Genomic DNA, 72,089 nt, shown 5'->3' with positions numbered 1-72,089 from the left:
CACTCTTGCCTAGCCGCAAAAGCGAATACACACAACCAACGACAACAACAGCCTCCTCGCGACTCCGAACTGTACTTTTTTGGCGCTCTCGCACGCCCAGCGATGATGCATTTTCAGTTTATTATACTCTTTGACTATAGCTTTTCACTGTCTTGGGCAGCGTGTCTACTTACGAAACGTTAACATTCCATGCGCATTCTCTTTCTTGAATAACAAATAGTATTTGTAACTTGATCACATATTTGCAAGAATAATTTTCAGCACAACTAAGAAAACAAATTCCGTAAAACACGTAGAAAAGGTATGATCATCCACAGAGTTGTGGTGTTGTAAACTGTGTTCGACAGTTGTTCTAAACAATTGAATTACTTCAATCCATAGACGTTGACGTCGAAAGCGCAGGAGAGACGAAGAAATTTCCTGTTTTATTTGCTTTGCTCCGAGACAAAAGTCAAAATACAAATTAAATACATTCTTTGGATTGAAAAGTAAGATTCCTAGATGGTCACAGAAAATTGCAGTGTTACACTTCGTAACAAGTGTTACTCCAAACATCGCTTTCGGGCTGCAGTTTACGGTTCAACCAATTTCTGTGGAAGGAAATACAAGAACTGGAATTGACGGAAGAATACAGGGGTAGAGAAGAAGTCCGATTGTTCTCCAACGTATGTGCTGCAATGACATATCTTGAAAGTTGGACGTTAATACTCCTTTGCAGAGTTGACCAATGATCCTGCTGTGGTGTGCACATACGAACTCTGAGCCTGAGACATTGTTATCGTTAGTAATAGCGAGCGAACAGTTGTTGAGAGGATTGGGAAGTGGTCGGACTCAGTCCGCGGTGGGGAGAAGCCGCGCGACAGGAGAGGTCGCAGCCAGCCGCCGCCGCGCTAGTAGTGACGGAGGAGACTTCGGTATCATTTGAGGATTTTTGGTAATATGCCTTTTTGTTGCGACTAGTTGTTGCTTGCTTTCGCACTGGAGGGATTTTGTCAGATTTGTGTATGCATACATTGAGAGTAATATTCGTATCTTTGTTATGGCCAAAGACGTGTTTATCGAGTGTAGACGTGAAATAAAGTCTGTGTAAAGTTTGTCAGTGTTTAAATAATTTGTTTTGCGAATATAGTAAATTAAAGTCTTTGTTGGTTTCTTTCATTATTTTACACCGTTTAAGACTAGCTGACCAAACCCCTCCTAATCATTCAATTTCTTTTCCTAATTCTACATATAAAGGAAATAAGAGATTGTATGACTATCCTAATTCAGTTTCTTGCTCAAAAATTTTGAGGTATGTATAAATTAGGGGCTTTTCATATTTAATAAAATAATTATTTTTACAAATAGAAAGAAGGTAAGTATTATTCGCATATATCTAATTTTTATAATCTACGCTGGTTGTATTTCCTCTGTCCATTTCTTTGTGCGACGATCCCCATGGAAGTGCTGGAGTTTCAAAAATGGCTCTGAGCACTATGCGACTTAAATTCTGAGGTCATCAGTCGCCTAGAACTTAGAACTAATTAAACGTAACTAACCTAAGGACATCACACACATCCATGGCCGAGGCAGGATTCGAACCTGCGACCGTAGCGGTCGCCCGGTTCCAGACTGTAGCGCCCAGAACCGCACGGTCACTCCGGCCGGCAAGTGCTGGAGGCTTCGACTCATTTATATGGGTGTCACAAATCATGTGAGAAGCATTCTAGCATGCGATGCCGGGTCTTATTTGTTGATGTTGTCATCATGAAGTGGTATTTTTAACCGATGATGATGACTGGGGTTTATTCAGTATACGATGATGTCTTGGAACTCCTTTGCTGTCACACCTGGGGCGGTATGGCATTGTAGGAAGTTGGTGATGACCGACGATCGCCACCTAATGTATGTGCCGTGACGTCTTGTTACTCCACACCTGGTTCGGTATGGCAATTTGGTGCTGTGGTAGGGGGAACGATGTTCATTTTGCTGAATCCATTTCTGGATAATGTCTGTTGGTACCGCTTAGTATTCCATTAGCCGTTTGTTTATATTTGTTTGACTATTCAAGGTTTAGTTAAGGAGAGATGGTTGTAGTAGTTACCACGCCTCAAAGTTCATGGAAAGACGTTTGTAACAATTTTCTTTGTAGGGTAGGAGAGAAAGGTATCTTGCTGTCTTCTGTCCTTCTTCGTCTTGCATCTTCTGTTCTTCTATTCTTTCTTAATTCTTCTGGTCTTCTTGGGTTAGGAATATGTGAATTTCAATGTAAGAGAGATATAGGATTTGTAGGATCTGACTGCCTTTCCAAATATAAGTTGATGAGTTTATTTGTTGTACCTTCTTTGTAGTCTCGTCGTATCATGATTCTCCCCACAGTTGTCCATGAAGTAGCAGTATCATGGCATATGACATGTCCATATTGCGCGTTGATCTTCTGAAGTCCAATCTGGTTGCAACCTGCATATCCAGTGTGGCGTTGGTCTTCATGCTGTCGTTGCCCTAAGTGCTTTCTTAACATGTCTGTACCCTCTCCGTCGCTATCTCGAAGCATGTAGTGTTGAGGGAGCTGGCGATTGATGTTGGTAGTGATGTCCCTCTGACGCGTAGAAATATTTACAGTTTTTGTTTTACATGTATTTGTTATCGTTATTTACAAAAAACTCTGATTTTATATAATGCAAAATTTTCTGATAGTGGCAAAAATTATATATATATATATATATATATATATATATATATATATTGTTTAATCTAATTATGTCCTACCACTTCTTCATTCTTTTATGGGTTGTGTGTCATTTCTTGTTTGTGTGCATGTTGCAGAGTACTCAATACTACAAGAAATTGTTAGTCTGTTTTCTATCCCTCATTTTTTTAATTACATTGTTCTGTTGATCTATTAATTTAACTTTTATTTAGTGGTTAGTGTAAGATAAGGTGGACGTTAGTTTGCCTACCCTCTTTCGCATTTTTCACGTTAATCGTTGCGTTTTGTAGTATTCGGTGGCGTAACTTCCACTTCTGGTTTTTCTTTTATGTGTTGTTCTTGTGTTTGTGGACCATAATTTCCTCTGTCATTATTCGCGCCTTGGTCTCGCCAGTTGATGTTTCTGACATCGAGACCTCTTTCAAAGTACCCTTGACCGTTGGCATTTTGATTCCTAAACCCTTATCTACCACTGTATGAGTGTCCACTACCGTTCCTATTTCGGTACCAATTATTCTGGTTCTCATTTCTATGCCAATTACCTTCATTATGCCACCGTTCTGGTCTGTTAAATTGCCTGAAATTATTGGTATTAGGATTACGATTATTATTATTGGAATATTCGTTCCTAGTCCTCTCCTTTTGCTGTTCCCTCTCCTTTCTTTTTTCTTTCACCTCGTCTTGTTTAATCATGAATTCAAGTTCCCTTAAGATCTCTTTGAATTCTTCGGTATTTTTATTTTTTCCTACCGTCGCCTGTTGATATTTTACCGGTAACTTCATTCTACATAGACTTATCAGCTCTCCGTTGCTGTATGGTTTGTCTAGGCATTGATTCTTTTTGTCCATTGTGTCAAAGAATTTTACCACGCTTTTCTCCCCTGAGTTTTCATATAGTGTCATCTGAAGTAACTCGTATTTAATTTTGTTTTGCGCCTCCTTGGACCAATACCTTTCGAGAAATGCTGTTCTGAACTGTAGGTAAGACGTACAGGTAGCAGCGATCTTTTGCATCACCTCCGCTACTGTTCCTGACATGTGTGCACAAATGAAGTCACATTTGTGAGCCACGCTCCAATGGTTTGGCAAGTATACTTGGAACTGATCGATGAATGTGCGTGCATGCAAGCTACCGCCTCTTCCTTGAAATGTTGAATTTTTTTTAACTGTTAGGAAGTGGTCTGTATCATATCTACTCATAAATCCGGTTTGTGGGTTATTCATGGACTCAAATAATCTGCCACTGCTTGTGTCATCTTGCCTATTCTCTGGTAATCTACTGTCTGTCTGCATATGCTCAGTTTCCTGCCCCATAATTGCATCATATCGTAACATTGCTGAACAAAAGTTGTCTCTACTCTCGTCATTCGCGGTACTGTACCTGTGCTAGTGTTATATTGTGTCACTGGATTTATTTGTTCAGTAGCCTGTCTTTCTATTGGTATCGGCTCACTGTATGTGTCCTGTTTTTCTAGATACTGTGCCTTTTTCTGTGGTATTTCATGTTTTACTTTAACCGGGGTTTTCTGTTTCGATTTCTGTGCGAGAATTACGTCTGGCCTTGGTTCTGCTTTGAACTATCTTAGACGGCGCATGTTCGTGTACTGAATTAATGCTTGACGTATCAGTTGTTTCCCTACAGGTGTAATCGGTCTCGATCTTTTCTTCGATAGTTTGTATCAATTCTGTTCGAAGCTTTACAAACTGATCTTTGGTTTTATGTTCTATCTTATTGATCTGCTGATCATATTTTTTCAGTGCAACTTTTGCGACCTTGCTTTGAATTGCTTGTTCTTCCGAAATTTGTATTACTGTTCGAGCGGCTTTTTTCGTAAAACGTTCCACCTTTTTGTCAACGTTTAGGATGTCCAATTTGACCTTGCCACGTCAGTGCGTAATTGCTGCTGACTTTGTGTTAGTACCTGAATTCTTTCTCTAGATTCTTTCGCGTCTTTGTTTATCTGTGCGATCTGACTATCAATTCTAGCGATCCCTTCTTCCATCTGGATTTTAGCCTGTTGAATCTGTGTCTTTATCTCTTGTTCAAAATGGTTCAAATGGCTCTGAGCACTATGGGACTCAACTGCTGAGGTCATTAGTCCCCTAGAACTGAGAACTAGTTAAACCTAACTAACCTAAGGACATCACAAACATCCATGCCCGAGGCAGGATTCGAACCTGCGACCGTAGCGGTCTTGCGGTTCCAGACTGCAGCGCCTTTAACCGCACGGCCACTTCGGCCGGCTTTATCTCTTGTCTCAAGTTCTGATTATCCTGTTTCAATTGCTGATGCTGTCTCGTCATCTGTGTATTAATATCCTGAGTCTGTTTCGTCATCAGTATATTCTGTTCCGTTATACTATCGTTCATTTTTTGTAACATCTCCATGATCGCGTCCTGTCCTGTAACTGCCGTCTGCGGAACTGTGTGTTCTCGTCCTATTGTTTTCTACTCGGTCCATTACGTCGTTTACTGGGCTATGCTGTGGCGTTTCTATGTTTGATAACTGCAAAAATCCGTGCTGTCTTCCCTTCTCCCTATGTTGTTCTTTGAGTTGAGGACTAGTTGCGTATGTCATTGAACCATTACGTGGCGCAAACAACTCCGCCCACTGCCCTCTGTGTTGTGTATGTCTTGTGTTTGTAGGTACAGTTGTGTCTGTTACGGTGCCCTTGCGCGGCGCTCGCAACTCCACAAAATTCTGTGCCTGTTGCTGAGGCATATTTAGAATGTGTACAAGAGGTTCGATGTATTCTAAATGTTCCCCCTCTTCCTCACTGTCTACTTCTTTTTGGACGTCAGCTAACTGCCGATTCATTGACTGTATTGACGCGTATTGTCTCTTAAAATGCGCCAGACAAACGCATTTCTTTAGCTCGTTACGCTGCTAGTCTTTGCCATTTCCTGCGTGGGCTGTCTATTTCTGGTTCATAATGTGCCCTACATGTAATTTCGTATTCTGAAAATTCGATGTTCTCGTCCCTTCGATTCCCATCTGTCTGATCTGTCTCATTTGAACTGAGCCTTCTGATTCTGCAGCTCACCGCCTGTCCTATTATCTGATTCACCATCTGTCCTATTCTCAGGTTCATCGTCTGTCCCATTCTCAACAAGCTCATTTATTTGCTGTTTATCTGATTTTTTCTCCCACATCTTGTCTACTTGCTGTCTATCCCGTAACCTTTCAGCTTGTGCTCTTCAACACACGACAACCCTATCTACAAAACTGTACGACCACTTAACAGTTGGTTGAACCACCAAGAACAACGTCGTGACTTCTCGGCTGTTCTGTCTGCTCTGCTACAGTCTCCAATCCCCACCTGGGCGCTTGCAAAGGGAGACAAATGTTATTTCTTAATTCTAACTTATTTGATACTGCATCACTCTGCATCTCTGCATCACTCAGCATCTGTGTCTATCACCTGAAACTCCTATGCGCTAACAGCTACTCAAAAATCGTAAAAATCCTAAATTTCCCAATACAATAACACAAGACCTTGTCCCTATAAATCTACTTTCCTCTCTACTTGTATCTATTGTAATCCATAGTCTTTGAAAATAACTCTTTAACACATGAAAGAAAAATTTTTCGAAGTGATAATGCTGTGACCTGCCATACCTATCATATATTACCTATTCTTTCACTTTTCTATCTTGGTAATGTACATATTTTACCTACCCTGGCAGTTTTACCTATCCTGGAGGGTCGCCATTTTCTGTGAGTGTGTGCGTTTTATTTTGTCAAGTTGCTCAATGGATCGATCCAACAAGTACCCTTTGGCTCCAGCAAGAAACAATTTCCACCTCACACTACTACAGAAGTCAGACAGACGCTCCTAATGTACCAACAAGAGCTGCTTGAAAACCATTCAGCAACAAATATCTTCTGGAGTCGTCCGCTGTTAGGAAAAGACACAAAAATATTCTATATTCTTACGTAACTAGTGGAACACTTGGGTACTTGAGTATTGCTGGTTAGTGTAAGAAAAACATTAAAAGAACTAAAACTATTATTTATTGCAAAAAAATATTCTGAGAAATCAAGTGAAACTTTTTCTTATAAATTAATAAATTTCTGGCTTCTTTTTGGAACAGCAGATTGCGTGTTATGTATATGAATGCTATTATTTTGCAAACTATGAAAAGGTTCTTTTCTCCCTTTTCTTTAAGAATGTTACTTACTCAGCAGAATGGCTGACAGCCACACCTACACAACTTGAATAACGTTTCTAGGTACAGTCAAGGCTGTCACATGAGAAATGTAATGGAGTGTAATGTTAGGGAGGAAAGATGGGGCTCACATATGCTGTAGCGCACAATACTGTGAGCTGCAACAACTGCTGCCTGTGTCACTCGCTGCTGACAAATAACACAACTATCTCTTTCTATCTGGGTTGACCTTCTCCAATCAAACTCTCCCTACACCTTGATGAAGTCAAGGACTCGTATGCGCCCCTAGGCTAACTATTGGCGTGGTACACTGGTCAGGTAACTAGTCCACCACGATGTCACTCAGTATTCGCTCGCAAGCGTTTAACTAGTACTCTGTCCATGTTCACACCACACAATAAGTGTGGTCGCCAACACAGTGAACAACCATTAATCGCGAGTGGCTCAGTATAGAGTATCACTCCGATTTGATAATGACAGAGGTGCTCTCCCAGTGAAGTACTGAGGAGAGACTTTGTTCCTCGCTCTTTGCGTACACGTACGAGCGCACTCGCTCTCGTTACGTGTTCCCGCTCCAAGAGCGACAACGGAACGACCCCTTTTTCTGGAGAAATTAAAAGGGTATATCATTCGCTGTCTTCCCACACTCCTCTGGCTCTTTACGTCAGAAATATGCTGCCAATCAGCGTTGCTCTTTTAAACGGGAGAATGACGTTTCGTTTAAGTCGACAAATGCGGAAACATGTAGCATCTCCATTAGATGTATACTGTCCTCCTGTGAGAACTCTGTAACTACACAGTCGGTCTGTCAAAAAATGCGTCTTCTGGGCGCTCCCACACAATATAGCGGAATTTGCCTGTAAGTTGAACACGGGGGTCATTATCCCTTCGCTCTGGCAAAAGCTGTCCTCTCTTTGGGCGATCGATCCAGCCAAAGTAGGTATGTTGACTCGCCCCTCTGAAGGGACGGCCCTCCCAGTGGGCTGGTTGCCTCTTTAGAACGAAAATTCCTGTCGCCGTCATGTTGTGTACGCCAGCCTCGACTTTTCCAGCCTTGGTGCGCACTTGCAATGTACTTATTAGATTTGCATATTGTTTACATGAATTCATACAAAATTGACTCTGCCTTATCGAGTTTGGGTTCGAATGAAGGATCTTGATGTGGAGAATAAGATTGTTAGGACGGAATATGTAAGAAATGAAGGTCAGGAGACCATGCCACCTTACACTCCTAGTGTACCAATTCAAATATGGAATGTTTTTAACCCACAGGAGTAGGAGTAGGAAACTAACATACCCAATAAATCAAATGGTTCAAATGGCTCTGAGCACTATGGGACTCAACTGCTGAGGTCATCAGTCCCCTAGAACTTAGAACTAGTTAAACCTAACTAACCTAAGGACATCACAAACATCCATGCCCGAGGCAGGATTCGAACCTGCGACCGTAGCGGTCTTGCGGTTCCAGACTGCAGCGCCTTTAACCGCACGGCCACTTCGGCCGGCTCCCAATAAATCACACATACCCATTCATGTACTTTCTGATAAACCAGCTGAAGGAGGAAACAGTAAATGCTATATGCAAAATTAAAAAAGAAGAAAACGATGCAACTGTCTTGAGAAAAAGTTAAAGAACACTATAAGAATATAAAACTACCCAGGATATTTAAGTAGATTTTTAAAATCTCCAACTTTATTAAGAAAAAATGTGTGAGAAATAAAAATTCATAACATAAGGCAAGAAGCTTAATTATTGGCTGCAGTAATGTTGCAGAAAGAAAGAAGATAAAAATTTAAGAAGTAAAAATTAGAAATTAAAAATGAAAACTTCCTAACATGCCGATGTACTAAAGAAATATTCAGACATACCTATGTATTATCTGCATAGCCAATCCTAAGCCTGCATAAAATGTGTAGGGTGCTATTACAAAACGGTTGGCTGAGCCGCCCCCCCCCCCCCTGCACTGTCCTGGTTTCCTTTGACGCTCGGGAAAGTCACGGTGAAAATATTTGTAGTCGTAAACACCACACCGACATCACGGATCCCAAAGCCCAATGCCAGAAAGCTCACGACAGCAGACCAACTGTTCTGTTTTCAAAGGCAAGTCATTCCCTCCAGATGGGCAGTGTTTGACAGCGCCAGTGGGAAATAAACTCGAAAAACCCTGGCAGGAAGCAGCTCTCTGCTCAGTTGGAAATTGGTAATGGCCAACAGGATTGTTTGGATCTGGTTCCTGAGGCTGATTGCATGGAAGGCTTGAATGTTTAAATACGCTGAAGGAAAACATTTCGCAGCACCAAAAAATATCTAACGTACAGTAATGAAATTTCGGAAATACATTTGTCTAGGTGACATATTTAAGTGATCAACATGTAACGTCCCCTTAGAAAAATTAATGAATTACTGTGCTGATAAACCTCTTACATTATTTGATTTTCAAACAGCTGAGCAGAACTGAACGTACTCAGACAATTCGCTCTTTACATATTCTGCTCAACAGTAAACTGACACACAATATTTTTAGCGCAACGCAATCTGACTTTCAATAATCCTTACAAAATAATGGCCCTGACTAACATTAACCTATACGTTTCACAAATCACTTACCTGACAAAAATCTTCGTTACTCGAACTACTGCAATACAGCGAGCGCCACTACTGCCAGCTAAATGAAAGATTCTAGCTACTGAAGTTGGACGAGGTTGATTATCTAGTTCTATGCTGTCTCATTGCTGTCAACAGATCATCGCTGATGACAGTCTGATCACAAATGTGAATTTAGATCATTTCATGTCTTGGAGAATATCGTAAGACTGAGAAAACCCCTCTTGGTCCAACAACTGAAGCAGAATCTAAAGAAGGATTACAAGAACTTGACAAAACTCTGAATGACGATACATCCCTTTCGTCACCATTTAGCGAAGAGGAAATCAAGGGTGCGATAAAGACCACAAAAACATCCAAAGCGGCGGGATTGGACGGCATATTCCCAGAATTTATAAAACACCTCGGACCTAATGGAAAAGCGTCGCTAAGAAACTTTTACACCAACATTTCAAACACTGGAATAGTCCCACCACAATTTAAAATATCCCACACGCTAGCAATCCTTAAATCTAGCTACCGCCCCATCGCCCTGTTGAGTGTATGCTTTAAGTTGTTGGAACGCCTAATACTTAATAGAATTCAGGACATCGTGGATGGGATAATCCCTCCATATCAGGCAGGTTTCAGAATCAAGCGCAGCTGTTGCGAACAAGTTTTAGCACTAACATCACATATAGAAAGCGGATTCCAGAACAAGATGAAGTCAAGTGCAGCTTTTGTTGATCTGTCGTCGGCGTACGACACTGTGTGGCTCCAGGGTCTTATGCTTAAGTTCAAGAGACACATACCTAGTTTAAAACTGGCAACCTTAATGAACAACATGCTGACGAACAGGTCTTTCAAAGTGAGCATCGGCCACAACACCAGCAGATCGTATAAAATATAAAATGGCCCCCCTGAAGGATCTGTGTTGGCTCCAACCCTTTTTAATTTGTATATTAGCGACTTGCCAAATACAGTCAGCAGGAAATTTTGCTACGCCGATGATTTGGCACTAGTTGCACAAACTAAAACACTTGGGCCGGCCGCGGTGGTTCAAATGGTTCAAATGGCTCTGAGCACTATGGGACTCAACTGCTGAGGTCATTAGTCCCCTAGAACTTAGAACTAGTTAAACCTAACTAACCTAAGGACATCACAAACATCCATGCCCGAGGCAGGATTCGAACCTGCGACCGTAGCGGTCTTGCGGTTCCAGACTGCAGCGCCTTTAACCGCACGGCCACTTCGGCCGGCTCGGCCGCGGTGGCCGAGCGGTTCTAGGCGCTACAGTCTGGAACCGCGCGACCACGACGGACGCAGGTTCGAATCCTGCCTCGGGCATGGATGTGTGTGATGTCCTTAGGTTAGTTAGGTTTAAGTAGTTCTAAGTTCTAGGGGACTGATGACCTCAGAAGTTAAGTCCCATAGTGCTCAGAGCCATTTGAACCATTTTTAAAACACTTGGGGAAGGAGCAAACGCACTCACAGAAGATCTGGAGTTCTTGAATTCCTATTATAAAAAAATGGCGACTCTGCCATAATCCAACCAAGACTGAAGTGTGTGCTTACCACTTGAACAAAAAAAATGGCCTACCAGGAACTGAATGTGAACTTCTGTGAACAAAGAGTCAAACACAACTTCAACCCCAAATACCTTGGCATAACACTAGACCGCTCCCTGACTTACAAAAAAATCTAGAAAACGTAAGCCAAAAGCTAAAGAGTCGCAACAACATCCTGAGAAAATTGGCTAGCTCGACTTGGGGAGTTCAAGCATCCACCTTACGTACTGTCGCAATAGCCCTGGTATATCCTGTTGCCCAATATTGCTCTGCTGTCTGGCATTCGAGCACTCATACTAAGAAAATCGGCGTCCAGTTTTATTAAATCCACCCCAGTCCGTTGGCTGCATACTCTAAGCAATATTCCAGCTCCACAATTGAGAAGGCAAGAAGCAGCAGCAAGAGAATGGTCAAAAATTCATGACTCAGATTACCCACAGAATCTATCAATCCATGATGTTTTGAACTAAATACCACCGACCCGCTTGAAGTCACGGAAGCCTATATGGGTTAATACACCAGAACATCAACCTGACATCAAGGAGCAATGGAGGCACTTTTAGAATGACTCTGGAATTAATAAACAAGGTATCCAAGATCCTACTCCGGAATTACCGGGCTTTGACCTGAAGAGATGTACCTGGACTAAATTAAACCGTATTAGAACGGGCCATGCAAGATGCAATGCATACAAGTACAAGTGGGGTCCATGCGACTCACCAGCCTGTGACTGTGGAGCACCACAACAGAATGTCCGCCATCTTATTGAGGAATGCCCCTTAAGAAGATACGCCGGACCTGTCTCTGAGGTTATATATGCGAAACCCCCTGCTTTGGATTGGCTGTGCAATTTAGATATTGAGCTTTAAATATATGAATGAGTTTCTAGTCAGGCTTGCCAAGCTTTTAATGTGTAGTTATTTTGTCTTGAGTGTTTGTACTTTATCCTTTCGTGCTATTGCTTGTTTTCTTACACAGGTACTATTTACACATTGTTTTGTTTCATACATTTCGTTTACATATTGTTGTACTTACATAAAATATTGTCGCTATATTGCCATACGCAAATAAATAAATAAATCGTAAGACTCATTGCCAGCAGATCCAAAATTATCCTGATGTTTCATTTCCGGGTGCTGTATGAGAGAGTCTAAAAACTGAGTGGCAGATAGTTCTGCAGTGATATTTTATATGCAAATAATTATTCCACGCGTGCCGCAAATACCTTCGTAATTGGGAATAGTTCTGGGTCGCATAAGTTCCATGAATTCTGATGAGTGAACTTGTAACTATGTATTATTGTTGTAACGCATGCACAACAATCAAATTAGAGAAGACAGGTCCTCAGCAACGTATTACGATTTTACCACAACGTTAGTTCGTTCTTTATCTAATAGTGTAACAACATCTCCCGGAGTGCTGCTGGCTTAAAGTAAATGTGGAATCAACTTTCGTAGATGGGAGCGCCGCGTATGAACAACTGCATCAAATGTAAGGGTAGGAAAAGTTAACACGTAGAGTATGTGCTGATGGATTTCGAATTCGCAGCACCAGAAGGTAGGTATGTATCGCCATTCACTCATGCGCCGCTTTGAATATACTATGTTGCATGTTACGATTTCGGCTTTATTTTCTCCCCGTGTAAACTGATGTATAAGTAAATCAGTACTCATTCCGATTTGTTATAAAAATGCTAAGTTCGATTAACTTGAATCACCGGAGGGGAATTTAAAATATTTCAGATGCCATATGTAGATCCAGGCGACTTTTCTTTTTTTTAAGGAAAACAAGATCAGAATTTAACATCCCATCGACTATGACGTCGTTAGAGGCGGAGAATAAGCTTGGGTAGAACAAGGACGGCCAAGTCTTTCAGAAATAACCGAGCCGATCGCAACAGAATTCAGCATCTAAGCCTGTAAAAATCAGAATAACCACCAAAGTCCAAACTACAAGCAAACCTTTTTAAAAGTAAAGACACCATAAAAATAATTTGAATCAAATACGTATCGTTTCATTAGAATGGAGGGAGTACATCAAACGGAACAATTCATGAAATTTCTACAGGACTTTTAGGGAAGATTCAACATCACGCAAATCTACATCTACGTACATACTCCGCAAGCGTGCGTGCGTGGAGTGTACACTAGTCATTTTCTTTCCTGTTCCACTCACAGACAGAGCAAGGGGAAAACGGCTGTCTACATGCCTCCATTAGAGGCATCCATCTCCACGGTCGTTACGCGGAAAATACGTTGGCGTCAGTAGAATATCCCTGCACTCAAATGCTGGTTCTCTAAATTTTCTCGAGAACTAACGTCGATTTGCTGTATTTTTTTGGAAAATATACTGTATTCGAACATTATGAAGTACCTCAAAGAAAACGATTTATTGACACATAGTCAGCACGCATTCAGAAAATATCGTTCTTATGAAACACAACTAGCTCTTTATACTCATGAAATAATAACTGCTATCTTCAGGGGATGTCAAATTGATTGCATATTTTTTAGATTTTCAGAAGGCTTTCGACACCGTTCCTCACAAGCGTCTTCTAACCAAACTGCGTGCCTACGGAGTATCGCCTCAGTTGTGCGACTGGATTCGTGATTTCCTGTCAGAAAGGTCACAGTTCGTAGTAATAGACAGAAGTAATATCCGGTGTTCCCCAAGGAAGTGTTATAGGACCTCTATTGTTCCTGATCTATATTAACGACATAGGAAACAATCTGAGTAGCCGTCTGAGATAGATTGCAGATGATTCTGTCATTTACCGTCTTGTAAAGTCATCAGATGATCAAAACAACTTGCAAAATGATTTAGATAAGATATCTGTATGGTGCGAAAAGTGGCAATTGACCTTGAATAAAGAAAAGTGTGAAGTTATTCACATGAGTACTAAAAGAAATCAGCTAAATTTCGATTACGCGATAAGTAACACAAATCTGAAGGCTGTAAATTCATCTGCATACTTATGGATTACAGTTACAAATAACCTAAATTGGAACGATCACATAGATAATATTGTGGGTAGAGCAAACCAAAGACTGCGATTCATTGGCAGATCACTTGGAAGGTGCAACAGGTCTATTTAAGAAACTGCTTACACCACGCTTGTCCGCCCTATCCTGGAGTACTGCTGTGCGTTGTGGGATCCGCATCAGGTGGGACTGACGGATGACACCGAAAAAGTACAAAGAAGGGCGGCTCGTGTTGTATCATCGCGAAATAGGGGAGATAGTGCCACAGACATGATACGTGAAATGGAGTGGCAATCATTAAAACAAAGGCCTTTTTGCGTTGCGACGGGATCTTCTCATGAAATTTCAATCACCAGTTTTCTCCTCCGATTGCGAAAACATTCTGTTGCCACCCACCAACATAGGGACAAATGATCATCACTATAAAATAAGAGGAATCAGGGCTCGCACAGACAGATTTAAGTGCAAGTTTTTCCCGCATGCCGTTCGAGAGTGGAACGGTAGAGAGCCAGCCTGAAGGTGGTTCATTGAACCCTCTGCCAGGCACTTTATTGTGAACAGCAGAGTAATCACGTAGATGTAGATGTAGAACTGCTCGAAAAGAACGTCGCATTCCCTCCAGTCATTCTCATTTGAGTTCATGAAGCATCTCGATGAAACTTGCGTGTTCTTCGAAGCTACTGGTAAGAAACCTAGCGACCCACCTTTGAACTGCTTCGCTGTCTTACTTTAATTCCACCTGCTGCGGATTCCAAACACTTTAGCAGTACTCAACAATATATCGCAATGTTATTCTAATTGCGGTCTCCTTTACAGATGAACCACTCAATACTAAAGTTCTCCCAATAAACTGAAGACGACCATTCGTCTTCTCTACTACAATCCTTACATGCTCATTCCATTGCTTATTGTTTTGAAGCGTGTCGGCTAGATATTTAATAGATGCGACTCTGTCAAGCAGCACAATACTAACGCTGTACTCGAACATCATGGGACCGACTAGAAATATTGCCTACATCATCTTGTATCTTCCTGCAGGCAATCAGCGACCACAACATCAGCAGCAAACAGTCGCAGACTGCTGCTTAGCCTGCCTACCAGATAATTTACGTATACAGAAAATAACAGCTGTCCTATCAAACTTCTCAGCACTCCTGCCGATACCCTTGTCTCTGATGAACACTCCCCGTCGAGAACAACATACTGGATTTCGTGTCTATAGGTTTCAGTTGCCCTGACGGAATACTTTTGACGAGCACGAAGGCTAACTGGGACCTTCTGAAGCATCACTTCTAGAAGCTACACAGCTACAAACCATCTACAGAATAACTGCAATTCGACGCTTCCATCCTGATCCAAGACAGATTTCCACCGAAACATAAAGAGATTAGTAATATCATAAGACGCCACAAAAACAACAAAACACACGGGGAAGACGGTCTGGTACGGAGCGCCGTGGGTTTCGAATCCGGTAGGTGAACAGCAGGCGACCTTGCGACCAGGCCGATAGTTTATGTAATTGATGTAGTCCGTAACGTGGGAAGCTTCATTAGGCTGCATGCGGATTATGCAGGGAAATGCTGGCAGACTTGCAGAACGTCGCCATTAGATTCAGGGGCTTGACCCTCTGCAGGAACGAACAGCAAGCATCGCACGCAGACGGGCGGCCGTTTCTACTTGTTTACACAGTCTTCAAATGATCACTGGTTCTAGTCAGCCCACTGAATATATGCTAACATCCGTTCGGAGCGATTTGAAGAGGAACGAGCACATACAATTAATCGTTGGAGACGCAGAAATTAATTAGAAAAATTCTCAGGAAATTTAATTCATCCACTAAGCACCTGCCTTACGAAAGCCTCATTTGACCGATTTTTAAATATTGTTCCTCAGTCTATGAAACTTACGAGATAGGGTTCATAGACGAATAGAGAAGATCCCAAGAAGAGCAACAAATTTCATCAACAGTTCGTTTCATAAGCACAAAAGTAAAACAACGAACTTAGCTACGTTAAATAAACACGGTTGAAATTCAGATTCTTTTGAAAATAGGGATTACACAAGAAAGCGGCCTTTGTCCTCTCAATTAAAATATGGGATTACAAAAGATCAACAAAACATGGGAGAGGGAAATACCTCGAATTAAAATGACAACTAAAAGAAAACGAATCAAAATCAAATTTGTTGCCTTTACTGATGATCCAGCACTAGCTACCAGGATTACCCATGAAGTCAGAGTCTAGAGAATCTTTATAAAATCTATGTCAAACTGACCTCTAAATATCTTACAAGCGAAGGCATTACACGGACTTCTTTCGCGAAGACAAAATACGGGAGTATCACTCTGCTTAGACATTTCAAGTACTTGTGTGAAAGGTTCAGGACAATTAGTAATAACACAGAGCTTATTAAACCTCGTGCAGAAAAAATGAGCAGATCTGACACCATAACCTTGAATATCGAAGAGTCAGTCTCTTGCCACCAAAGCCAATTTTTGCCACTAACGGATAGTCTTTTTTCCATAACTTCTCAACTTAGTTGTTGATACATCAACATTAACCAGCAAACTCAAAGACAACGAGAGACTGGAAAGACAGGTTTAAAGTAAATGTTCGGACCTAACGTCGAAGAGGCCGTCTGGGTGAGCACATACCATGTTCCCTGATGGAACGAATTAGTTTCATTGCATGGAAGACGATATACAATTTACAAATAAACTCTCCCATATCGTGTGCGAGATCCGAAAAATCCAAGTACGATAGCTAACCAACACCAAAATGATTTCATGAAAGTCGCTGGTGGCCCACTGAAAACTACGTGGATTACATTAAGTTCAGGAGCAGATAAGAGACAGAAAGCAGTCTATAACTCAAAAACGCATGGACAATACAAAACGACACCCGTAGAAAGAGGGTGGAGAAGTCTTGGGAAGATAAGAAGAGTAAGAAGGGTAAAGGTAACTACTGGTTTTACGTACTCATTAAGGGCGTAACTTATCAATAATAATAAAATTACTTTCTGGATATCTATAAAGAAGTAGCTGTAGAATTGTTGGTTTTAATAGGGTTAGGAAAGTTAAAAAGTTGCTCAAAAGTTTTGCGGCGGCACGTAAATAGTGAAATACAGGTGCATGCAGCAATCAATACCTATTGATTGCATTACTAATTATAAATACAATTTCATTGGTGTAGATGCCGCTGTTGCATCTTCAGGGTCTCTTACGTGGTACTGATATTAATAAGTCTATACGTGGTACTGATATTAATAAGTCTATGCTTTCTAGCTGTGAGGAATGTCTGTTGGAACTATGGTGGGTAACTCCAACGACAAATTTTGTAATATAATTAGTTTTTTCAAACGATTCTAATCATGACCAATTTCGCGCAGTGGATTTTCCAAAAGGCAGATTCTTTCTTTGTGTGATCCATACAATTAAAATCGTATATATTTATCATGTTAGCGTGTTTGTGATCGAAATACTCCATGTTGCACAAAATATAAAACGAAAATGTAGTCTCTTTCACTTCAGAAAACATTGTAGAACACTGCAAGTACACCTAAAAACCTACTCTACCTCAACGCAGAAAGATGAAGACTCCAAAGTTGAAGACTGAGAAAGACTAAACACGACCAAATAATGTTTCTCTCGCAGATGTCATATGTACATAAATGTTGCGGCAGTTTGCTGCTACGTGATTAATCCCGTTTTCTTTTAACATAATGACTTCCAAGATTGCTATAGAGACATTTTACAGACACGTTAGTAATCTGAATACGGTAGACGAGGTAAAACCAAAATAAGAAATAAGAAGAAGCAATTTCCCATACTCAGATATTATGGTAGTGAATACTGTGTAAGCCATTATGACAGTCTACTGATATTTAAAATTATTTTATGTGTAGTATATTATATTAACATACAGGTAAGTTACGTGGAAAGATCAATATTTGGCAACTCGCTCACATCCCCGTCACAAGTTTTGTAGAAACCTGAGATTTTTTGAAACCACTCGTCAAACTTAATTGATTCAATATATTTCCTTTGTCATAATCTACACAGTCATGAAACATGCGCTCGAACCTTGTAAATATACCGTAGAGATCTCACATAGTAACGGAACGTTAAAAATAAGCACCAATTAAAATTTGGATTCATGGTTAACTTATTTTTGTTGCTTTAAATTATTACACAAACTTTGATGATATTCGTGGATTGTGGATACATATCTTACAAACCATATTATATCAACTCCAGATATTAATATACAGTTTTCAAATATAAATGTTGCATATTGTCTAAATTTTAAAACTGGACGTTGATGTCCAGAAACGCATAATGGTATTAATACATTGTTTTGTTTGTAATGTAATTCCAGTGGAAACACGCCATGTGTCTACCCTGAGGGAACAGTATGTGCAGTCTATGGCAGCCTTGTCACCTGTCAGAATTGTAGTACTCGTCCTGTGTTCATTACGAGAGGCGCGTTGCTTCGGAATGACTCGGACAAGAATAACGTATGATCAGGCGCTTCTTATAGTCACTCTAATAGAGTAGGAAAGGAGACAGGTGGACGTCGCAGTGAATGTCGCTGTGAATCAAAACGACATCTCTAACATCTAGAACAAGCTTCTAGAATCGTCACAGAAATGGCCGCGGAAGAAAAACGAGGGATGTGCAGGATCGATATCTGTGCACAGTAGCGAGCAGAAACTCTCAACACGATGCAATACGTCTGCGGCGGCAGTTGCAAACAATTGCAGGAGAGCAGGTGTGAACACAAACGATACAGACAGGCTCTACGAGCAGGGGTCACACGTCAGAAGGCCTCCCAAGGCTCCTCCTCTGAATTGGGTTCGGAGAGCGACTAGTGTCGCATTTGTGTGCCAGGCATCTGTGGGACACCATGCTCTTCTATGATGAGATCCGTATCAATCTTCACCCCGACAATAATGATATTCGTGTGCGGGGGCAACGATGACAACGTTTACACCCAAACTCTATCGCAGACCGCCACCCTTAATGCGGTTCAGTCATGTTTTGGGGTGGAATCGTGTATGGCCACAGGACACCCTCTGGGCCGATATTTGGGAGGATGGCTGGCATGAAGTATCGGGACGACATCCATGCATGTATTGTCGCTCCATTTGGTGAACATACTGGAGTAGAGCATAGAACCAGTCGGATGGAACGGCCTCCATGTTCTCCAGATCTCAACTGCATTTAGAATGCATGGGCCATGGTGAAACTAGCGTTTTGCAATCATCCTGCCCCGTCAGAACCGACATGGCATCATAGAGACTGCTGTGGAGGAATGAGACAACATCACACAGGCTTATCTGCACAATCTGGTAATGAGTATGCCTAAGCGTGTTCAAAAGTATCTCCACTACGAAGACGGCCAGGTGGTTCTTAAACAAGATGTTATGTAAGACGATATTGAAGAAACAGTAGAATCTTTCATAAGGTTTCGTTTTCGAATTTTTGTTTGTTCTTATCAAGAGGAACTGCGTTTACCTCCTCTATTTCTTATGACTGTGTCTGACAAAACAAAAGCAGAATGAGATTTTCACTCTGCAGCGGAGTGTGCGCTGATATGAAACTTCCTGGCAGATTAAAACTGTGTGCCCGACCGAGACTCGAACTCGGGACCTTTGCCTTTCGCGGGCAAGTGCTCTACCAACTGAGCTACCGAAGCACGACTCACGCCCGGTACTCACAGCTTTACTTCTGCCAGTACCTCGTCTCCTACCTTCCAAACTTTACAGAAGCTCTCCTGCGAACCATGCAGAACCAGCACTCCTGAAAGAAAGGATATTGCGGAGACATGGCTTAGCCACAGCCTGGGGGATGTTTCCAGAATGAGATTTTCACTCTGCAGCGGAGTGTGCGCTGATATGAAACTTCCTGGCAGATTAAAACTGTGTGCCCGACCGAGACTCGAACTCGGGACCTTTGCCTTTCGCGGGCAAGTGCTCTACCAACTGAGCTACCGAAGCACGACTCACGCCCGGTACTCACAGCTTTACTTCTGCCAGTACCTCGTCTCCTACCTTCCAAACTTTACAGAAGCTCTCCTGCGAACCATGCAGAACCAGCACTCCTGAAAGAAAGGATATTGCGGAGACATGGCTTAGCCACAGCCTGGGGGATGTTTCCAGAATGAGATTTTCACTCTGCAGCGGAGTGTGCGCTGATATGAAACTTCCTGGCAGATTAAAACTGTGTGCCCGACCGAGACTCGAACTCGGGACCTTTGCCTTTCGCGGGCAAGTGCTCTACCAACTGAGCTACCGAAGCACGACTCACGCCCGGTACTCACAGCTTTACTTCTGCCAGTACCTCGTCTCCTACCTTCCAAACTTTACAGAAGCTCTCCTGCGAACCATGCAGAACCAGCACTCCTGAAAGAAAGGATATTGCGGAGACATGGCTTAGCCACAGCCTGGGGGATGTTTCCAGAATGAGATTTTCACTCTGCAGCGGAGTGTGCGCTGATATGAAACTTCCTGGCAGATTAAAACTGTGTGCCCGACCGAGACTCGAACTCGGGACCTTTGCCTTTCGCGGGCAAGTGCTCTACCAACTGAGCTACCGAAGCACGACTCACGCCCGGTACTCACAGCTTTACTTCTGCCAGTACCTCGTCTCCTACCTTCCAAACTTTACAGAAGCTCTCCTGCGAACCATGCAGAACCAGCACTCCTGAAAGAAAGGATATTGCGGAGACATGGCTTAGCCACAGCCTGGGGGATGTTTCCAGAATGAGATTTTCACTCTGCAGCGGAGTGTGCGCTGATATGAAACTTCCTGGCAGATTAAAACTGTGTGCCCGACCGAGACTCGAACTCGGGACCTTTGCCTTTCGCGGGCAAGTGCTCTACCAACTGAGCTACCGAAGCACGACTCACGCCCGGTACTCACAGCTTTACTTCTGCCAGTACCTCGTCTCCTACCTTCCAAACTTTACAGAAGCTCTCCTGCGAACCATGCAGAACCAGCACTCCTGAAAGAAAGGATATTGCGGAGACATGGCTTAGCCACAGCCTGGGGGATGTTTCCAGAATGAGATTTTCACTCTGCAGCGGAGTGTGCGCTGATATGAAACTTCCTGGCAGATTAAAACTGTGTGCCCGACCGAGACTCGAACTCGGGACCTTTGCCTTTCGCGGGCAAGTGCTCTACCAACTGAGCTACCGAAGCACGACTCACGCCCGGTACTCACAGCTTTACTTCTGCCAGTACCTCGTCTCCTACCTTCCAAACTTTACAGAAGCTCTCCTGCGAACCATGCAGAACCAGCACTCCTGAAAGAAAGGATATTGCGGAGACATGGCTTAGCCACAGCCTGGGGGATGTTTCCAGAATGAGATTTTCACTCTGCAGCGGAGTGTGCGCTGATATGAAACTTCCTGGCAGATTAAAACTGTGTGCCCGACCGAGACTCGAACTCGGGACCTTTGCCTTTCGCGGGCAAGTGCTCTACCAACTGAGCTACCGAAGCACGACTCACGCCCGGTACTCACAGCTTTACTTCTGCCAGTACCTCGTCTCCTACCTTCCAAACTTTACAGAAGCTCTCCTGCGAACCATGCAGAACCAGCACTCCTGAAAGAAAGGATATTGCGGAGACATGGCTTAGCCACAGCCTGGGGGATGTTTCCAGAATGAGATTTTCACTCTGCAGCGGAGTGTGCGCTGATATGAAACTTCCTGGCAGATTAAAACTGTGTGCCCGACCGAGACTCGAACTCGGGACCTTTGCCTTTCGCGGGCAAGTGCTCTACCAACTGAGCTACCGAAGCACGACTCACGCCCGGTACTCACAGCTTTACTTCTGCCAGTACCTCGTCTCCTACCTTCCAAACTTTACAGAAGCTCTCCTGCGAACCATGCAGAACCAGCACTCCTGAAAGAAAGGATATTGCGGAGACATGGCTTAGCCACAGCCTGGGGGATGTTTCCAGAATGAGATTTTCACTCTGCAGCGGAGTGTGCGCTGATATGAAACTTCCTGGCAGATTAAAACTGTGTGCCCGACCGAGACTCGAACTCGGGACCTTTGCCTTTCGCGGGCAAGTGCTCTACCAACTGAGCTACCGAAGCACGACTCACGCCCGGTACTCACAGCTTTACTTCTGCCAGTACCTCGTCTCCTACCTTCCAAACTTTACAGAAGCTCTCCTGCGAACCATGCAGAACCAGCACTCCTGAAAGAAAGGATATTGCGGAGACATGGCTTAGCCACAGCCTGGGGGATGTTTCCAGAATGAGATTTTCACTCTGCAGCGGAGTGTGCGCTGATATGAAACTTCCTGGCAGATTAAAACTGTGTGCCCGACCGAGACTCGAACTCGGGACCTTTGCCTTTCGCGGGCAAGTGCTCTACCAACTGAGCTACCGAAGCACGACTCACGCCCGGTACTCACAGCTTTACTTCTGCCAGTACCTCGTCTCCTACCTTCCAAACTTTACAGAAGCTCTCCTGCGAACCATGCAGAACCAGCACTCCTGAAAGAAAGGATATTGCGGAGACATGGCTTAGCCACAGCCTGGGGGATGTTTCCAGAATGAGATTTTCACTCTGCAGCGGAGTGTGCGCTGATATGAAACTTCCTGGCAGATTAAAACTGTGTGCCCGACCGAGACTCGAACTCGGGACCTTTGCCTTTCGCGGGCAAGTGCTCTACCAACTGAGCTACCGAAGCACGACTCACGCCCGGTACTCACAGCTTTACTTCTGCCAGTACCTCGTCTCCTACCTTCCAAACTTTACAGAAGCTCTCCTGCGAACCATGCAGAACCAGCACTCCTGAAAGAAAGGATATTGCGGAGACATGGCTTAGCCACAGCCTGGGGGATGTTTCCAGAATGAGATTTTCACTCTGCAGCGGAGTGTGCGCTGATATGAAACTTCCTGGCAGATTAAAACTGTGTGCCCGACCGAGACTCGAACTCGGGACCTTTGCCTTTCGCGGGCAAGTGCTCTACCAACTGAGCTACCGAAGCACGACTCACGCCCGGTACTCACAGCTTTACTTCTGCCAGTACCTCGTCTCCTACCTTCCAAACTTTACAGAAGCTCTCCTGCGAACCATGCAGAACCAGCACTCCTGAAAGAAAGGATATTGCGGAGACATGGCTTAGCCACAGCCTGGGGGATGTTTCCAGAATGAGATTTTCACTCTGCAGCGGAGTGTGCGCTGATATGAAACTTCCTGGCAGATTAAAACTGTGTGCCCGACCGAGACTCGAACTCGGGACCTTTGCCTTTCGCGGGCAAGTGCTCTACCAACTGAGCTACCGAAGCACGACTCACGCCCGGTACTCACAGCTTTACTTCTGCCAGTACCTCGTCTCCTACCTTCCAAACTTTACAGAAGCTCTCCTGCGAACCATGCAGAACCAGCACTCCTGAAAGAAAGGATATTGCGGAGACATGGCTTAGCCACAGCCTGGGGGATGTTTCCAGAATGAGATTTTCACTCTGCAGCGGAGTGTGCGCTGATATGAAACTTCCTGGCAGATTAAAACTGTGTGCCCGACCGAGACTCGAACTCGGGACCTTTGCCTTTCGCGGGCAAGTGCTCTACCAACTGAGCTACCGAAGCACGACTCACGCCCGGTACTCACAGCTTTACTTCTGCCAGTACCTCGTCTCCTACCTTCCAAACTTTACAGAAGCTCTCCTGCGAACCATGCAGAACCAGCACTCCTGAAAGAAAGGATATTGCGGAGACATGGCTTAGCCACAGCCTGGGGGATGTTTCCAGAATGAGATTTTCACTCTGCAGCGGAGTGTGCGCTGATATGAAACTTCCTGGCAGATTAAAACTGTGTGCCCGACCGAGACTCGAACTCGGGACCTTTGCCTTTCGCGGGCAAGTGCTCTACCAACTGAGCTACCGAAGCACGACTCACGCCCGGTACTCACAGCTTTACTTCTGCCAGTACCTCGTCTCCTACCTTCCAAACTTTACAGAAGCTCTCCTGCGAACCATGCAGAACCAGCACTCCTGAAAGAAAGGATATTGCGGAGACATGGCTTAGCCACAGCCTGGGGGATGTTTCCAGAATGAGATTTTCACTCTGCAGCGGAGTGTGCGCTGATATGAAACTTCCTGGCAGATTAAAACTGTGTGCCCGACCGAGACTCGAACTCGGGACCTTTGCCTTTCGCGGGCAAGTGCTCTACCAACTGAGCTACCGAAGCACGACTCACGCCCGGTACTCACAGCTTTACTTCTGCCAGTACCTCGTCTCCTACCTTCCAAACTTTACAGAAGCTCTCCTGCGAACCATGCAGAACCAGCACTCCTGAAAGAAAGGATATTGCGGAGACATGGCTTAGCCACAGCCTGGGGGATGTTTCCAGAATGAGATTTTCACTCTGCAGCGGAGTGTGCGCTGATATGAAACTTCCTGGCAGATTAAAACTGTGTGCCCGACCGAGACTCGAACTCGGGACCTTTGCCTTTCGCGGGCAAGTGCTCTACCAACTGAGCTACCGAAGCACGACTCACGCCCGGTACTCACAGCTTTACTTCTGCCAGTACCTCGTCTCCTACCTTCCAAACTTTACAGAAGCTCTCCTGCGAACCATGCAGAACCAGCACTCCTGAAAGAAAGGATATTGCGGAGACATGGCTTAGCCACAGCCTGGGGGATGTTTCCAGAATGAGATTTTCACTCTGCAGCGGAGTGTGCGCTGATATGAAACTTCCTGGCAGATTAAAACTGTGTGCCCGACCGAGACTCGAACTCGGGACCTTTGCCTTTCGCGGGCAAGTGCTCTACCAACTGAGCTACCGAAGCACGACTCACGCCCGGTACTCACAGCTTTACTTCTGCCAGTACCTCGTCTCCTACCTTCCAAACTTTACAGAAGCTCTCCTGCGAACCATGCAGAACCAGCACTCCTGAAAGAAAGGATATTGCGGAGACATGGCTTAGCCACAGCCTGGGGGATGTTTCCAGAATGAGATTTTCACTCTGCAGCGGAGTGTGCGCTGATATGAAACTTCCTGGCAGATTAAAACTGTGTGCCCGACCGAGACTCGAACTCGGGACCTTTGCCTTTCGCGGGCAAGTGCTCTACCAACTGAGCTACCGAAGCACGACTCACGCCCGGTACTCACAGCTTTACTTCTGCCAGTACCTCGTCTCCTACCTTCCAAACTTTACAGAAGCTCTCCTGCGAACCATGCAGAACCAGCACTCCTGAAAGAAAGGATATTGCGGAGACATGGCTTAGCCACAGCCTGGGGGATGTTTCCAGAATGAGATTTTCACTCTGCAGCGGAGTGTGCGCTGATATGAAACTTCCTGGCAGATTAAAACTGTGTGCCCGACCGAGACTCGAACTCGGGACCTTTGCCTTTCGCGGGCAAGTGCTCTACCAACTGAGCTACCGAAGCACGACTCACGCCCGGTACTCACAGCTTTACTTCTGCCAGTACCTCGTCTCCTACCTTCCAAACTTTACAGAAGCTCTCCTGCGAACCATGCAGAACCAGCACTCCTGAAAGAAAGGATATTGCGGAGACATGGCTTAGCCACAGCCTGGGGGATGTTTCCAGAATGAGATTTTCACTCTGCAGCGGAGTGTGCGCTGATATGAAACTTCCTGGCAGATTAAAACTGTGTGCCCGACCGAGACTCGAACTCGGGACCTTTGCCTTTCGCGGGCAAGTGCTCTACCAACTGAGCTACCGAAGCACGACTCACGCCCGGTACTCACAGCTTTACTTCTGCCAGTACCTCGTCTCCTACCTTCCAAACTTTACAGAAGCTCTCCTGCGAACCATGCAGAACCAGCACTCCTGAAAGAAAGGATATTGCGGAGACATGGCTTAGCCACAGCCTGGGGGATGTTTCCAGAATGAGATTTTCACTCTGCAGCGGAGTGTGCGCTGATATGAAACTTCCTGGCAGATTAAAACTGTGTGCCCGACCGAGACTCGAACTCGGGACCTTTGCCTTTCGCGGGCAAGTGCTCTACCAACTGAGCTACCGAAGCACGACTCACGCCCGGTACTCACAGCTTTACTTCTGCCAGTACCTCGTCTCCTACCTTCCAAACTTTACAGAAGCTCTCCTGCGAACCATGCAGAACCAGCACTCCTGAAAGAAAGGATATTGCGGAGACATGGCTTAGCCACAGCCTGGGGGATGTTTCCAGAATGAGATTTTCACTCTGCAGCGGAGTGTGCGCTGATATGAAACTTCCTGGCAGATTAAAACTGTGTGCCCGACCGAGACTCGAACTCGGGACCTTTGCCTTTCGCGGGCAAGTGCTCTACCAACTGAGCTACCGAAGCACGACTCACGCCCGGTACTCACAGCTTTACTTCTGCCAGTACCTCGTCTCCTACCTTCCAAACTTTACAGAAGCTCTCCTGCGAACCATGCAGAACCAGCACTCCTGAAAGAAAGGATATTGCGGAGACATGGCTTAGCCACAGCCTGGGGGATGTTTCCAGAATGAGATTTTCACTCTGCAGCGGAGTGTGCGCTGATATGAAACTTCCTGGCAGATTAAAACTGTGTGCCCGACCGAGACTCGAACTCGGGACCTTTGCCTTTCGCGGGCAAGTGCTCTACCAACTGAGCTACCGAAGCACGACTCACGCCCGGTACTCACAGCTTTACTTCTGCCAGTACCTCGTCTCCTACCTTCCAAACTTTACAGAAGCTCTCCTGCGAACCATGCAGAACCAGCACTCCTGAAAGAAAGGATATTGCGGAGACATGGCTTAGCCACAGCCTGGGGGATGTTTCCAGAATGAGATTTTCACTCTGCAGCGGAGTGTGCGCTGATATGAAACTTCCTGGCAGATTAAAACTGTGTGCCCGACCGAGACTCGAACTCGGGACCTTTGCCTTTCGCGGGCAAGTGCTCTACCAACTGAGCTACCGAAGCACGACTCACGCCCGGTACTCACAGCTTTACTTCTGCCAGTACCTCGTCTCCTACCTTCCAAACTTTACAGAAGCTCTCCTGCGAACCATGCAGAACCAGCACTCCTGAAAGAAAGGATATTGCGGAGACATGGCTTAGCCACAGCCTGGGGGATGTTTCCAGAATGAGATTTTCACTCTGCAGCGGAGTGTGCGCTGATATGAAACTTCCTGGCAGATTAAAACTGTGTGCCCGACCGAGACTCGAACTCGGGACCTTTGCCTTTCGCGGGCAAGTGCTCTACCAACTGAGCTACCGAAGCACGACTCACGCCCGGTACTCACAGCTTTACTTCTGCCAGTACCTCGTCTCCTACCTTCCAAACTTTACAGAAGCTCTCCTGCGAACCATGCAGAACCAGCACTCCTGAAAGAAAGGATATTGCGGAGACATGGCTTAGCCACAGCCTGGGGGATGTTTCCAGAATGAGATTTTCACTCTGCAGCGGAGTGTGCGCTGATATGAAACTTCCTGGCAGATTAAAACTGTGTGCCCGACCGAGACTCGAACTCGGGACCTTTGCCTTTCGCGGGCAAGTGCTCTACCAACTGAGCTACCGAAGCACGACTCACGCCCGGTACTCACAGCTTTACTTCTGCCAGTACCTCGTCTCCTACCTTCCAAACTTTACAGAAGCTCTCCTGCGAACCATGCAGAACCAGCACTCCTGAAAGAAAGGATATTGCGGAGACATGGCTTAGCCACAGCCTGGGGGATGTTTCCAGAATGAGATTTTCACTCTGCAGCGGAGTGTGCGCTGATATGAAACTTCCTGGCAGATTAAAACTGTGTGCCCGACCGAGACTCGAACTCGGGACCTTTGCCTTTCGCGGGCAAGTGCTCTACCAACTGAGCTACCGAAGCACGACTCACGCCCGGTACTCACAGCTTTACTTCTGCCAGTACCTCGTCTCCTACCTTCCAAACTTTACAGAAGCTCTCCTGCGAACCATGCAGAACCAGCACTCCTGAAAGAAAGGATATTGCGGAGACATGGCTTAGCCACAGCCTGGGGGATGTTTCCAGAATGAGATTTTCACTCTGCAGCGGAGTGTGCGCTGATATGAAACTTCCTGGCAGATTAAAACTGTGTGCCCGACCGAGACTCGAACTCGGGACCTTTGCCTTTCGCGGGCAAGTGCTCTACCAACTGAGCTACCGAAGCACGACTCACGCCCGGTACTCACAGCTTTACTTCTGCCAGTACCTCGTCTCCTACCTTCCAAACTTTACAGAAGCTCTCCTGCGAACCATGCAGAACCAGCACTCCTGAAAGAAAGGATATTGCGGAGACATGGCTTAGCCACAGCCTGGGGGATGTTTCCAGAATGAGATTTTCACTCTGCAGCGGAGTGTGCGCTGATATGAAACTTCCTGGCAGATTAAAACTGTGTGCCCGACCGAGACTCGAACTCGGGACCTTTGCCTTTCGCGGGCAAGTGCTCTACCAACTGAGCTACCGAAGCACGACTCACGCCCGGTACTCACAGCTTTACTTCTGCCAGTACCTCGTCTCCTACCTTCCAAACTTTACAGAAGCTCTCCTGCGAACCATGCAGAACCAGCACTCCTGAAAGAAAGGATATTGCGGAGACATGGCTTAGCCACAGCCTGGGGGATGTTTCCAGAATGAGATTTTCACTCTGCAGCGGAGTGTGCGCTGATATGAAACTTCCTGGCAGATTAAAACTGTGTGCCCGACCGAGACTCGAACTCGGGACCTTTGCCTTTCGCGGGCAAGTGCTCTACCAACTGAGCTACCGAAGCACGACTCACGCCCGGTACTCACAGCTTTACTTCTGCCAGTACCTCGTCTCCTACCTTCCAAACTTTACAGAAGCTCTCCTGCGAACCATGCAGAACCAGCACTCCTGAAAGAAAGGATATTGCGGAGACATGGCTTAGCCACAGCCTGGGGGATGTTTCCAGAATGAGATTTTCACTCTGCAGCGGAGTGTGCGCTGATATGAAACTTCCTGGCAGATTAAAACTGTGTGCCCGACCGAGACTCGAACTCGGGACCTTTGCCTTTCGCGGGCAAGTGCTCTACCAACTGAGCTACCGAAGCACGACTCACGCCCGGTACTCACAGCTTTACTTCTGCCAGTACCTCGTCTCCTACCTTCCAAACTTTACAGAAGCTCTCCTGCGAACCATGCAGAACCAGCACTCCTGAAAGAAAGGATATTGCGGAGACATGGCTTAGCCACAGCCTGGGGGATGTTTCCAGAATGAGATTTTCACTCTGCAGCGGAGTGTGCGCTGATATGAAACTTCCTGGCAGATTAAAACTGTGTGCCCGACCGAGACTCGAACTCGGGACCTTTGCCTTTCGCGGGCAAGTGCTCTACCAACTGAGCTACCGAAGCACGACTCACGCCCGGTACTCACAGCTTTACTTCTGCCAGTACCTCGTCTCCTACCTTCCAAACTTTACAGAAGCTCTCCTGCGAACCATGCAGAACCAGCACTCCTGAAAGAAAGGATATTGCGGAGACATGGCTTAGCCACAGCCTGGGGGATGTTTCCAGAATGAGATTTTCACTCTGCAGCGGAGTGTGCGCTGATATGAAACTTCCTGGCAGATTAAAACTGTGTGCCCGACCGAGACTCGAACTCGGGACCTTTGCCTTTCGCGGGCAAGTGCTCTACCAACTGAGCTACCGAAGCACGACTCACGCCCGGTACTCACAGCTTTACTTCTGCCAGTACCTCGTCTCCTACCTTCCAAACTTTACAGAAGCTCTCCTGCGAACCATGCAGAACCAGCACTCCTGAAAGAAAGGATATTGCGGAGACATGGCTTAGCCACAGCCTGGGGGATGTTTCCAGAATGAGATTTTCACTCTGCAGCGGAGTGTGCGCTGATATGAAACTTCCTGGCAGATTAAAACTGTGTGCCCGACCGAGACTCGAACTCGGGACCTTTGCCTTTCGCGGGCAAGTGCTCTACCAACTGAGCTACCGAAGCACGACTCACGCCCGGTACTCACAGCTTTACTTCTGCCAGTACCTCGTCTCCTACCTTCCAAACTTTACAGAAGCTCTCCTGCGAACCATGCAGAACCAGCACTCCTGAAAGAAAGGATATTGCGGAGACATGGCTTAGCCACAGCCTGGGGGATGTTTCCAGAATGAGATTTTCACTCTGCAGCGGAGTGTGCGCTGATATGAAACTTCCTGGCAGATTAAAACTGTGTGCCCGACCGAGACTCGAACTCGGGACCTTTGCCTTTCGCGGGCAAGTGCTCTACCAACTGAGCTACCGAAGCACGACTCACGCCCGGTACTCACAGCTTTACTTCTGCCAGTACCTCGTCTCCTACCTTCCAAACTTTACAGAAGCTCTCCTGCGAACCATGCAGAACCAGCACTCCTGAAAGAAAGGATATTGCGGAGACATGGCTTAGCCACAGCCTGGGGGATGTTTCCAGAATGAGATTTTCACTCTGCAGCGGAGTGTGCGCTGATATGAAACTTCCTGGCAGATTAAAACTGTGTGCCCGACCGAGACTCGAACTCGGGACCTTTGCCTTTCGCGGGCAAGTGCTCTACCAACTGAGCTACCGAAGCACGACTCACGCCCGGTACTCACAGCTTTACTTCTGCCAGTACCTCGTCTCCTACCTTCCAAACTTTACAGAAGCTCTCCTGCGAACCATGCAGAACCAGCACTCCTGAAAGAAAGGATATTGCGGAGACATGGCTTAGCCACAGCCTGGGGGATGTTTCCAGAATGAGATTTTCACTCTGCAGCGGAGTGTGCGCTGATATGAAACTTCCTGGCAGATTAAAACTGTGTGCCCGACCGAGACTCGAACTCGGGACCTTTGCCTTTCGCGGGCAAGTGCTCTACCAACTGAGCTACCGAAGCACGACTCACGCCCGGTACTCACAGCTTTACTTCTGCCAGTACCTCGTCTCCTACCTTCCAAACTTTACAGAAGCTCTCCTGCGAACCATGCAGAACCAGCACTCCTGAAAGAAAGGATATTGCGGAGACATGGCTTAGCCACAGCCTGGGGGATGTTTCCAGAATGAGATTTTCACTCTGCAGCGGAGTGTGCGCTGATATGAAACTTCCTGGCAGATTAAAACTGTGTGCCCGACCGAGACTCGAACTCGGGACCTTTGCCTTTCGCGGGCAAGTGCTCTACCAACTGAGCTACCGAAGCACGACTCACGCCCGGTACTCACAGCTTTACTTCTGCCAGTACCTCGTCTCCTACCTTCCAAACTTTACAGAAGCTCTCCTGCGAACCATGCAGAACCAGCACTCCTGAAAGAAAGGATATTGCGGAGACATGGCTTAGCCACAGCCTGGGGGATGTTTCCAGAATGAGATTTTCACTCTGCAGCGGAGTGTGCGCTGATATGAAACTTCCTGGCAGATTAAAACTGTGTGCCCGACCGAGACTCGAACTCGGGACCTTTGCCTTTCGCGGGCAAGTGCTCTACCAACTGAGCTACCGAAGCACGACTCACGCCCGGTACTCACAGCTTTACTTCTGCCAGTACCTCGTCTCCTACCTTCCAAACTTTACAGAAGCTCTCCTGCGAACCATGCAGAACCAGCACTCCTGAAAGAAAGGATATTGCGGAGACATGGCTTAGCCACAGCCTGGGGGATGTTTCCAGAATGAGATTTTCACTCTGCAGCGGAGTGTGCGCTGATATGAAACTTCCTGGCAGATTAAAACTGTGTGCCCGACCGAGACTCGAACTCGGGACCTTTGCCTTTCGCGGGCAAGTGCTCTACCAACTGAGCTACCGAAGCACGACTCACGCCCGGTACTCACAGCTTTACTTCTGCCAGTACCTCGTCTCCTACCTTCCAAACTTTACAGAAGCTCTCCTGCGAACCATGCAGAACCAGCACTCCTGAAAGAAAGGATATTGCGGAGACATGGCTTAGCCACAGCCTGGGGGATGTTTCCAGAATGAGATTTTCACTCTGCAGCGGAGTGTGCGCTGATATGAAACTTCCTGGCAGATTAAAACTGTGTGCCCGACCGAGACTCGAACTCGGGACCTTTGCCTTTCGCGGGCAAGTGCTCTACCAACTGAGCTACCGAAGCACGACTCACGCCCGGTACTCACAGCTTTACTTCTGCCAGTACCTCGTCTCCTACCTTCCAAACTTTACAGAAGCTCTCCTGCGAACCATGCAGAACCAGCACTCCTGAAAGAAAGGATATTGCGGAGACATGGCTTAGCCACAGCCTGGGGGATGTTTCCAGAATGAGATTTTCACTCTGCAGCGGAGTGTGCGCTGATATGAAACTTCCTGGCAGATTAAAACTGTGTGCCCGACCGAGACTCGAACTCGGGACCTTTGCCTTTCGCGGGCAAGTGCTCTACCAACTGAGCTACCGAAGCACGACTCACGCCCGGTACTCACAGCTTTACTTCTGCCAGTACCTCGTCTCCTACCTTCCAAACTTTACAGAAGCTCTCCTGCGAACCATGCAGAACCAGCACTCCTGAAAGAAAGGATATTGCGGAGACATGGCTTAGCCACAGCCTGGGGGATGTTTCCAGAATGAGATTTTCACTCTGCAGCGGAGTGTGCGCTGATATGAAACTTCCTGGCAGATTAAAACTGTGTGCCCGACCGAGACTCGAACTCGGGACCTTTGCCTTTCGCGGGCAAGTGCTCTACCAACTGAGCTACCGAAGCACGACTCACGCCCGGTACTCACAGCTTTACTTCTGCCAGTACCTCGTCTCCTACCTTCCAAACTTTACAGAAGCTCTCCTGCGAACCATGCAGAACCAGCACTCCTGAAAGAAAGGATATTGCGGAGACATGGCTTAGCCACAGCCTGGGGGATGTTTCCAGAATGAGATTTTCACTCTGCAGCGGAGTGTGCGCTGATATGAAACTTCCTGGCAGATTAAAACTGTGTGCCCGACCGAGACTCGAACTCGGGACCTTTGCCTTTCGCGGGCAAGTGCTCTACCAACTGAGCTACCGAAGCACGACTCACGCCCGGTACTCACAGCTTTACTTCTGCCAGTACCTCGTCTCCTACCTTCCAAACTTTACAGAAGCTCTCCTGCGAACCATGCAGAACCAGCACTCCTGAAAGAAAGGATATTGCGGAGACATGGCTTAGCCACAGCCTGGGGGATGTTTCCAGAATGAGATTTTCACTCTGCAGCGGAGTGTGCGCTGATATGAAACTTCCTGGCAGATTAAAACTGTGTGCCCGACCGAGACTCGAACTCGGGACCTTTGCCTTTCGCGGGCAAGTGCTCTACCAACTGAGCTACCGAAGCACGACTCACGCCCGGTACTCACAGCTTTACTTCTGCCAGTACCTCGTCTCCTACCTTCCAAACTTTACAGAAGCTCTCCTGCGAACCATGCAGAACCAGCACTCCTGAAAGAAAGGATATTGCGGAGACATGGCTTAGCCACAGCCTGGGGGATGTTTCCAGAATGAGATTTTCACTCTGCAGCGGAGTGTGCGCTGATATGAAACTTCCTGGCAGATTAAAACTGTGTGCCCGACCGAGACTCGAACTCGGGACCTTTGCCTTTCGCGGGCAAGTGCTCTACCAACTGAGCTACCGAAGCACGACTCACGCCCGGTACTCACAGCTTTACTTCTGCCAGTACCTCGTCTCCTACCTTCCAAACTTTACAGAAGCTCTCCTGCGAACCATGCAGAACCAGCACTCCTGAAAGAAAGGATATTGCGGAGACATGGCTTAGCCACAGCCTGGGGGATGTTTCCAGAATGAGATTTTCACTCTGCAGCGGAGTGTGCGCTGATATGAAACTTCCTGGCAGATTAAAACTGTGTGCCCGACCGAGACTCGAACTCGGGACCTTTGCCTTTCGCGGGCAAGTGCTCTACCAACTGAGCTACCGAAGCACGACTCACGCCCGGTACTCACAGCTTTACTTCTGCCAGTACCTCGTCTCCTACCTTCCAAACTTTACAGAAGCTCTCCTGCGAACCATGCAGAACCAGCACTCCTGAAAGAAAGGATATTGCGGAGACATGGCTTAGCCACAGCCTGGGGGATGTTTCCAGAATGAGATTTTCACTCTGCAGCGGAGTGTGCGCTGATATGAAACTTCCTGGCAGATTAAAACTGTGTGCCCGACCGAGACTCGAACTCGGGACCTTTGCCTTTCGCGGGCAAGTGCTCTACCAACTGAGCTACCGAAGCACGACTCACGCCCGGTACTCACAGCTTTACTTCTGCCAGTACCTCGTCTCCTACCTTCCAAACTTTACAGAAGCTCTCCTGCGAACCATGCAGAACCAGCACTCCTGAAAGAAAGGATATTGCGGAGACATGGCTTAGCCACAGCCTGGGGGATGTTTCCAGAATGAGATTTTCACTCTGCAGCGGAGTGTGCGCTGATATGAAACTTCCTGGCAGATTAAAACTGTGTGCCCGACCGAGACTCGAACTCGGGACCTTTGCCTTTCGCGGGCAAGTGCTCTACCAACTGAGCTACCGAAGCACGACTCACGCCCGGTACTCACAGCTTTACTTCTGCCAGTACCTCGTCTCCTACCTTCCAAACTTTACAGAAGCTCTCCTGCGAACCATGCAGAACCAGCACTCCTGAAAGAAAGGATATTGCGGAGACATGGCTTAGCCACAGCCTGGGGGATGTTTCCAGAATGAGATTTTCACTCTGCAGCGGAGTGTGCGCTGATATGAAACTTCCTGGCAGATTAAAACTGTGTGCCCGACCGAGACTCGAACTCGGGACCTTTGCCTTTCGCGGGCAAGTGCTCTACCAACTGAGCTACCGAAGCACGACTCACGCCCGGTACTCACAGCTTTACTTCTGCCAGTACCTCGTCTCCTACCTTCCAAACTTTACAGAAGCTCTCCTGCGAACCATGCAGAACCAGCACTCCTGAAAGAAAGGATATTGCGGAGACATGGCTTAGCCACAGCCTGGGGGATGTTTCCAGAATGAGATTTTCACTCTGCAGCGGAGTGTGCGCTGATATGAAACTTCCTGGCAGATTAAAACTGTGTGCCCGACCGAGACTCGAACTCGGGACCTTTGCCTTTCGCGGGCAAGTGCTCTACCAACTGAGCTACCGAAGCACGACTCACGCCCGGTACTCACAGCTTTACTTCTGCCAGTACCTCGTCTCCTACCTTCCAAACTTTACAGAAGCTCTCCTGCGAACCATGCAGAACCAGCACTCCTGAAAGAAAGGATATTGCGGAGACATGGCTTAGCCACAGCCTGGGGGATGTTTCCAGAATGAGATTTTCACTCTGCAGCGGAGTGTGCGCTGATATGAAACTTCCTGGCAGATTAAAACTGTGTGCCCGACCGAGACTCGAACTCGGGACCTTTGCCTTTCGCGGGCAAGTGCTCTACCAACTGAGCTACCGAAGCACGACTCACGCCCGGTACTCACAGCTTTACTTCTGCCAGTACCTCGTCTCCTACCTTCCAAACTTTACAGAAGCTCTCCTGCGAACCATGCAGAACCAGCACTCCTGAAAGAAAGGATATTGCGGAGACATGGCTTAGCCACAGCCTGGGGGATGTTTCCAGAATGAGATTTTCACTCTGCAGCGGAGTGTGCGCTGATATGAAACTTCCTGGCAGATTAAAACTGTGTGCCCGACCGAGACTCGAACTCGGGACCTTTGCCTTTCGCGGGCAAGTGCTCTACCAACTGAGCTACCGAAGCACGACTCACGCCCGGTACTCACAGCTTTACTTCTGCCAGTACCTCGTCTCCTACCTTCCAAACTTTACAGAAGCTCTCCTGCGAACCATGCAGAACCAGCACTCCTGAAAGAAAGGATATTGCGGAGACATGGCTTAGCCACAGCCTGGGGGATGTTTCCAGAATGAGATTTTCACTCTGCAGCGGAGTGTGCGCTGATATGAAACTTCCTGGCAGATTAAAACTGTGTGCCCGACCGAGACTCGAACTCGGGACCTCCCGAGTTCGAGTCTCGGTCGGGCACACAGTTTTAATCTGCCAGGAAGTTTCATATCAGCGCACACTCCGCTGCAGAGTGAAAATCTCATTCTGGAAACATCCCCCAGGCTGTGGCTAAGCCATGTCTCCGCAATATCCTTTCTTTCAGGAGTGCTGGTTCTGCATGGTTCGCAGGAGAGCTTCTGTAAAGTTTGGAAGGTAGGAGACGAGGTACTGGCAGAAGTAAAGCTGTGAGTACCGGGCGTGAGTCGTGCTTCGGTAGCTCAGTTGGTAGAGCACTTGCCCGCGAAAGGCAAAGGTCCCGAGTTCGAGTCTCGGTCGGGCACACAGTTTTAATCTGCCAGGAAGTTTCAAAACAAAAGCAGTTTTTTTCCTACTACGTCAAATGTTGACAATAAAGTAATATGCTACATTTATTTTGACCACTGTATTTGTTCCGTTTTTGTACTCGCCACATAGTTTATGCTCATTTGGTGTGTGTGTGTGTAATCACGTTCTTGTACCACCAGTTTTTTCGCGCAGAGTGCTGGAAACTGTTTCAGTATCTCGTGACTTTATTTTTAATCCAAACGTATATCATTTGGTGGCAGTGTTTGCTTTCAGTATGCTTGAAAACGACAATGTCGAGACTACAGCCACAACAAACATTTTTAACAGCTATAAGCAGTATGATTACTTCCGGTATTTCCTTTAATTGTAACAATTTGTTCATCAGTTCCACCATTCGCTTAGGTTACTATTCTGCAGTCCCCTGACCAATGGATAGGCCCAGGTTACACTTAGCAGGTTAGAAAGCGTTTTTCGAAGGGAAAAAAGTTAGCTGCTACCATTCACCAGTACAGAATGCAAAACATGCTCAGCTGAATGTGCGACATCTGACCGTCCGCAAAAACAGATCCGAAAGGGCTGAGATGGATGGCGAAACAGCCACCAGTCCCAATCCGATTGGTTTCTTATTATTCTTGCATACCCAGACTTCAGCTATAAACAGCCATCGTCCGTGCATTTGAGTGAGTTAGAATACAACAAACTCCCAGCAGTACTTGTCACCATACGACTTCACTGGTGTACAGGCAGAAAGAAACTCACCTGGCAGTGGCGCCTGATTCAAATTCGTTTCTAGACGGTCAGTCTTCTAGGAGCTAGGACCATAATGCATTACCAGAAACGAGCAAGATTTAATAGTTATTGTATCTGCATACACCCACAAATATAGTACGTTTGTCCTGCAGCATCGCTTCGTTACACTGTGTGCAGCAACTGTTGTTGACCGAACCAGATATATCGTGGTCAGCGTACAAACAGTACCGAATAAGTAATGATGTGGCAGAAGCGCCCCAGAAAGGTCACGAAGGAAATTGAAATTTGAACCATAGTGAAAAGTCACAAAGTAGCCACTAGGCAAACTGGTCACATACTCTACGCATTTGCAGTCATCGATCCAAAGCTGCTGATGGCCTTCAAGCCGACTGCCTGCCTACGACAGCACCACAAAGAGCACCGAGGCGTCTAGGGAGCGAGTCAAGTGTGTGACCGTGGAATTAATACTGGCTCTCTTCACTAGTCTAGGGAGACGGAAGTACACACCCTTAAACTTAGTTTCACGAACTCGTCGGATCAATCTGTGTAGCATACAAGGGAGAAAAAGGCTTGCAGCCAATGTTCTCTGTTATTGCTGCTTTCACAGTGATTGTAGAAATACCGAAGCAATGTTATCTACGACTTCTGCCTTTTTTGAGCGCAAGTTTTCCAAAGCTGCGTTGAACTCCGACTGCAATAATGAATCCTTATGTCCGCCATATCGACTCTCATATCTGCCTGTATCACGTCATCAGACAAACCACTCTTTCATAGAAGCCTTTCACCAATCCACTCCGTCGTCTGTGTTTAACCGCTGAATTGCTTTATCGATCTTGCTGCCTTTGCTTTTAATTCCGCCAAAGACTGTTTTGACTTTTCTGTGTGATGTATCTAACTCTTCACATTTTTCACGCAACGATTTCGCTTTAGCTTCCCTGCTTTTTCTGTTCACCTTATTCCCAAGTGACTTATATTCCTGTACTAGCTGACAAACCCGGTATTGCCCGGATATTAATTTTGCCAGTTTTCTATTAGAAACGAAGACAAAAGATGAGCTGTGCTTGTAGTCAAGTATTCAAAAAATTTCATTTCCATCTTTTCGTGTTAACAACTTTAAAATTACGGAACAGTCGTACAAAGAAATATACATAATGTAGAAATGTATAATCACGAATCGAAAGTAAGAAACATGATCCGGGACAGTTTTTGTACGCTCCGCGCGACTGCTTCGCGTGTCTACAACGCGATTTTGTTGACGTCTCTGGCAGCGTTTCGTCATAGCTCAACAGACGGCTATCGTTTTCACATTCAGCTTTTTGGGCTTAACAGATAAAAGCTGTCAAAAACGCTGCAAGGCGTCAGGAATTTCCTTAATTCGACTCAACTGTAGGACTATTTTAGTAGTAAAGAATAAATGTGTTAAAATTTCATTTATGATGCGGCATTTCTTCACGTATCTCTGTGGTCATGACGTCATATCTCGTAAACTACACTCCTGGAAATTGAAATAAGAACACCGTGAATTCATTGTCCCAGGAAGGGGAAACTTTATTGACACATTCCTGGGGTCAGATACATCACATGATCACACTGACAGAACCACAGGCACATAGACACAGGCAACAGAGCATGCACAATGTCGGCACTAGTACAGTGTATATCCACCTTTCGCAGCAATGCAGGCTGCTATTCTCCCATGGAGACGATCGTAGAGATGCTGGATGTAGTCCTGTGGAACGGCTTGCCATGCCATTTCCACCTGGCGCCTCAGTTGGACCAGCGATCGTGCTGGACGTGCAGACCGCGTGAGACGACGCTTCATCCAGTCCCAAACATGCTCAATGGGGGACAGATCCGGAGATCTTGCTGGCCAGGGTAGTTGACGTACACCTTCTAGAGCACGTTGAGTGGCACGGGATACATGCGGACGTGCATTGTCCTGTTGGAACAGCAAGTTCCCTTGCCGGTCTAGGAATGGTAGAACGATGGGTTCGATGACGGTTTGGATGTACCGTGCACTATTCAGTGTCCCCTCGACGATCACCAGTGGTGTACGGCCAGTGTAGGAGATCGCTCCCCACACCATGATGCCGGGTGTTGGCCCTGTGTGCCTCGGTCGTATGCAGTCCTGATTGTGGCGCTCACCTGCACGGCGCCAAACACGCATACGACCATCATTGGCACCAAGGCAGAAGCGACTCTCATCGCTGAAGACGACACGTCTCCATTCGTCCCTCCATTCACGCCTGTCGCGACACCACTGGAGGCGGGCTGCACGATGTTGGGGCGTGAGCGGAAGACGGCCTAACGGTGTGCGGGACCGTAGCCCAGCTTCATGGAGACGGTTGCGAATGGTCCTCGCCGATACCACAGGAGCAACAGTGTCCCTAATTTGCTGGGAAGTGGCGGTGCGGTCCCCTACGGCACTGCGTAGGATCCTACGGTCTTGGCGTGCATCCGTGCGTCGCTGCAGTCCGGTCCCAGGTCGACGGGCACGTGCACCTTCGGCTGACCACTGGCGACAACATCGATGTACTGTGGAGACCTCACGCCCCACGTGTTGAGCAATTCGGCGGTACGTCCACCCGGCCTCCCGCATGCCCACTATACGCCCTCGCTCAAAGTCCGTCAACTGCACATACGGTTCACGTCCACGCTGTCGCGGCATGCTACCAGTGTTAAAGACTGCGATGGAGCTCCGTATGCCACGGCAAACTGGCTGACACTGACGGCGGCGGTGCACAAATGCTGCGCAGCTAGCGCCATTCGACGGCCAACACCGCGGTTCCTGGTGTGTCCGCTGTGCCGTGCGTGTGATCATTGCTTGTACAGCCCTCTCGCAGTGTCCGGAGCAAGTATGGTGGGTCTGACACACCGGTGTCAATGTGTTCTTTTTTCCATTTCCAGGAGTGTATATGCGTTACCGTGATACACTTTTGTTGGTGCATTCAGCAGCACATTTGGATACTGCCTGCGAAATTCATTGCGAACATGGTCAGTAACACATTTAAACGTCACGCATGATGCGGCAGTTCTTGACGCATCCCACCTCCTTAACTACGATAGGTAGATGGTTGTTCCCCCACATCAATTGTAGGCTGATAGTAAGGGATGTGTGTACCAAATTTAGTTTAAATCAGTCCTGCGGTTTAGGAGGAGATGTAGAACATATGTACACACATCTATACGTACATCTTTATAATATGTGTAGATTCCTGTCCGTCCCTGAACATTTTTGTACTTCTTCTTTCATCGATCAGTTGAAGTATTTCTTTAGTTACCCAAGGTTTCTTCTGAGTTACCTTCCTGTATCAATATTTGTCTGACCAACCTCTATGACTGCACGAAATAAAACGAATGTTGGCCTTACAAGGTTCATCTGAATCCACAACTGCGTTTGAATGCTAAAATCAAACTTCATCCCGATTAAATTATGATACAATTAAATACCGGTAAACGTTGTAAGAGGTATGCGACGTATGCGCTGCCTGCAACGGGCAAGACATAGGAGAGTCTCTGACCAGAGAGCAGTATGTAGTTAGTTGTTGCTTGTCGCTAGTCTTCATCAGTCTGCAGTAGTCTTCAGTAGTCTGCGTGAGTCGGCAGTAGTCGGCGGTTGTCGGCGCGTGTCGGCGCTTGTGTGCAGTCTGCTCTGGTCGGGACTCTGGGGGATGAGTATTGTTGTAGAAGGTAAAGAAGCAGCCTTGCGCAGATGTAGTAATGTATGTTAACTGTCATCAATTTCTTTAAAAAATGCCCCAATAATAATTTTTATAATATAAAGTAATTTAAAAAAAAATAGCATTCATTCCAATTTAAAGATTTTATCCAATGAGTAATTAATTCCTTTCACGAGTCACAAACCATAGGCCAGCATTGCACGGAGCTGTGCCGAAAATTTTTAGGTGAGAGCAGATATATTCGCAGTTTTTTATTGAGGTAAGAATTTTTGCTTTTTTTAATCAGAGTACAGGGCCGTGACGCAGCGTTGCTTTCGTCATAAAATTTACCAGGTTACTTAATTTTTTTATTATTTCCGGGTTTAGGAATTGAATTTTGTGGTTACATTAAATGTGAATGCATTTCTGCACAGAGATTATAAATGGGAGCCAATTTTGTTCAGAAGTAGCAATATTTAAAAATTCATTTAATTCTTATTTCCGAGGGGAGGTTACATCTGGTACATTTTTATTAATAAATATTTTTGTGGGGAGGTTACACTTGGCGACATCCGGCCAGGATCGTATTTCTTTGTGAATCTTCTGATAAGTCGTCATATATCTGCTCCTATTTACTTAAATGTAGTTTGCATCTGGCGCAACGCATTTAGTAATTTGTCACCCTTTCTTTCACAGATCATCGGCAATTTACTGCTCTTTGTTGTAATTGCGTTTGTTGCATTTTTGCATTGTCCTTGTTTCATTTGTGCTTAATTTTGATGTGTAAAAATGCCGCGAAAAACTGTTAACAGTACATCGCGATGTGTAATGAGTGAAATAGCCGACTCTAATAATTTGACCGATAATATTTGCGACATTCAGTGTAATGATGACAATCCTTCATTTACAGACAATCAGTGCGTACCGACCACTAGTAATGATTTTAATGCTAATGATGAGCAAAAAAAATTCAATTGTGTCCTCTGTTAATTTAACGACAATTGATGACGCGGGACGTTCTGTTACAATGAACGCTGCCCAGTTCGACACACCCGATTTGCAAAATTTGAATTGTAAACAAATGAATTTTTCTAACGAAAATGAACATTGTACTCAAAGTACGACAGATTTATTTGATTCCGACGTAGCGACTAACAGTGCACATTCGATTGGCAAACCTTTTCGAGAATTACAAAATGACCAAATGGTTACAGAAAACGTGACAAATGCAGATACACCAACACACAGCATAGAAAATAGAGTCGCTAGTTTTGGCTTGAATCAAATTGTGGCAGTATTGCTACAGTTTAAGAAAGAACAAGACAACAATCCCAAACAGTCGAAGGAAGAACAAGGCAACAATTTTAAACAATTTAGCGAAAATTTCAAACAACTTAGTGAACAGAACGAACGACTTAATGAAAAACAAGACAACCTTAATGAAAATTTCAAACAACTTAGTGAACAGAACAAACAGCTTAGTGAACAGATTACAGCCGTTGCCGCGCAATGTCATGATACTAAAGAAAAATTACGTGAGTAAATTAAGGCTTGTGCTAGGAAAAGTAGTGAAGAAATTAGATCTGTTGCTCAAGAATTAAGGAATACGCAAGCAGCTACAACAGAATCACTTAGAGACGAAATTAGAGTCGGTAAACAAGGCTCTGAAAACGCAACACAATTACGCGACGAATTTAAATTAATGTCAGCAGAACTTCCACGCACACTGGATGCAAAAGTAGACGCGAAATTTGACCAACAGAACAGTCAAATTGACGAACGTTTTAATCACCACCTATAAAACAGTGAAACGCGTTACCGTAAATTTATACAGGGACAGAATAAAGTAAAGCGTCAAGTCATGGAAACAATTACCGCACAGAGACAGGAAGATAAACGTAAATTGTTTACGAAAGCAAAAACATACGTAGACAACAATATTACTACAGTATCAGATGAAATTAATACTATCAAACAGTTGAACACCGAATTGCGTGATGAAATTTCCGATCTTAAATCAAAAACAGATACACACACAGTAGACTTTCAGACAGTGACCTACAGACTCGAACAATTAGAAATAATACAGGATCCCGATGCCATCAAAGATGACGTTAAAAAATTGAACGAAACCACACGTAAAATACAAAAACAAATTAATGCTTGTGACACTAAAAACGATGATCAGGTAAAAATACTGACTGAAAAATATGATGAATTGGCCAGTCGTATTGACGTTATTGAAAGTAATAATGACAGCAAATCAGACGATACTTCACCGATTTCGTTTAATCAAACACCGGAATTCCAAAATTTACAGCAGACGATCAGTGAGATAGATTCGTCCAATAATACATTACGTAGAAAATTGTCAACTTTACAGCAAGAAGTGACAGAGATGAAAAATGTTTCAGTCAATAACACGTCACAGCATACGACACATTCCGAACATTTGTCACACTCACACAGCCAGTGTAATTTAGGTGATTTACAGAGACTACGTGACTTAGAATACGAAGTGACACAGACAAACAGATTCTTATGCAATCCTGAACCTGTTCACACATTCAGAGGCGATAACGTTTATTATAAGAAATTTTTATCCGTAAGAAAATCTAAGGTATTTGAAAATGACAGAGCACAGGTACACACTTTGAACTGGATACGTCAATTTATTTTTGTACTTTCACCGCCATTGCCTTTAATGCAGAAACTAGAACAGAAACTAGAATTGGACTGGATACAACAATTTTCTTTTGAATTTTCACCGGCATTGCCTGTAACACAGAAACTAAAATTTATTTGCAGCGCGTAATTGACCTCAGGGGATTCATTACGCTTTAATGAATATGTGCCGTAGCGTGCACAGGGTCCCGAGCCGTAGTAGTGCTATTTCATCTTTAGTTTTCTGCACTGCTGCCTTCTCTTCTACTATCCTTTATATCTATCAAAACAGCTCTTCAACTATCGATCTATCTAGAATTAAGAGTGAGTAAAGAAAACCCGATGTGACAAGTTTTACCGAAAGTGACAGTTCTCTTTAGACACTCCCGAAATGACAAGAAATACCAGTATAATTTTAATAACAAATAAAATTTAATTATCAGTATCGTCAAAATTATCAGCAACAGGAACCACATTTTGGTAACAATAGAGGTTTTTCTCCGCAACAGCATGAGAGCCAACCGGTTAGCATACCTAACCAACAATGTAATGTACAAGGTCAACCAAGCTTTAATGTTTCGCCGCGTGCACGTATAGCATCAGCTCCAACAAATACTAACGCACAGCAACAAGGAAATAACTACGTACAGAAAACACACCATTTCAACTCATATCGCAATGTGCCGTATAGAAATGACTATCACGAGAGACGTAAAAGAAATGAGCACAATTTTCAGCGTACGTTTAATAACAGTCGGTCTTACCAACGCAGAATCATCCGCAACGACATATTATCATGAATCAACCAGACAGTAGGTATCATTCCGAACGCAATACGTCAGGAAGAAATAACAGAACAGTACAAATAGTTGAAATGCCACAGCATCCTGCCGAAAATAATAGCACATCAGATAGAATTTGACTAAATACAGTACAGGTTGCATCTTCCAGCATCGCAAGCAATACTTTTGACACAGAGAATCTTGTTCACGAAAATGTTATTACTTTTGACGACATCCGAGACACTCTTTTGCAGGAAAGACCAGTTATTCAAAAAACCATTTCACACCCTGTCATCGAATTAAAAATTGGATCATCCAAACTTTCAGCAGTAATTGACTCTGGATCTCCTATGTCAGTTATAAATGAGGAAACTTTCAACGAATGTAACAAAGAGAATAGCGATCCTACGTTACCATTAGGCAAAACTAAAGTAAAACGAGCAGTATCTGGTAAAGGAGTAGATGTTAAATTACAGACACATTTATCATTTTGTATTGCAGGTCATACATTTCACTCAAATTTTTGGATTGTTCCCTTATTGACGACAGACGTTATTTTAGGTACGAATTTTCTGGTACAACATGACGCAATTATTGACTTTCAAAACTCCTATTTAATGTTAAAGGATGAAAATGTACAATTGGCTTTAGAATTTCAGCACTCTTTATCTGCAGAAGAACAAACAATTAATCGTACAGAGGTCATTTCCGCATCACATAACACAGACTGTCATTCCACATTGTTAACAGATACGTACGTACACAACTATAATACTCCAGACGAATCCGACTATGACGTTATACAGATGATTTCTGATAAAGTTAAACAGAGCAGTGCAAATACAGACGACGAACGCACACAACTATGCAAAATTCTTTCACAGCAAGCTCCAGTTTTTGACAACGTTCCTGGTACTATGTTCGGTTTTATGTATGAATTTCAAGTTAAACAGCACGACACATTTAAAGCCAAACATTATCCCATTCCGTATATTCATAGAGAACAAGTTAAGAAAGAATTGCAAGCTATGCTTGACCAAGGAATTATTGAACCGGCAGTCAGTCCGTACATAAACCCGCTCCATATTGTTAAGAAAAGGGATGGTTCACTTCGCCTCGTACTTGATTCGCGTCACATCAATGACATTTTTATTAATGAAACAGATCGCCCTCAAACTCTAGAAGAACTTCTACAGAAATTTCATGCTACTGCTATTTATTCCACATTAGATTTGAAATCGGGATTTTGGCAAATTCAACTCCATCCGGACTGCAGAAAGTACACGGCTTTTCTTTGTTTTGGTGGCTGTTATCAATTTTGTAAATTACCGTTCGGTCCAACTATTTCATCAGCAGCATTTATTCGCGGTTTGAATACAATACTTCCGACAGAATTTAAAGACAGAATCACAACGTATGTAGACGACATTCTTATTGCAGAAACTAACTGGTCTGAACACAATCTAATTCTTGAACAACTGTTGCAAACTTTTCGTGCACAAGGACTCTCAGTAAATCGCACTTTGGCAAAACTTCTATAAAATTTCTTGGACATGTAATTTCAGCAGAGGGTATTGCGCCTGACCCGGAAAAACTTCAAGCTTTACGTGACATTACTGTTCCTACGACGAAGAAACAACTACGCAGCTTTTTGGGTTTAATTAACTTTTTTCGTAAATTTTTCATTACTCTGCTTTAGACACCCCTAGATTATGTCAATTGACAGGTAAAAACACTATTTGGTCCTGGGATAAGCAAGCACATTCTGAATTTGTGAACCTGAAAGAATCTTTGTTGAATGCACCACTTTTATCGCACCCAGATCTTACTAGAAATTTTTCCATTGCCACCGACAGTTCTAACACCGCTTTAGGCGTACACATTTTTCAGGAAATTGAAGAAGATGGCACTACTGAAATTAAAAATATCGCCTTTGCAAGTCGCATTCTGTCACCTGCTGAACGCAATTATTCTGTTACAGAACTTGAAACACTATGTGTTGTTTGGGCATTTACGAGATTTCGGCGTTTTCTTTATGGAAGACACACGACCGTTTACACAGACCATAGAGCGATACAGTTTTTACTTTCCGCTAAATTTACACACGACAGATTAAGCAGATGGAAACTTTATTTACAAGAATTTAATTTTACAATTTTTCACATTCCCGGTACACAAAATATTGTAGCAGACGCACTATCCCGATCTCTCAGCAACAATCAGCAAGACATCGCAACCAACTTCTGCAAAGCAAATTTCAGCGTAATGTACATTCAACAAGTTGTATTTGAGAATTTCATTTCGTCGTCATTACAAGACATAGCACAAGAGCAGAGTAAAGACAACGTATGGAAAGAAATTAAACACCTTTGGCAAGATAGGAATAATGTTACCATTAGAAACCATTACACTGTACGCAATAACATTCTGTTTCCCCGCTCTCACCCTGACAGCAACAATTGGTTATTATGCATCCCTGACGAACTTGTTAACAAATTAATCTGGTATACTCATTTAAGTTACGCACATTACGGAGCCAGAAAATGTTTTCTTATACTGAGACAGAACTGTTATTTTACCAACATGGAGAAACGTATTCGACGAGTTTTAGCGTCATGTAAAATCTGCCAGAAAGCTAAGTCAGATACGACTTCACATATTCCTCCATTACATTCCATTGTACCTGTTAAATTGAGACACATGGCCGCTGTAGACATTTTTGGTCCGATTCCCAGAACTAATAGAGGTTTTTGCTACATCTTTGTCGCTGTTGAACTCACTTCAAAATTTGTTACCTTCACTCCGTTACGCAAAGCTACTGCTAAAACTGTTTCGAAAGCATTTGTAAAACATTTTCTATTTCATGTAGGGCATGTATTGAAAGTAATTTCCGACAATGGATCACAGTTTCGATCTGCTATATGGAGACGTATGTTACGAGTTAGAAACATTTCTCCGATCTATATATCCATGTACCATGCTTCTTCGAACCCTTGTGAACGGTTAATGAAAGAAATTGGTAAACTGTGTAGAATATACTGCAATAAAAAACATATTGATTGGGACACACACATACTCTCATTCCAGGATGTAATTAATTCCATACCAAATGAATCTACTATGCTATCTCCGTCTGTTATACTGAAAAATGTTGAACCACCTAACAAAATTAAAGAATTAGTAACCTTTCCTACATCTCGTCGACTACGACACCATGAAATAATTGACATTGCACTGAACAACATCAAACGTGCCGCAGAGCGCCGGAGAAGACAGCAAAAACAGGTTTGTACACGCCGTGACTTTCACGTTGGACAGAAGATATTAGTACGCACACATTATTTATCTAATAGAGGAAAAAGTAGATGCAGTAAATTTGAGCTTCTATATGCAGGTCCATATCGAATTCGCAGCATTCCTCACCCCAATGTAGTACACGTCGAAACTTTGAGAACCAGAAAAACCAAAGGGAATCACCATATCTCCAACATCAAACCCTTTATTGAATGAACATACTTTATGATTTATCACACTGTAATGCCATTTCCTGATTTTTTCTTTATGACCACTTATGCAGCTATATTCACATGAACACTTACTGAAGATTATCGTATTTTTTTCTTGGCAAGTGCCCGGCAAGGTAAGGTTAGCAGGTCGCTTTTCTTGTCGTTACACTTCAGACCATGCACATTTTTCCAGATGAACATACACATTTTATGACCACTTATGGAATTATATTTATGTGACTACTTACTGATGATTGTCGTATTTTTTCTTGGCAAGTGCCCGGCAAGGTAAGGTTAGCAGGTCGCTTTTCTTGTCGTTACACATCAGACCGTGCACCTTTTCCTTTCTTCATGTAGGTATGATTGTTTTCCTGTTTTGTTTGTATGCACTATGAAATATTTAAGATATAACAAACACCAGTGGACTTTGACATTTTGCCTTATGATATCTCAACATCGTGACTATTTTACATTTTGTTTGCTGCTACATTGTAATACTCTGTGTACATTTTTGCATCTGAGCACTGTCTATGTTTTTTGACATATTACGTTTTCTGTCATGCTATGCTGTATGCTTAATTATATCACTACAAACCAGCTTTTATTTAATGGATATATGATTTAAATGCAAGACATTAATCATTGTTCATCATTTTCAGAAAGAAATAACGTGTAAAAGAAATAAATTAAACAAACCAGAGTGGATTACTATGAAATGGGAATTTCACCTTCGGAATGAACGAAAGAAGATGCAATACCTCGTCACGAAGAGTAAATGGATCAGAATTAACAAGCATTAACAAGACTTTACTATACACATCGTATGATAGCAGTCTTAACTAATTTTTTTCTTTCAGAATACGAGGCGATTGATGCAGGCTGTCAGACAGAACTACACATCTTAGTTTTAGTGATGAAATATGCTAGAAATAAGGAACTTTATACTATGAATAGTTGTATAATGAAGTGACTTTTTTGCAGATGATAATGAATGATGATGAATAGTGATGCAGAATAAGCTAATATGGATAATGAAGTTTTTCTTTACAGGTGATGATAATAATGGAATTATGTTGATATGGATAATGAAGTTTTTCTTTGCAGGTGATGATAGTAATGATAATGAAGTTTTTCTTTGCAGTTGAGGATAATGTTGAAGTTTATGTATTAATGCTATGTAGTTATTTAAGTATTTGTTGCAGTTCGTTTTGACAGTATGTCTTATGTCGCATGGTATGATGACTGAAGGTTTTGGAAAGGACAGCTAGAGAACATATATATTTAATACATATTTCATTACCTGTTAATTCGAAGTTCACTACTTTTCAGCATAATATGCGTTTCTTCTTTCAGCTTAATAATCCATTTTGTATTTTTTGCAAGAGAAATTATTCATGAAATTAATGTGCTATAAGCAGTTGGTCATTAAACCTGTGTCATTCATGAATATGATCACACATACTCTATTTGTTTCATAACCTTGCTACAGCTGACTCATGACGAATGATGTTACACATCTTCATTTGCAGCAATAAGTCAAATGCAAATATTGTTATGCCCCCAGCAATTAATTATCGATCCCAACGCAATGCATTGCTAGCACAAAAAAAGTGTATTACCAGTGCCGAATAATGCTACCAATTTAAAAGAGTTATGAGTAATACTGAATCATGTTTTCTAATCACAGACTTTGAGTGATAGTTACAGAGTGTTACATTTTAATTATGTCTTATGTCACTTGAATGATGAGTTCTGAGTAATAGTGAATGATATTTTGCAATAATGCATGCATTCTCTACACTCATTAACTCCTCTTTTGACTGATGATTTTTAACTGGCCAATGAGTGCCAATAATTATTTTTAAATATGTCATATGTCACTTGAATGATGAAAAATGTTTTGTAATATTCAATACTTGGTGAACAATGAATGCCACTGTTTCTTATATTTTAAATTTGTATTATGTCACTTTCATGCTATATATATGAATACCAGTCGCTTGATGCTACACTAATTAGCTCCTGTTTTGATTGATGACTTCTGATGGTTTGTAACTGGTCAATGAGTGCCAATGTTCTCTGTAAACAGATTACTTATGAACATTATTCTGTAACACTTCATACATGGTACAGAAATGTTCAGTAACTGGGCGATGAGTGCCACGAATTACTTAAATCAGTTAATAGACTAGTGCAATTATCAATTATGACTGGCATAAGGCTTAATGTCCTTCACCTTCTGACCTAATTACCAGAAATTACTGTAATATCCGTTTGTCCTGTCTATCCTTATGCTCATGGAGCACTATATTTGGTTTTTGCACTAATTCTACGTTGGTGTACCTTACAAGAACGTGGTGTTGACACGACATGCTATCCACCACCTTGAGCGATGGAGATATTATTATGGTCCCACTGTTTGGTGTACCTAATGTACTACCAAAATGATAACATGGAATATTAATACGACATTTCAGTGTCTTGGCTACACTGATTAATACTTCAGGGAAGAGAACTTCAGATTGTCTCACTTGGTGTAGTGCTTCTGTAGAAAGATATGGACTTTCAGTGCAGCTGCGTGCAACCTAATGTGCTATAACCATGATGCAATCCTTCCCTTTCCTATCCTAGTTCTTGTAAAACAGTAAAAAAAAAGTACTACAGTGTGTGTGCACTTTTGATTTGTATTCATTGCGTATACATTTTGTGATTTGCTGATATATTCTGAACTACAGTGCGTGTGCACTTTATGTCATTTGTTAATATGATTTGTATTCATTGCGTATACATTTTGTGATTTGCTGATATATTCTGAACTACAGTGCGTGTGCACTTTATGTCATTTGTTAATATGATTTGTATTCATTGCGTATACATTTTGTGATTTGCTGATATATTCTGAACTACAGTGCGTGTGCGCTTTATGTCATTTGTTAATATGATTTGTACTCATTGCCTGTACATTTTGTGATTTCCTGATATGTTTTGTACCACAGTGCGTGTGCACTTTTGCCATTTGTTAATATGTTTTGTACTCATTGTGTATACATTTTGTCATTGCTTGATATGTTCTGTACTCAGTGCATGTGCACTATATTTTATTTCATGTTCTGCACTTATATATATGTATATATTCTGTGATTTTAAACTTAGTTAATTAGGAAAAATTTGTTGCTCATGGCAAGTCCAATTGACTCACCTTCGCTGCCAAATTTTTGCCCCCCCAGTGGAGGGTTACGTAAGAGGTATGCGATGTATGCGCTGCCTGCAACAGGCAAGACTTAGGAGAATCTCTGACCAGAGAGCAGTATGTAGTTAGTTGTTGCTTGTCGCTAGTCGGCATCAGTCTGCAGTAGTCTTCAGTAGTCTGCGTGAGTCGGCAGTAGTCTGCGCGTGTCTGCGCGTGTCGGCAGTCTGCTCTGGTCGGGACTCTGGAGGATGAGTATTGTTGTAGAAGGTAAAGAAGCAGCCTTGCGCAGATGTAGTAATGTATGTTAACTGTCATCAATTTCTTTAAAAAATGCCCCAATAATAATTTTTATAATATAAAGTAATTTTTTTTTTAAAAAAAAGCATTCATTTCAATTTAAAGATTTTATCCAATGAATAATTAATTCCTTTCACGAGTCACAAACCATAGGCCAGCATTGCACGGAGGTGCCGAAAATTTTTAGGTGAGAGCAGATATATTCGCAGTTTTTTATTGAGGTAAGAATTTTTGCTTTTTTTTATTCAGAGTTCAGGGCCGTGACGCAGCGTTGCTGTCGTCATAAAATTTACCAGGTTACTTAATTTTTTTTATTATTTCCGGGTTTAGGAATTGAATTTTGTGGTTACATTAAATGTGAATGCATTTCTGCACAGAGATTATAAATGGGAGCCAATTTTGTTCAGAGGTTACGATATTTAAAATTCATTTAATTAATAATTTTGTGGGGAGTTTACACATGGTTCATCATTTTTTTTTAATATTTTTGTGGGGAGGTTACAACGTTTCTCTAAAATTTGTTCAGTTCTGTCAGGAGCCTTCTGCGTCACCGTTGGTGATTCACGCTACGGTGTGAAATCACAGCAATTATGTATGTAAGGCGCCTGTTCACTCTCTACTATCCGCTGCAATTGTCAACATAGCTCCGTCTCCAGCTTACACATTACCTATTGCAGACCACGGCGTTACCTGTTTCCCAATCCCACCCTTTCAGTCTTTCCATCCTCTACTCATTATTAGCTGTGACCATTTTGCCAGCTACGTAGGCTTTGAGACCCTGCTGTTGCTGACCTTGTTCTGGTGCCACAGGTGTGCTCAGTTTTTCACGCCGGGCTTTCCTATCAGAGCCTCCCCCACTCCTGACTTACGCCCGTCTTTCACCAGCGGCGGATGTGTTTACACGGTCAGTGTCAGGCAGCGCCGTCGCCGATAGACTGCGTTTCCGTACAGTTCCGTAGGCCTAAGCTCCTTTAGTTCTATACACTGTGAATAATGAAAATGATTACAACAAAGAAAGGGAAACCGTGTCTTCTCAAGGATGGTCATTGCTACCGAGTGCACAGAAAATGTGACGAGTATACGGAATGGCTGTGCGTGAATCCCGAACGGAGTAACTGCTGAGGCGGTTTAAAAATTGCAGATGGAAGGATCATGGTTGAATAGCAACGTTCTTGCCCACCGGACGAACCAGTTGTGCAGATTAAGAAACGAATGTATAACTGGAGGAAAAGAAACCGCGAAGAAAAGACAGTGCATGTTTTCCACATTTTTAAACAGGAACTTAAAGGTCCAAAAATTAACGGCTTAGTGTATGCCAAATCATGAAAAGTCCAAGACTGCATTGTGTAAAGCAAGAAGGGAAGCTACTGCGACGTCTAGAACGCTGGTACTTGTTCAGATGTTCAAATGAGAGAAGACAGTTTGTAATTAACTGAAGGTAATAGTTTTATTTTAGTTGAGGATGAGTCTGTTCCTGACAAAAAAAGTCTGGTATTCAGTTGTGAAGACGTTGGGAAAATCCTGTTTGAAAATGAAATTGTTCTTACGAAAGGGAAACTTGACAGTTGTTCTAAACAATTCACACAGCAGTACGTCATGCACGTTGACTTCGGAAGCAAAGAAGAGGGCACAAAAGTATTTCCTGTTTTATTCGCTTTGCTTCCAGACAAAAGTCAAAGTATGAGGGCGTTCTGTAAAATAATGCCTCAGATTTTTTATGTGAAACCTCTTGAAGATTTTTAAATAAAACAAATGTTCTTAACATTCTACATCTTTATTCTTCACGTCTATATATTTGCAGCCCTCTGCCGAACTGTGACGTGTAACGCGTCTGCGTGCAGCGTCAGAAACCGCGTGCTGTAATCGGGCTTCGAATTCGAAGAGCTGGTCCACTCGTGGGGCGCCCTCTCCTTCGGCACAACAGTGCCACACCGCTGCAACATCTACAACGATCCTACACCCCGGGTCCTCTCTCACCGATCATCCTCCGTGTAGTCCCGACTTGCCCCCACCCGATTTTCATCTGCTCCCTGTTACTTAAAGAACACCTTCGAGGACTTAGCTTTGACAGTGACGAATCGATGCAACCAGAGGTGAGGTTGTGGCTCCGTCAAAAAGTCAAACATTCTACAGTGACGGTATCGATACACTGGTCTCTCGTCTGGAGAAATGAGTTTTCCGCCAGAGTGACTATGTTAAGAAATAAATGTGTGACCGTGAAGAATAAAGATGTAGAATATTTAGAACGGTTGTTTTGTATAAGAAGCCCTATCAGTTTCCACATAAAATTTCGGAGGCATTACATTTCAGCACGCCTTCGGACATTCGAAAGACTTTTTCTGGACTGACAAATAAGATGCCTAGGTGTTCAATGAAGACTGTGATGCTAAACAGTGTCCTCCAAAACACCTGTTCCCGGTTGCAAATTTCACTTCAACCAACATCTGTGGGAGAAAATATAAGAACTAGGATTAACGGAGGAATACGGAAGTGAGATTGTTTTGACGTATGTGTGCTGCAGTGGCACATCTTCCATCAGACAATACTGATTAATCATTCATCAACTGATGGAAAATTCTGGTATACCAGTTAAAATGTGGAATGTTTTTAACCTGCGACACAGAACCACGGATGCTGTCGAAGGTTGGGATAGGAAACTAAACTCCTCAATAAATCAAAAATATCAGAACGTACGCTTTCTCATAAATAAGCTGAAGGAGAAAGCGGTACATGCCGCATTTCAAATTCAAAAAGGATTTCCTTGACCAGCTTCTTCAAAAAAAATAAAACACTATACATAGATCTTTCCAAAAGTTTAAAAGACATTTTGAGAATATGTAGGGTGTTGGACACTTCCGTTACAAACTTCTAGGATTTGTAGAGAGAGGAGCTGAGTGCATAATATTTCGAATAAGAAACGATGTCCCAAAATGTCATCCAACGATTTTACACAGCTTCGAAGTTACAAATGGCTCAAATGGCTCTGAGCACTATGGGACTTAACATCTATGGTCATCAGTCCCCTAGAACTTAGAACTACTTAAACCTAACTAACCTAAGGACATCACACACATCCATGCCCGAGGCAGGATTCGAACCTGCGACCGTAGCGGTCACGCGGTTCCAGACTGAAGCTCCTAGAACCGCGCGGCCACACCGGCCGGCTTCGAAGCTACAGACGGCTGCACCTGTAAATGTAAGTACATACATGATGATCCCGGGATGATGTTACAAACTTTCTAGTATGACTCAGACTGATTGATGAATCAATTTGAGGTAAGAGCACCTGGTTCGTAAACGAACGAGTCGAAAGTTCCAGGTGAAAATCGTTATGATGCCGCTGACATTCGAATACATGTACCGCTATTGTTATCGCTAAGAATGTAGCGTTTGCAACTTTCAGGAAGTGATAGTATGGACTAAAATTAGGAAGAAATGTCCAGTAAACATAGGCTCTAAAATGCATACCCGAAGAGCTATGGGAACTTGTTCATCTTCGCTACTGTGAAACGTATCTCCTCTATTGAAGTTGGTACTATGGACCACGACAGGGGAAAAATGTCTAGTACACCTAAACACCTACTCTACCTCAACGCAGAAAGATGAAGACTCCAAAGTTGAAGACTGAGAAAGACAAAGCACGGCAAATAATGTTTATCCTTCAGATGTCATATGGTATGTACTTAAATGTTGCGGCGCTTTGCTGCTACGTGAATAATCCCGTTTTTTTAACATAATGACTTCCAATATTACTATAGAGACATTTTACAGACACTCTCGTTAGTAATCTGAATGTGTTATACGGTAGACGAGGTAAAACTAAAATAACAAATAAGAAGAAGCAATTTTCCATACTCAGATATTACCGTAGTGGAAACTGTGTAAGCCATTATGACAGTCTACTGCTATTTAAAATTATGTTATGTGTAGTATATTATATTAACTTAAGACAAGTAAGTTACGTGGAAAGATCATCCCACATGCCCCTCACAAGTATTGTAGAAACCTGAGATTTTTTTAAAGTGGGCTCTAAAATCTATACCTGAGTAACTGTTAGCACTCATTCATCTTCTCTACTGTGAAACAAATCTCCCCTATTGGACAAGTGTTCATAGTTCTTAAGGTATCAATTTCATATACCATGTTTACTAGACATTGTTTCTTGTTTTGGTCCATACTGCCACCTCTGAAAGTTGCGTACCGTACATTCCTAACAACAATAGTAGCAATACATATATTCCACTGTCAGAGGTATCAGAACGATTTTCGCTTATAACTTTCGACTCCTTCGCTTATAAACAGGGACCCTTACCACAAACTGATACATTTATCCGTCGTCATCATCCAAAAAATTTGCAACATCATCATCACAGAAACACCATGTCTATACATACCATTACAGGCCCCAGCGCGTATAACTTCGACGTTCTCTAGCATCGTAGGATGACGTTTCGGGACATGGGTTCCTATTCAAAATACCGCGTACTCACTCCCCTCTACAAGTCCTAGAGGTCTGTAACGGGATCTCCGAACACCGCGTACGACGACTCGAGGGATTTAAGAAAATGTTTAAAATCTCTGGCTTTCTTACAAAAAATTAAGTGGGAAATTAAAATCGATAAGTTAAGGTTAACCAATTGTTGCCGTAATATTGTAGAAAGACAAAGCAAAAATTAAAATTAAGACAAGAATAAGGTAAAATTCCTTAACAAAGCATTTAAACATGCCTATGTACTAAAGAAAGGAAGGCAGAAAGGTGGAAGGAGTATATAGAGGGTTTATACAAGGGCGATGTACTTGAGGACAATATTATGAAAATGGAAGAGGATGTAGATGTAGACGAAATGGGAGATAAGATACTGCGTGAAGAGTTTGACAGAGCACTGAAAGACCTGAGTCGAAACAAGGCCCTGTGAGTAGACAACATTCCATTAGAACTACTGATGGCATTGGGAGAGTCAGTCATGACAAAACTCTACCATCTGGTGAGAAAGATGTATGAGACAGGCGAAATACCCTCAGACTTCAAGAAGAATATAGTAATTCCAATCCCAAAGAAAGCAGGTGTTGACAGAAGTGAAAATTACCGAACTATCAGTTTAATAAGTCACAGCTGCAAAATACTAACGCGAATTCTTTACAGACGAATGGAAAAACTGGTAGACGCCGACCTCGAGGAAGGTCAGTTTGGATTCCGTAGAAATGTTGGAACACGTGAGGCAATACTAACCTTACGACTTATCTTAGAAGAAAGATTAAGAAAAGGCAAACCTACGTTTCTAACATTTGTAGACTTAGAGAAAGCTTTTGACAACGTTAACTGGAATACTCTCTTTCAAATTCTGAAGGTGGCAGGGGTAAAATACAGGGAGCGAAAGGCTATTTACAATTTGTACAGAAACCAGATGGCAGTTATAAGAGTCGAGGGGCGTGAAAGGGAAGCGGTGGTTGGGAAAGGAGTGATACAGGGTTGTTGCATCTCCCCGATGTTATTTAATCTGTATATTGAGCAAGCAGTAAAGGAAACAAAAGAAAATTCGGAGTAGGTATTAAAATCCATTGAGAAGAGATAAAAACTTTGAGGTTCGCCGATGACATTGTAATTCTGTCAGAGACAGCAAAGGACTTGGAAGAGCAGTTGAACGGAATGGACAGTGTCTTGAAAGGAGGATATAAGATGAACATCAACAAAAGCAAAACGAGGATAATGGAATGTAGTCAAATAAAAATCGGGTGATGCTGAGGGAATTAGATTAGGAAATGAGACACTTAAAGTAGTAAAGGAGTTTTGCTATTTAGGGAGTAAAATAAGTGATGATGGTCGAAGTAGAGAGGATATAAAATGTAGAATGGCAATGGAAAGGAAATCGTTTCTGAAGAAGAGAAATTTGTTAACATCGAATATAGATTTAAGTGTCAGGAAGTCGTTTCTGAAAGTATTTGTATGGAGTGTAGCCATGTATGGAAGTGAAACATGGACGATAACTAGTTTGGACAAGAAGAGAATAGAAGCTTGCGAAATGTGGTGCTACAGAAGAATGCTGAAGATAAGGTGGGTAAATCACGTAACTAATGAGGAGGTATTGAATAGGATTGGGGAGAAGAGAAGTTTGTGGCACGACTTGACTAGAACAAGGGATCGGTTGGTAGGACATGTTTTGAGGCATCAAGGGATCACAGATTTAGCATTGGAGGGCAGCGTGGAGGGTAAAAATCGTAGAGGGAGACCAAGAGATGAATACACCAAGTAGATTCAGAAGAATGTAGGTTGCAGTAGGTACTGGGAGATGAAGAAGCTTGCACAGGATAGAGTAGCATGGAGACCTGCATCAAACCAGTCTCAGGACTGAAGACCACAACAACAACAATGTACTATGTGCGCAGCCAGTCCTAAGCCTGAATAAAATGTGAATGGATGTTGTTATTACAAAATAGTCGGCAGAGCCACCCCCCCCTTTGACAATGGGAAACCCACGGCTAAAATGTTTGTGGCAGGAAGAACCACACTGACGACACGGGTCGCAAAGCCCACAGTCTGAAAGCCCATGGCACCGTTCTGCCGGCCTCTGTCTCTTTGTAAGCTGCACTTTCGACTATTCCAAGATCACGGGTTAAGCTCCCTCCACAAGGATTGTTCAAAAAATGGTTCAAATGGCTCTGAGCACTATGGGTCTTAACATCTATGGTCATCAGTCCCCTAGAACGTAGAACTACTTAAACCTAACTAACCTAAGGACAGCACACAACACCCAGTCATCACGAGGCAGAGAAAATCCCTGACCCCGCCGGGAATCGAACCCGGGCGTGGGAAGCGAGAACGCTACCGCACGACCACGAGCTGCGGACTATAAGGACTGTAATCGCTAGGTTAAGCGGCACAGTTCATAACGGATAAATGGTTTCAGTACACAGAACTGTATCAAAGAACATTAAATTGAAGTGGCGTGTGCATTTAATTATCCTTTTTTTTTCAAATGTTTGCTTCTGTTTCCAAACAGGTTTCAATTTTGGATGCAAAATTTTAGAGCTCCTTTTGGTGTACAGAATATATTTTATGTTTTTGTCGAGGTAGGGAGAGTTCCCTTGTTGACTCTCGAATTCTTCCAGAAGCATATCTCACGTTTGTATATTATTCCACAATGATGGTGTAAATTACTGTGGACGTTTGTTTTAAAGTATTCTGAATAACTGCGTCCTTTTTCCGGAATATTCAGTTTTGTTTCCAAGTTGTCAATGAGAAACTCGAGCCACGACCAAGTAGACGTTTGGAATCTATATCTCAAAGGATCCCAGGAAGGTTTCGAGGACAGAACCTGTGTGATAGGCAGACAAATTGAAAAGTAATAAAGAATCTACTGCGACTTAAAGATTGAAGAACGTGTCGGCTAAATAAATTATTTAGCCCTTGACGAACAGCCAATTCAGCTCATATTCGGAGCGGATTGGCTAACACAATAAGCGGCCACTCTTAATTTCCAGGAAGGTCTACAAGCTGCCGCTAGATTTAAAATGGGTTTCCGGGAGGAAGGGGGGGGGGAAGAGGGACAGAACGAACCTAAACCCAAGGAGAGACAAGTTAACTGCTGCCGCCTGATCATTCTAGAAAGGAAATACTGAAGGGACAGCAAGTAAGAGGAAGAAGCCAAAAGTCAGTCAGATGGAGTGAATCTTCGAAAGAGGAGTAAGGGGGAAGAGCAGGCTGATTGAGGAGATAGTGATGGCGCTGCCCAGTTCTAGGCCGGTAACACAAAGGAACAAAAAGACTTCGCCTTCTTGCCGATATTCAAAGGCGGTGGCAAATAAAGAAATGGAGTACAGGCCTGGTACTAATGAAGACAGGAGGTCGAAGGTTAACGAGATGCACGCATGCCAATTGGAACTCGCGCCGGTCTGCTGATGAGGGAGGCGTGGAGTCGTAGCTCCACCAGAAAGAGAGCGAGTGTAACAGGAGAGGCAGAAGCCGAATCTAGATGGCAAGATGAAGAGAGGAATCCTGGAACTGGGTGTAGTCTATCGTCTGCGAAATGTCAGTCAACTATGGAATTATTGCGCCTACCCCAGGCGCCGGAGGAAGTCCACTTGTCTACCCACCCCAGTGACGCCGTTATGGGAGAGGTGTGTACACTCTTTGTGTTGATTCTCGTAGAAAGAAACTGAATCTCATAAACAACATGTTTTCCATTGTGCGGTTGGTCATTCGTATGTGGAAACTTCGAGAGAAACACAAACAGAGCTTTAAAGTCCTTCGCAGGAATATGTCCTATTACAGAGAAAAACTGACGCACTGAATCTTTTTGGCGATACCCCTCAGCTAAGGCTGCGGTGAAAGTGGCACCGACAACCATCGCCAGAAGCGAACGCCAGAGGTCGCCCGACTGCTTCGTCACAGTGCGTCCGATGTGCTTCGCCCAGCTTTTGGCGGGATTGAGGATATTAGAATCTGTTCTATCAGGCAGGCCACAATCTGTTCTAACGTGGTGAATACCGTACACACTCCCGTCAGTTACTCGAATAACGAGACAATTTTCACGAATACGTGAGATGAGGAGAGAAACGTTCTTTTACATGCTCGAGACGATTCGTGGTGACATTGCCAGCAAGATTACAAACACTTTTTACTACTTCAAATAAATTCAGCAAAACAGACGTATGTCAGATTTTAATGACTTCGATTCAGCACGTGTGTGAAAGACAAAAATAAATTCTTAAGTAAGATACTCTGAACAAGCACAGGAAAGTGAGAACACATACATCACGTTTGCTAACCACACATATATAAAACAAAGTCATAAAAATACCTGGCATAAAAATACCAGTAAGAAGTAACAATGATTTATGAAGTAATAATAGCTAATGTCTACCTATCACCAGAAGGATCCACACAGAGAACAAGTATCAGAATCGACCTTCTTCACTTGGACTCATCACTTTTTGCGGTTATAATCTAGGATTATGATTTACGATCCAGATGTCTGCCTCTGCTGCGAACCGACACGCTACATTTGAAATACAGACATGAGGCCGAAGTGGCCACAGAACATGTGTAGTGTAGTATAAGGTAAAGTTCAATAAGTTATTATTAAATTCTTAACTTACGAGAAATTTATGGTTTCCAACAAAGTATGGTAGTTATTTCAGACCAGCATTCCAAGGTATATCACTGTTATTTTAGTTATCATCCTCAGAATGTCACCAACACCTCCTTTCTTGTAGTAAACTTAAAAATTTCTCACAATCCATCTTTTGCTTTTGATATCGGTCGTGGGCAGAATCCCCGATGGCGATGCCACTTTGACCGCAGCCTAAAATGATCGACTCTTCATTCGTGCATTAGTGGGAGGGAAGGAAAAGTGGCTTAAGTTTACAGGAATTAAATAATTCTGAATAAGTTCCGTGACATCTGCCACAGTGATGCTAAACGAAGAGAAATTTTCAGTTATTTGTGGAATGTAAATTAATAAATAAACGAAAAGAATAAATTTGTAATAAGAGATGTACAAAAGTTACAAGTAGTGGTAGCTTTCGATTTTTTAAGAATTGTATCGGCGACCGACGAAGATTGCTACTTCAAATGGGCAAGAAGGTGCTTCTATGAGCAAACAGGAAAGAACTAGATCGAAATGAACGGTGATTATTCCCATTAGGGATGTCACTTCATTAATGAATATGAATTCTTGTAATTCGTGAATACAAAAATGGTTGCAGACATTGACAGGCTAACGAAAGAAGAAGAAGAAGACGATTTGTTTAATTCGAGCATTCCTTTGGTCACAACTAAGCACGTAGCCAAAATGTCGTTGCGCTAGAGTTAGTTCGGTTTTCGGTGTTTGTGACGGGCACTACGCCTAACCAGATGGTTACGATGCAGATGCTCGCATATTCATAGTAATGTTTAAATTCGTAAAATGAGAAACCTTTGGGGTAATCGTAGCGTTCATAATTTTTGTGTGATTACTAAAAGACCAGCATGGGAGTTTATTATTTTAATAGATGATGGCACGTCAGATCTACAAAACAATGTGCTTCAGGCCTACAAAACACTCTATCATACCGTTCTTAACTTCAACATAACTTTTCTATGTGACCTCACTTTCTTATCTTTGGCCCTGTTTGTGTTCTTTATCATGGTGATGCATTTGCTGTTTCAATACAACTGCTTCAGATCTACCGAATGCTCTATCATACCGTTCTTTACTTCAATACAACTTGTAAGTAGGCTGTTTATGTTTTCTTATTGGCAACGTTACGTAGCGCTCTGTATGAAAATCACTGGCTGTGCTGTGTGCAGTCTGTGGCTAGTTTGCATTGTTGTCTGCCATTGTAGTGTTGGGCAGCTGGATGTTAACAGCGCGTAGTGCTGCGCAGTTGGAGGTGAGCCGCCAGAAGTGGTGGATGTGGGGAGAGAAATGGCAGAGTTTTGAAATTTGTAAGACTAGATGTCATGAACTGCTATGTATATTATGATTTTTCAACACTATTAAGGTAAATACATTGTTTGTTCTCTATTAAAATCTTTCATTTGCTAACTATGCCTATCAGTAGTTAGTGCCTTCCGTAGTTTGAATCTTTTATTTAGCTGGGAGTGGTGGCACTCGCTGTATTGCAGTAGTTCGAGTAACGAAGATTTTTGTGAGGTAAGTGATTTGTGAAAAGTACAGGTTAATGTTAGTCAGGGCCATTCTTTTGTAGGGATTATTGAAAGTCAGACTGCGTTGCGCTAAAAAATATTGTGTGTCAGTTTAAGCACAGTCATGTATAATTGTTCTAAGGGGACGTTTCATATGTCGACCCTGAGCCTAGGATACCTCACTGGAATCTTCTGATTTTTTTCTTGTAGTTTGTGTAATTAGTGTAGCTATTGTTTATTGCTAGCGCGTAATTGTAGAGAGAATCTCCTTTGTAGTTGCAGTCTTTCATTGTTGTTGTGGCATGCATGTAGATTTGCACCAAGTATTTCGCAACTGCGCTTGCAATTAACTAGATGTTATTTTCAGTGCTATCTTAATGTGTTTTCTTATTTTGCTCTTCAAATTGTGCTTTTCTGTGTTGTCGTGTGAAATATTGTGACAATAATGGCGTGTGAAAAACGTAATACTAGGCTCCAAAGTAAACTGAGAAATGACAGTGAAGACGAAAGCAATGTGTTAGCGCCACCGTGTAATGAATTAACTAATGTTCAAACTAGTGATTTGGTAATTGTGCATAGGGAAATGGAGCGGGCGGCAAATAATGACGTAGACAGTGAAACAATTTGTGAACAGGGAAGCATTATCGATCGATCGGTCGGCTATAGCTCGCCTCAGGAATCCGAAATGACAGGACACAATCTCGCAAATACTGTAGATTCAGGTTTTGTGTCCTCACCGTTTTCTCAAATAAGTCAAGACACATTTTCTGCTTGTCAAAATGTGAATGTTGCCGGTGCAACTTCACTGCCGAAAAGCACTAAGGAACATGTTTCAGACACCAGTGCATTGTTATTACAGTTAATGCAACAAATGGGACAATGGCTACAAAAGTTAGACACAACGCTTGAACAAAATCAGAAACAAATGGGACAAAATCTTCAAAAGTTAGACACAATGGAACAAAATCTTCAAAAGTTAGACACAATGGAACAACACCAGAGACAAACACAGCAACAGTTAGACACAATGGAACAAAATCAGAGACAAACACAGCAAAAGCTTCAAAAGTTGGACACCACACTTGAACAAACACGTGAAGATTTAACTACTGAGTTACATAAAATCGAATCGAAATGTAAAAAAGTCTGTAATGACGTAAAAACACAAATTTGTAAGCATTTCCAACCTATTTTTTCGCGTCATGAAAATGCATTACAGAATCACGAAGCAGCCATAAAAGAACTGCAAACCATTGTTCATGAAAATCATGAGACCTTGCAAGCTAAAACTGACTCAGTTGCATCTACCGATTCGGTTACGCAACTAGCAAAAACTCAGGAAAACTTAAAGGACACAGTAGATACGATTTCAACACAAATGGACGCTCTGAAACTTGGTTCAGAAAAACACACAGAGGAAATAATTTCACTATCGGATAAAGTAGCCAAACTTTCAGATCAGTTCACTAACTTATCTACAAAGGTAGATGATGATCTGAATGACACAAGACCTGTAGCCTTCACGGACACTGAAGAGCATGAACAAATTAGAAAATTCAAACAAAATCAAAATCAAATTAATACACAGTACAAAAGAGAAATCCGGGAAGTACAAGATCAGTTGGCACAAGTAATACAAGAATTACATATTTCAGAGGACACTCGCGCTCCAGTACGGGAAGAGGGACATAGAAATACGGAACAACCACAAAATAATGACACAGGACACTTCGGAAATTATGAAAGAAATTGGCAAGGCGCATTGGATTTTGAGATGGAACCGCCGAAACGAAGTAGCAATGAGCGATGTGCGACTCGTCGACACGATGATTTTGACTACAAGCTGTTCATTACTACACGTAAATTTAAAACATTTAAGAATTCTGGCAACGACATTCATCCACAAGCGTGGCTCCATCAATTCTCTCATTGTTTTCCTCCCAACTGGTCATTAGAGCACAGATTAGAATTTATGTGTGGCTATTTAGAGAATGAACCAGCTGAAAGAATGCGATCGGTCATTCACGATTGTCACAGTGAAGGAGAATTTTATCATGCCTTCCTCTCAGCATACTGGTCTCAAGCTACACAAGACCGAGTAAAACATAGAATCATAATGATGAAACATTTCTAACAATCTGAATTTTCCAGTCTTGTGAAATATTTGAAGACATGTTGCACAAGAATCAGTACCTGTCAAACCCATACAGCCCCTCAGAACTCATCCGCATTTGCTTAATCAAACTGCCTGAACATTTACGACATATTATTTTGGCAGGACGTTGCAAAGACGACATTGAAGCTTCTCAGGGACTGTTACAAGAATTGGAAATTGACACTGACAATCGCAGAACGCGAAAACAGGAACACAACAATTACAGGTCACATCCATCGCAATTCCGCGATGAAAGAAATAATAACTGGACACGACAAGGCTATTCTCACAACACAAATCGTGACCAAAACAGACACCACCCGTATGACAACCGTTGGCACAGTAGTAAGAGTTACAGAGAAAGATCGTATTTCCGTAATAATGAATATAACAGAGACAATCATAGAAACAGACAATATGGCAACCAGAACTATTATTATCACGGGAGACAGAATAACTTCAGATGCAACGGTCCACCATGCAGTGATAATTCAGGGAGAAATTCTCCAGTACTTAACCGACAAGAAAGAAACTACAGGAACTACCGACATGACGACAGACGATATGATCGTAACGACAGACCTGAATTGCATCAGAACTGGCGGGATTCAAACAGAGCAGGGCACTCTCGACAAGGTGAATTTGTAGAAGTTAGGTCTCCTAATCCCAATAACGACGCGCGCCAACAAAGAAACAGACAATGACTCGCACCGCAGGCAGCCGTGTGCGCCGGCTGGCTCAGGGAAAAATTACATAGACGCTAACCCTGAGAAAAATTCCAGTATTCTTTACCGACGTATACCACATGATAATTGCGTCAAAGTTGAAACTCTGCGTACTAGGAAGAGTAAAGGTTTACACCACATTTCACATGTAAAACAGTTTATTGAAAGATAATCTGCTTTTTAACTTAGTCTTAGCCATAAAATTTTTCACTTTACATTACTAGTATGCTTTGTTAGACTTAGAAACTGTTAACATGCAACAGTGTTTGAAGTTAACTATCCAATCTAGAACCTAGGATACATATTTAGACAGTAGTTACGAGTGCATTGTTATAGTGAACAGACGACACAGTGTTACTGTGTGTGTACATTCTTGCTTGTTAGTTGCACGATTACGTAACGACTATAAGGTTTACATACTTAGAACATATACCGGCACTGATAATGAGATTTTCATGCAACATTTTAGTTTACTTGAAATGACATTCTTTATTTGAAGTACTTTCTGTGGGATTAAATATGACTTAGCATTCGGTTTCTTTGACAGCTACACGATTTTATCACGACGCTACTAATGAGTGACAATTTACAATGTTACTATTGCGGTGTTTCTGTTTTATATCTGCACAGTTTTTCTGAATTCTTCTGGAAAGTAAAACATGTTTTAGTAGTATCTTTCGTGGTATAGCTACAAGGAGACAGTCTTTTCCGTAGTACAACAATACGTTACAGCACAGTACTTTCTTCATCACGGCAATAAGCGTAATAACTGAGATATCTATACGCAAAGCATTTCAATTTTGTTTATCATGAGGTAAGAACATTGACTTCTGCAGAACTTAGCTTTCGGAGGACGATAACTATGACACTTCCACAGAGATTATCTTACAACAAGACGCACAGTTTAGCGCTACAGTACACGTATTTGAGTGATTAATTTTGTACTTAAAACATTTATTTTTAAGGATATTTGAAGTACAATGATACAAAGGTTTTCCGCGATACATTTCATTCCATTGCCGTAATCTGTAACACCTGAGGATATAATTACAATAATCCTCAGGGGGGTACACGCTTACTTTGTGTATCATGTGTTTGGCAAGCACAAGGAGCCCTAGCTAATATGGTATTTGCTTATACAACTTTACACATCGGTACCATGTTTCTCTAACACAGAATTACACAGCTATCTGATTATTTAACTGAGAGAGACAAACATTTATTTTACTACATCAGTGACAGATGTTTACGTAATTATACCGTTGGATAACTTCACACTTATGAAATTTTTTTTGTCTGTATTTTGTGAACTCTTCATATTTTTTCGGAACCATTGTGATACTATGAGAGCTTTGAATGATGTATTTGTTAAGGGAGCATGATTTTTAAAGTACGTTTGAGGTAGATAACACTTTTGAAATGAGCAGAGAAGTTTTTTTAGGTTTTAAAATATTCAGAAAGCTACGTAGATTTTGAGATGTGATTGATCTGTTATGATGTTATTATTACGACGACGATGTGTATTATGCTGTTGAGGTATGTTTATGATCAATGAGATGATGCTGTATGAGGAATCTGATTACGCTATGTATTTATTATGATGAAATATTGAAGACGTGTTGATGAATATGTATATGTGTAATAAGGTAAGGAATAAGGAGTATTGGTTAGGGACTCTGACTTGTAAAAAAGGATGTTGGAAACCAAGAATTGTACTTTAAAAATTATGAAATGTATGTAAATGCGTGAATGTATTACAATGCCGACAAAAATTTTTTGGACACTGTTATATCAATAGGATTTTGTTTCTACAGATTTGTAACGCAAATTCTTGACCTGTGAAATTTTTTATATGAGATTGTCACTGCTGTCGTAAATATTTCGGTAAGAAAGTTAAGTGACATTCACGTAATGCGTCGTGAACGCCCAGCTGTACCACCTGCCTGGAAAAATGCCATTAGTGTGTGTCTTTCAGAGGCACAGGTGGAGAAAAAAAGAGGCCGTTATCCTCACTATTGACATTTCTTTGTAGAAAGCATCGCAAATACGACACACTCATTACTTGGAAACATGGTTACTCATACTTTGTGATACTTACTGAAATGCTTATGAATTGATGGGAAATATTCGTACATCTGCACACCTGATTATGACAAGTGTCTTTCTACGAGAATTGAGAGAATTTCTACTGACTTATTAAATGCCACATAGCTGTTGAATAATGTTTTTATGCTTTGGTTTGCGTAATTACTTATTTCATTTGGTATCTGTTGTCCAGCTGTGTTGCAGCATTGGTTTTATAAAATAAACTTAAATGCATTTGCTAATGTGAACACTTTCTGTCAACAGATCTATTAAATAATTATTTTATGATTCACATTCTTCGAAAAAGGAGCTCTTGGAATGGAAAGAACAATAAGAAGGGACTAATAACAGTAACTGCATATATAATTTTCTTTTTAAGTACTTGGTAAATTATTTCATAGAATAAGTTCTTGTGGTGCACCACTTTAATTACATAGACATTAAGATGTGAATATACATTTCCCTTATCTGCATTGTTATCTTTAGTGTACTATTTTTTCTGCTTGAGCTTTGTCCTGTTTAGATATTAGTTATTGCTTTTGCTGCTGGTGTTTGCCAGGTGTAGTGCTACTAAATTTCACTTTGTATTACTCTGTGAAGCCAGTTTTACTACTGATTTATTTTTCTTTTTGCTGCACATTGGCTCATATTAGTGATAATGTTGCATTTGCTCTCCAAATTTAGATTTACTGCTGCTTGCTTTGCCAATTTGAATTTTTTTCATTGCTGTTTGTATCAATTGTTTTGTGCTGCTGCATTGCCTCGTCCCTTAGTTTAGCATCTGAGCTCAGTAGATTTAAGTTAGCTTAAGAGGGGGTAGACTATATAAGAGAATGAGTTGCGATGAATTGGAAGAAATGCATTGAGAAGTTTTACGAAAAAAGTACAGAAAGTAGGTATAGGTAGGATTCTATTGGAAATAAATGATGAGGTAAGATAACGGAAAATAAATAATGAGGTAAGAAATATGCGAACATATAGATACAGAAAGCATGCTTGGATAGGATTTTTTTGGTGGAAACAAATGTTGAAATAAGAGGAAAGATCTATGGACTGCAGTACCAAATGTCACACTGAAAACAAACCCTGTCCTGTATTTTTGTGTTATTATACTATGTGAATTTGTGTTTTTCCTGTCTTAATGTGTTTAGCTAATAAGAGTTACGTTGTAGAATTTTTCTGATAATATGTTATTTTCTTTGTAAAGATGTTTAGACATTATTTATTCTGTTCTGTTTTAATGCTCATGTGTGAAGTTGATGTTTCGAAAGTTATTCTGATCTTTTATGTATGTACTCATGTCATAATTCCTGTAACAGTGATGTATATGTTATTTCGATTCTTTTGTAAAGCTTGTACTACAAATGTTATGTGTATTGCTATGTTCTTTAATGATGTATTTTCTACCTTTGTAATTGTATTCTTATGTTATAAAATTGTAATTGACACCAGTTCATCATATTATTAACTTGTAAGTTCCATTTCACTGCACACGCTTTTGTTGGTCATAGTACACGCGGAATATGTGAGAAAAAAACGGGACTGTTAGTGTTTGCACGTGTGTTCATAATTCAGCAAGGGACTGGATAACAGCATTGCTGGTTCTAAGGATATATCAAAACATTTTTGTGAGTGCACAAGTGGTGGTTCATGGACTTGCTATATTCTCCACAAGACTCTTCAATGGTGATTGTGCACCTGCACAGTCACAGCAGATGGCTGCTAGCCATCTCTACAAGGACTACAGTAGGTCTACACCTTTGATGACTCACCAATACCATTATTTCTACAAGGACTGCAGTGGGTCTGCACCTTTGATGACCCACCAGTACCATTATTTCTACAAGGACTACAGTGGGTCTGCACCTCTGGTGGCCCACCAATACCGTAACCTCTACCAGGAATACAGTGGGTCTGCTCTGTGACGACCTACCTACCAATATTCTTCAAGAGTCAGCACTGTGTTTCCATTGGAAGGACAACACCACTTCTTCAAGACAGCATGGAAATCCACTACTTCCGTGTGCATTTTCTTTTACTGCTCAGACTTTGAAAAAAAACTGCAATTTTACTGTGATGAATGACCAGGACTGTCTTTATGGACTGTGAGAAAATTTTAGCTTTTGACCAACATTGTATCAATAAGTGGGTGCATTTGATATCTTTGTTATTGTAATTATGAAAAATTTTATCAAATCATTATTGGCCACTGCCGAAAACAATTTGTAAAATTTTTTGTAGGGAGCATGGGGGCTATGTAAGTAGGCTGTTTATGTTTTCTTATTGGCAACGTTACGTAGCGCTCTGTATGAAAATCACTGGCGGTGCTGTGTGCAGTCTGTGGCTAGTTTGCATTGTTGTCTGCCATTGTAGTGTTGGGCAGCTGGATGTTAACAGCGCGTAGCGTTGCTCAGTTGGAGGTGAGCCGCCAGCAGTGGTGGATGTGGGGAGAGAAATGGCAGTTTTGAAATTTGTAAGACTGGATGTCATGAACTGCTATGTATATTATGATTTTTCAACACTATTAATGTAAATACATTGTTTGTTCACTATTAAAATCTTTCATTTGCTAACTATGCCTATCAGTAGTTAGTGCCTTCCGTAATTTGAATCTTTTATTTAGCTAGCAATAGTGGCACTCGCTGTATTGCAGTAGTTCGAGTAACGAAGATTTTTGTGAGGTAAGTGATTTGTGAAAGGTATAGGTTACTGTTAGTCAGGGCCATTCTTTTGTAGGAATTATTGAAAGTCAGATTGCGTTGCGCTAAAAAATATTGTATGTCACTTTAAGGACAGTCATGTATAATTGTTCAAAAGGGGACGTTTCAAACTTTTCTGGTTATGTGATCCTATTTTCTTATCTTTAACCACTGTTTGTGTTCTTTATCATGGTGATGCATTTGCTGCTTCAATACAACTTTTCTGACTGTGTGACCTAATTTTTATACCTTTGACCACCGTTTGTGTTCTTTATCATGGTTATCATTTACTGCTAGGACACTCCCAAATCCAGATCTAACACGAGAAGTATTCACAAAGTTTTAATTATCTCGAAAAAAAAAAATCCCGCTGCGATCATGAGACATTGGGATGGTGTCGGCCCTTCTCTACACATCCACCTTTCAATGGGACAGCCAACCATGGAGTTGCCGGAGTCTTTAATTGGAGAAATCTGAATTTTTCCTTATGACTTGATCGACACTTATCGCTATTCGATATCGTTTCACTTTCTGCCACTATTTCGCGATTACTTTATTGAGACTGTGGAGCGTGTTCGTTTCGGAGGATCGTTTTGCATATTTGTTGTTGAGAAGGTGCCCCATCGTGCGTGATCTCAAGTTCCTGCTTGTCGCCAGGAAGCGTTCAGTGCATCTCAACAGCGGGGTTGAGCGGCCCTGGGGAACTGAGCAATTTTGTAGAAATGCAATCGCAGCCCGTCGTGTGCTTTTATTGGCGAGAGCTGACACCTGTCCTTCCTGGGGGCAAGGACTGCCGAACAGCCACTGCTGTCCCCAGAGAGTAACTGTGTTTGATATTCCGCCTTTTCTGTAAATACATCAAAGGAAAGGCCATCGTGGCATCGCCTGACTAGCAAGAGAAAATAGCTTGCTTTCGATCCAAAGTTTTTGTTGTACGCAATCGAATGAGTCGACCCGCCACTGTGCTTGGTGGAAAGGCGCTGACCAATCGGTGGGGCAGTGGTCCACGTCGTTACCAACCTCTTGTTTGTGAATGCACTTTTCTGTGTCTAGACTGGGGAGTTTCTGGTGCATTTCCCTGTTTTATATCCAGAATAAGCGGTATTTTCGTACGTCACATTGGCAACGGCATTCAGTCACCTTCTCCATGTGTGATTTTTTATGTTGGGCATTTAAGAGTTGTGAAGTAAGATTTGTGGTCTTTAACGTACACCTGCCATCTGGTGCGTATCGGTGCATGTTAGCTGACCTTGGGGAATTGTAAACGTCGCAAATTGCAGTTGTGCGATCCGTATTATGACTAGCTCACAACTTACCTGTTCTGCTAAGCATCTTGTATACGCTAACTGATAATATTTTTTTTATTTTTCATTTTGTTAACTTTGAATTCTTGAGCAACCTATATGAAGAAATCATATTGCAAATGAAAATTTGTTTTACCCAGCCTTGACTTAGATTTCAAAATCCTTGAATTACCCTACAACATGCCCATGATTAGGCGATCCATAAATAAAAAATATAACTTGCTGCATACCTAACTTGTTGTTCTAATTGCGAGGGTGTATGTGTTGTGGACGGTGGCCACCAGTTATTTAATGTTCGGAGAAGATAACGAGCATTTCGCTCACTCGTCCAGTATGACAGTAAATTTGTTTCAAGCAGTAAGAATTATTTCGATCACCCCAAGATGTGAATACTTGTTTTGTGTTTTTAATGATAATTTTAGTTAACGACCGCCGGCCGGGGTGGCCGAGCGGTTCTAGGCGCTACAGTCTGGAACCGCGCGACCGCTGCGGTCGCAGGTTTGAATCCTGCCTCGGGCATGGATGTGTCTGATGTCGGTAGGTTAGTCAGGTTTAAGTAGTTCTAAGTTCTAGGGGACTGATGACCACAGAAGTTGAGTCCCATAGTGCTCAGAGCCATTTAGTTAACGACCTTGCACTGTTCTGATACAGCAGCAGCAAATTTTATACCAAGGTTTTATTGTAACTCAGGTCAAGAACGTACTGAGCGCCTGAGTTATATTTATAGCCACAGTGAGAAGCAAAACGTTTCAGGCTGCTAAGGAAATCACCCCGTCGTTATTTTGATGCGCCTGCCAGTCAGTTGCTTCTTCCTCCAAAAGCTGGAAGATGCTAGTGGGTGTCGTGTCAGGAGAATATAAGGATTGTGATGAAATTTAGTGGGAAAAAAACGGCATGTGCGGTTGTCTCCTTCGCAGAAGAGCCAGTACGTTGTTGTGGAGCAAAACCACCTCCTGCGTCACGAAATTTCAGCACTCTGCTTCTGTGACGGTTTGCCCGTTACGAGCACAATACGTCAGCACCACACCACGGCAGCCCAAAAAAGCACTCAGCGTCACTTTATTCGATGAGGTTTGGGTCTTCGCTTTTTTGGCGGCATGAAATCAATAGGTTTCCATTTTTTCCTTTGCCCCTTTGGCTTGGGGTCATAGTGACGCATCCAGCACTTGCCCACGGTGATTACTTGACTAGAGAAGTCATCTAGAGTGGCCTAACTATTCTGCTGTTGCCGTAGTTCGACGGACGTTTTGAACTGAATGCGCGGTGGTGCAACCCAGGGTGCGGTGGTCTGTGTCGTGTTCAACGCGTAGAGCAAGAAGACGGCAACTGTTCCGTGACTGATTTTCGCTTTTTCCAGTAACGCCGCAATTGTGATAAGGATCTTGCACCTTCCGACTCCAGAATGTTCGCCTCCAGT

Source organism: Schistocerca nitens, chromosome 7 (genome assembly GCF_023898315.1).
Source record: "Schistocerca nitens isolate TAMUIC-IGC-003100 chromosome 7, iqSchNite1.1, whole genome shotgun sequence".
Lineage (NCBI taxonomy): Eukaryota > Metazoa > Arthropoda > Insecta > Orthoptera > Acrididae > Schistocerca > Schistocerca nitens.
Note: the sequence above shows the minus strand (reverse complement) of the source record.